Genomic DNA, 72089 nt, shown 5'->3' with positions numbered 1-72089 from the left:
TTATAATGTATACTAAAGTTATTTTAAAATTAACTTCCTCACTTTCATATATAATAGAACACAATGCTGAATGTGGAACTGACACATACGGGGGTCACACTTTGCAAGAGCAAGGTCCACTGACCAGGAAATTTAGTGCTAAGCCACTACCGTGCAGACATGATTTAACGAGGCTTGTTTAGATTTAAAATTTAACATGAGTACTTATTTTGACAAATTTATTCTAATCTGCGTTTTTTCTTACATGTGGACTTCATGTGGTATGTTTAACTTTTTATCCTTTTCAGTTGTTTCAAAGTTTTTACTTTTTCATTAAAAAGCGCTGACTTATTATTACTTGGAGTCTTTTTTCTAAGTTGAAATTGAAATTATTCAAAAAGATTGGATGTTTTTTTTTCAGAAACGCACAGATTTTGTGGCGACAGAAAGCCAGGTGAGCACTTAATTTGTTGACAAGATAATTAGAAAATAGTTGATACTAAGAACAATATATCCTATATTTCCTGTAACAGTTAAATATGTTTTAAAAGTTTTAAAAAGAAATTTACATCTTATTGGTGTGTGTTTTTTTCCGATATAAACAATAAACAAATATTGGTACAAATTAAAATTATTGAGGGATATAGTCTTTTAAACATTTAAAAAAAACATCGTGATAAAAATTTTGGCTCGGAGTGAAAAAAAAAAGATTTTTTTTTAATGACGAGTCACTGTAAGTTATGTACAATATGTATGCTCTTTCTTCACAGTTCTGCGTATTTGCAAGGACGGCAAGGTGCCCGACACGACAACCGTTTTTATCGATACCGCTCGTGATCAACCGTTAAATGAAAACCCGTGCCATTGCACGATTTCTTCAAATCACAAAGATATTCATGTAATCATTGAATACGTCGATAGTTCAAATGGTTCAAATGCAAAAAACTTTCAATTTGCTATCAACAATAAAACAACCCGTCTAACAACATTGAGGTATGAAACAAAACTGGTTTTTCCCACAAGGTTGAGCTTTGTCAAAGGAGGAGTATGCTTAAAGATAGCAAAAGGTTGGTTTGTTTGTTGTTTTGTTGTTATTTTTTCTTCTTCATTTATTTTCAGTATTTTACCAAAATTCCTTACATACAGTTTTCGTATGATTGAAAAACTGTTTCTATGATACCAAATATTCTTGTTTGTAATAATTTTAACTTAATCTTCCATAATGTTATTCCTTTTTATCTTTTATCTACATTCAGACTTAAAATAAGGTAAGCTTATGATCAAAAGACGGGCCCCTGGTTATTAAAGGGTGCTATATGTTGGTGTTTTTTCCCGGTACTGATTTCATGCTTAAATGCGATCTTTTAAAAAGATAGTAAATATAATGTTTGTGTACATGAAAATCTAAACTGAATTTGGTATTATAATAAATGTCTGACTAATGACGTGAAATGAGTCATGTTGACCACGTGGAATACTTGCAGATCCAAATTTATCCTCAAGTTCAGATGTCGGGAAATTTAAAGTAACATGTGCAATGTCATCAGTTTCTTCGACAGATTATGGTACCCGGAAATCTCATGCAGGTAACTTACTCATATAAAAGTAATTTCTGTAAAGGAACTTGCTATGGTGGCTGATTTGGTACCGTTTGCGCGTTGCCTTGCCGATAGCGACAACACAACCTATATCGTTATCGCCTTTTCGCCTTGACGCCAGCGAAACGCGAGTTGTCGGACTGTGGTCTTGTCGTCCTCTCGCTAGCGAAGCACGCCAAACGACGCGTTGCCGTGCGGTGCGTTGTCGCTATATCGCCCTGTCGCTTTGATTATATATATGCAAATAGCCAATCCTTTGATTTGAGCCAAACGACAATGTGACATCGCGGCAACATACCGCACGACAACGCGCCGTTCGTTTGGTGTGCATCGTAAGCGACAGGACGACAAGACGAAAGTCCGACAATGTGCCGTTTGGTGCTTTGTCGTTCTGGCGCTAGCGACAACACGACGCACAAAGGTGTTCGAAACCAGACACCATAACTAACAGATAAAGAAATAAAGATTTCAACACGAAAGAGAGGACGTAAAATCAAATGAAAATAACCTGACTCATTTACGTCATTAAGATCCATGAGCTCGTAAAATCGTCGTCACGAGACAGCAACGTCACCGCATGGTGTCGGAAGAAGAAAACATTGATGTCGCATTCATTTAAACTATTACAAATTCAAGTATCATGAAATAAAAGATAAATTTATATCATAATAACAAATCTTATATACCCCAAACGCTTTCAATTTCGAGTTTTTTTTAATCATTTGTATAAAAAAAATATTCATTGTCAATTCACTGATAATAAACGGGGGGAAATGCCACATGTAAGAATCTGACATTTCTTTTCCAGTTGCAATTGTTTTGTCCGTGACAGGAACTTTACTTCTCATTTCCGGAGCAGTTATTATGCTGGTTGCTTTTAAGAGGTATTTATCACATCTACATTTTATATATTAAGTTACAACAGTTAGTCAATGGCATATGTTTATCTCAGAATAAAAGTCATACGTTAGTACAAAGATTTGTGTCCATACGTCATACGTTTTTTTTAAGACAATACAACAAAGCATAAGAGATAACACATATAATACAAAATCTTATTTTCAATAAGGTCTTCAATAAACATAACAACAGACATATTACAAACAATTATAAAAATCACAACATTCAGTACATCTTAACTAACAAAGAAGACAGACATAACATTATATTTATAGTATAGATATATTGTCTATATATTCATCTTTTGATAATAATACATGTTTGAAATGCGATTTAAACAATTTAAAAGTTGAAGAAAGGAAAAGTGTTCCATAAATCCATTCAAGAATAATAAAAAATATGTTTCAAATAATTTGTTTTAGGTCGTTTATGCATGATATTTTTGTTTGACGTTAAAGACCTCTTTAAAAGTATCTGAATGTCTTAAGTACGATTGCAGAGGTCAATGGGGTCATGACTGGATGACCATTTTAACTGTAACAATTTTATCAATATCTCTTCTTAATTTGTATATTATCTCTTCTTGATTTGTCATTTTATCTCTTCTTTATTTGTCATTTCACTATTCCATTTTGATTTAGATATCGCCTGGCACAAAAAACTCAGCTTCAAAAAAATGACGACCATGCGCCATTGTCATCAGAGCATTCAACGACACAATGTCAAGGACGTCAGACGTACGCTTCCGGTGCGGAACATTACCTTAAAATGTCCGATAACCTTAGTAAAATAAACAAATCATCCTCCAAGCCACTTCGTGAAGAAGAAGAATCCTACGAGTTGGTTGTTGTAGGCAGGAATCCCTTGGTAAAAGATCTGGGCGAAGGTCAAGGTCAACAGAATACCAGGCCACATATATACGAAAACACGCTCGCTCAAGCCGAGTCCCGCACTAATAGCAAAGCCTTATATGTAAACACTCGATAGATATCTACACAATATAATATAAATATAAGAGCCGCGTCACACCAAAACCAACATAATGCGTTTTATTTTGTTAACGAAAGTAGCAAATTAAGACAATACAATAAAGCACAAGTAGAGATTTTGATGCTAAAGCATCAAGTCGCCGGATAGAAAATGACTGTATTATCATAAATATAAAAACAATCAGTTTAATTAATGGTTCAGGTATAAAGAAAAGAGGAACAATTTATGTTGAGTAACTGTTTATTCACAATAAAACATCATATATGAAGCAAACTTGCTTAGCAATATTGTTAAGGAACTGCTATGATTATTAAGCAAGTATTTCGTACGTTAGTTTACGTAATTTATTATGATTTATGCTAAAGATTTTATTGATAGTATAGATCTCGATATTAAATTAATTAATATGTGGTAAGTATAGGACGAAGTTGTGACCTAGTAGGCCAAATTCGAATCTTTGAAAATCCCTTTTGCAGTTTTCATAAAACTATTTTTTTGCGCTATCGAAAAAAATAAGCTATTTAGTTGAAATAAATATTCCTGTCGTTACATACGATATAGTTAACGTTTAATTGCCTTTCAGTTCGATAAAATATTAACAAAAAGATATTTTATTAGTTTTCATTATTATGTGTCGTACCGTTTTGGTAACCTGCGCGACGGAAATCGACGGAATATAACGAAGACGACGATTACCACTATTTATTTCAATAAATGTGCCTCTTTAGCATAAATCTATTTTGTGATGTTCAACCTAAACTAAACTATTGAACATTGACAGAAAGGGCAAAATTTAACCCTTTACCAAGATAAAATGAAAAGGTTTTGAAAATTTATTTAATTCTTTAATGTACTAATCCTTTCTAATGATATAAAATATGAAACTGATTAATGAAAGATAACTTTGTAATTATTTATACATTTGCATCTAATTAGCCCCCATACCGTTTTCCAACTAGTATGTCTTATCAGCAATCTGTTACTATTAATAGATTCTATAACACTAACATACAACGTGTAGTCACGTGATTCTTACAATAGAACAGGGAGAATCTGTTTATAATTAGATAAAATAATGAAATATAATAGGTGTCATAAGATATAAAACAACCAGATAATTTAAATGTGTCATTTTAAATATCATTCATGATTTATCAATCATAAAATAGCAACGCTTGACACTTAGAAAAAAGTAAAAGTATCCCTAAATTCAATGACTGGTCCATAGGGATACGTTATTAATTCATTTTATGAAAATTGTAATGTTGCTTTTTAAGATGTCAATATTTGTATATTTCATTTCATTTAGCAACGTTAATTTATTTTTGAATTTTTAAGATTCTGAAAAATAATTGTGGTCCTTAATTGTTCAGTAATTGATTTGCTTTTATTTTCAGATTTTAAGGCCTTCTCCTACCATAGATATAATATTAAACTGTTACAAATATAGTCGCCGGTTTCTACCGGCGACTAATCATAGATACACATAATTGAGCCGCGTCACGACAAAACCAACATAGTGCGTTTGCGACAAGCATGGATCCAGACCAGCCTGCGCATCCGCGCATTTTGATCAGGATCGATGCTGTTCGCTATCAGTTTCTCTACTTGTAGTAGGTTGGTAAGCAAACAGCATGGATCCTGATCAGACTGCGCGGATGCGCAGGCTGGCCTGGATCTATGCTGGTCGCAAACCCATTATGTTGATTTTGTCGTGACACGGCTCAATTATGTGTGTAAGAAGTGTATATCATATACATACAATTTGTGTTTTGTTTTGCGTAAATACGCTTAATGATAGAATGATATCTGTCTTAAGTATTTATTTACCACTAATATCATTAAAGTTCGAGACATGTTGTTTTCTTGTGTCAAAAAGTGATAGTATTTTTCGTTCACGTTTTCTTAATGCTAGAAATATTATGCAACTTAATGATACATGTTTATAAAGTTTTGGCATTGACCATTTGACAAAAATTTATGCTTTTTTGCTACCCGTACTGTGTACGCATGTGCTTAATGCCCGGATGTATTCAGAAATAAACTCTTGAAACTGTTGTAAACATACCGTACAGTAACAAAATAAATCAGATTTTTGAACAAGATAAATAATTTAATAGAAATGCCACGTGTCAGTTGTCCATAACACTTTTCTTGATCTAATGCATTGTATGTGCTACATCTTTATTTTCGAAATAAGCGAACAAAAATATCTAAGGTACATGAAAAGAAATCAATATTTGAGCCGCGTCACGACAAAACCAACGTAATGCGATTGCCACCACCATATGCTGTTCGCTTACAAACCATATTACAAGTAGAGAAACTGATAGCAAACAGCATGGATCCTGATCAGGATGCGCAGGCTGGTCTGGATCCATGCTGGCGGCAAACGCATTACGTTGGTTTTGTCGTGACGCGACTCCTTTAATTATTTATCCCTGTTATTTATTTAATCATTATTGAAACTAAGGAAATAAAATCTATAAGTAGAGATACAATGCAGTACAGAAAAAAATTACCAGAAACAAAATCACATATTTTTCCACGTGCGGATGTGACTCATTCATGATATTCTTTAATGACAATAAACATGCACATGTAAAATTGTTGTTTTAAAGTGATATTATGTTCATTGTTTTCGCTGTAAAGTTGATTTAAATTAGTAATATATTTGAGCCGTGTCACGAAAAAACCAACATAATGGATTTGCGACCAGCATGGATCCAGACCAGCCTGCGCATCCGCGCAGTCTGATCAGGATCCATGCTGTTCGCTTACACACCCTATAACAAGTAAAGAAACTGATAGCGAACAGCATGGATTTTGATTAGACTGCGCGGATGCGCAGGTTGGTCTGGACCCATGCTGGTCGCAAACCCATTATGTTGGTTTTGTCGTGACACGGCTCATTTCAAGAGGCAGATAATCATAATAGTGAAATGGCCAATAAATTAGAATAAAAAGTTTAGGATAAAAAACTACCAAAATTATAAAAAGACTTTCCAACTCTTTTTTAAAAATAGAACGTAATCGATAATTTCTGAACTACATGTACATGTATAATATTATTCATTAAAAATGATTTTAGATCACTCACATAATTGATTATTTTTTCTTAGTAAAATATAATAAAGTTATTTTGACTTTCACATATGCACACACCATTTAACTAATGGGCGCGCTTCATGTATTGGCTATTATATGTAATGCTGAATAACTCTGTAATGACTCATTGGTATTCTACTGGAGTTATCTTTCTTTAATTCAATCTTATTTTTCGTGCATATGGATAAGAAAATATAGTACTTTTGTGCAAAAAAAAAAACAGTCACCAAACAGACGATAAGAAAAATTTGTAATTTATAATTTATTTCTAGATCTTAGAATAAAAAAGTTTTCCGTTGTATTATTTTAGTATACATAATTCTTATCAAAAGAGTTCATTAGCTCTATATACTATATTATTTATGCATAAATTCTATTTTCCTCATTTTCTAATAAGAATAGATTTGTATAAAAATTTAACCAGTTGTACAGTTCTGAATAACATGGTAATTTAACCATTTTATTAATTTACACATCATTATAAATATAAATCTATTTTGTGGCATTGTTCATTTAATGTAAGAAATATAGGATTTTTAAGAAGATGAACATTGGTGTTGGCGGTACAGTTAAAGACCTGATGATATTATAGTAAATCGCGCCATTGAAATACATGTAACGTATTTACATCGAATCGAAATTTATGTTTTTTATGCATTATGCTTTCCAGAATGATTCATAGAATGCATGAAGATTTAATAGTTCTAAAGTCTACTAGTCTACGATCTATTTTCTATATTATACATTCAGGAAAGGATAACTACCGTACATTATAACGATGCATTGTTGTTTAGATATTATCAGTAAATATCATTACATTGTCCACAGTTGACAGATGGCATGCCCACAGTCCAGATTTAATCCGATATTCTGTGCATTATGCACATTCTTCCACTACGACGCTTCTTTTCGGCCATCTTGAAAAAATGTTACGTCATACGACAAACGTCACGGCACGCGACTCGGTAAGTGGTGTCCGGGCACTTTTCAAAATTGACCAAGTGTTGTCCAATCTATTGTCATCGGATTCACATCAAAGAATGATAAAGTTCCTTCGAGCATTAATAAAGAGTAACGACCACTGGTAATGAACAGTGAACAAGTTTTAATTAGATTGTAAAGAAGCTTTCTCCTCACGAGGCCAATATTTTGCTACAATTACGCCCACTGCACAATCGAAACAACTGACCCGTCCCTCAGGGTGACTGTCGTGGCGTATTTTAAACTCAAGAAGCCCTTTAAATTCAAATAAATGGGAGATTAAAGGGTCATTTCAGAGGTTGCCATTAGTGATTGAGTAAAATGGATCCTGCGTCGTTTAGAAAATATAAATTGGCTTGTTAGCTTAGAAAAATACAAATAATTTGGAATGCGACAGTGGTATTACCAACGGGACGCCATTCTGTTGCATACCGTCATACATGTCAAAGGTCAATGTCAATGACCAATATAGTCCTCACAAATATGTTGGTTGGTAGGTAGTTTTCAACCTGGATCACGGCAGTAAGCCACATTGAATTTACCAGAGGTCAGTTCAGCCACCGTATGGTTCCTGAGCAGGCTGTCAAGAAGTTTACCGGTACTAGTTGCCTTCACTTTCGCGAGGAACTGATTACTTGCCAGATCAGAGGTACAATACGAATGACCGTAGAAAGGATTTTATGATCAATCACAACGAAAGTGACCTGCACCGCCCGGGAATCAAACCCGGGTCGCCCGATTGACAATCCAACGCTCTACCTTTTGAGCTAACCGGACGGCATCATAAATGAACACCATCATAAATATGTATTTGCCGCAAAAGTCTTTGTATAATTAAGCATGACACAGGTCTATAAAAGTGTAATAAACAAAACGAATTTAAATACTAAAGTATCTTTATTGAAAATAAAAACATCATTCCAATGATTATTGCAAAAATATACAATATTAGGGGAACCCAGCTAAAATGGAACCCTTTTAACATTTTTTCTCTCGAAATTTAAACTTTCATGAAAAAGAGATAAGACCAATATAACGATATTTTAGAAATGTGGCGAGTGGCTCTCGTGCAATGTTTCGGGAACTATCATGTGATTGGTTAGAACCTTGGACTGTCAATGTGTTAACTGTCATGCACGAGGGACGAATAGTATATCTACAATATATTTCATGTATTACGAACGATAGGTCTACAAAGAAATAAGCCCATGAACTGCTCTGAAGAAATAAGCATTCACTTTCGTTCAATTTAATTATTTGTAATATAATTTAGATTCCATTAAAAGAATCGTTAAATTCATTTTGTCGTTAAATCTGTAATACAGCAATTGTACAGACATGTATATGCATTATTCTTGACTAGTTCTTATATGATATCAGTAAATCTACGAGATAACTAAACGAAAGTGTATTTTATTTTTTCCTGGTCATGCATTATTGGGTGATTAAATAGATTATTGGCTGACATCTTTTATATAAAAATTACCTCATTCATTTCTACCATATTTTATATACTTTCGAATTTTTTTTTTCATGTTGTAGTGGAACAAATTGAAAACTGGATTATCTTTATTATTATCGAACTAAGTTTCATCACGGACCTTAATTGTCAATTTCATAATAACGTTTGTCTCAAAGTTGGCCTTAATTTATATGTATAAAATCTAGAGCATTTGTTGGCTTTGAATGCATTCAATTTTGGAATGTATCTTACTAAGAAGTGAGAATTTATGTTTTCAAGAGAGCGAAGTTCTTACGTCAGATAAAGAAATAATTCCATATCATATTCACATTAAACAAACAAGTTTAATGGTAACGCGTACTGACAATATGGAAGCCTAAACACCTCACTTCACATGTGTTTTTCTGGTAGTTCTTTAAAATATCCCTATACTTACGTACGAGACCTGTTGCAGCCTATGTGGAATAAAGAATTGTTGTCGCCTATACCTTATTTTCTACCCATGTACTTACAGTTTTTACAGATACTCAAAAATTCAACCGGAATTTCAAATGGGACAATAATTTTGCGGGTAACATTCACACAAAATGTGTATGTTTGTATTTTTTAAAGAATTGATGAAACAATGTCGAAAAGTACAAAGAGAAATATTCTAATAGTTTTTGCACACACAGTACCAATTTCATTGCACCGAAATTAATGACGCTCAAGAAATTATGGAGATGTGACGTCATTGGAATATTCCTTGCGCGTTCTAGTTTGTTATACGATTTCATTGACCAAGAGGGAGTCAAAATTCTATATTTCACTCAATTTCATTCAGTGGGATATAAATGATATCTCGCTGATTCACTTCAACGCGTCATCGAAAAGAAGATAAACCTATAACGCGTCAAACGTCTTCATTTTCATTTCTTTTTGTTTAGAGAATATCGACAACAATCTGAAAAGTTCAATAGGAGATTTGGGCGAACACAATTCAACCGTTTCCTTTCATCATGGTATAGAAGTGTTGATGTTAGTACTCAATATTATGCACGATAATTTAAGTTTATAAAAATAAATAAATAAACGTCATTTTATTGCTGTTCTAACATATTGAAATATAATTAAAATATGGTCCATGTAGGGGCCTACGACCATGAAGATACATTAAAAATCTCTGTCAAAACCATCCATTAAAAGGCTTGATATCACGAGTTTGTGGAAAAAAGATTGAGAGTTAATTAACTAAAAGTGTCCACCTTGTTCATATACCAGATTTATTACCTCGACATGATTTAATAATATTCGTTTTTTATTGTACAGAAAAGTTTAACTCAACAGGCTAGAAGATCATAAAATATAACTGTTTGCAATGATAAAATTTGAAATAATAAATCGTATTTAAATAATTTCTACCTGTCTATTAATATACGAGGAATCTTTACTATCAATTAAATGTGAAGTTATTTAGCGGAATTTAAGGGTTGTTAATTTGCTATATAATGATATCGCAATTTTTATCGATAACATTAAAGATGTTCCGCCGACAGGTGAATCTTTAATTGTTCAAAACAGTTAACATTATCACAGACCGATATATTGCCTGTTAACAAATGGACAATAAAAATATTATACTATAAATTATCGCTCTTTTTGTGGGATAATTCACACCCAGCGTCTTATCTCCCGATCTACACAGTAGATAAAAGTCCGAAAAGTATCGAAATAAATTTTAAGTTGTTATCATATCGATGGGGGGGAATAACACCGCCCACAATTTGTTTAAAATTATTGATACATGTAAAACCTGAGAAATAACCTAGATCTATATCGATTATCGATCTTTGTATAAAATCACGTCAATCATTGTCTAATAAAATTGTTTGATTTTTATCAAAAATAATTTATGGAATGCGTAACTGTAAATACAGAATGAAAGGAATTTAAACATTATGTTATTCTTGTGCAATGTTTAAATAACAATTGAAATATATCATAACATTCTAATTTTATTGCATCTGGCTTAATTTGTGTCGAATTAAAGTAAATAAAAATAAAAAAATAAATTGTTTCTCCATGTTGTTGAGAAGTTGTTTCTTTTAACCACTTACTTTACAAATGGACAATTTGTTATTATATTATTTGTCTAATTTACTTGTATTTTTCTTCGTTTTGTTGTTTATGTAAAACGTTTTGTCTATGTGTTACCGTTATAAATATTTGAACTACTAAAGCTAACTTTATATATATCTTAGAATTTTTACTTCATTCTCTATACCTTCTTTTCTAATATGCACAACTGCAATCTATGCTTGATGTGGGTCGTGCAATCTATTCTTCATTTCTTTGGTTCTCACTCCGTGGAATTTGCACGGTGGTTAATTATCATCACTTTGTACTTCAAAATGGTAGGACTGGTGACATAGCGTACTCGATTGCGAAAGTTGCATTTTTGTGCCTTAACGGGCGGATGGACCCTCATTAAACATGAACTTTAACTAGTACCACCCCCGGCATTAAGTTAGGACATGGGTCGCTGGGTTCACCGACGTTCTGAGAAGCCGATAGATTGACGCTAGGATATACCCTACAAGGTCATAATCTTATTCTGTTGAGGTCGTCAAATCTTCTACAGGTCCTAGTCCCTGTCAATGACTTGCATAAGTTTGATACTGTGTACATATTTTGACACAATAAAGTATATCATGTTATGGATACAAGAAAATGCTCAACTGTAAAAATCTGTTCTATGTTCATGTTTTGTGTCTGTCTTTCATTACATTCTAAATTTCTATTTCTCCTAATAAATAATGGCACAATCATTTTAACTTTCACCCCGTTTATCGTTATTCAAATCATTTTGTTAAAACATATATTACTTCATGATATGAAACTGATTCAATTTCAAACTTAAGTTATACAGATATCTTTTTTTATGAATTACATGTTCTGTGTTTATGAATTGTAGAAAGGTTATATAACCATATCCACTAGACAATGGTTATGTCATCATACAGTTATTTAAACACATATAATCAGTAAAACATCTTAAGAGCTAATGATACCGTTACGGCACAATTCCGTCATTTGGAAAAAATATGAAAATTACTTCAACAATAAACGACAGCCAGGTGTAGAGATTATATTAATTTCACATTCTTTTTGTTTTAATTCTGTCTTATTTTCTGATGTAACAATTTTGCACCGATGTGTAGCTAGAAGTGGAGAGAATTACAAAAAGCTTTTAGCGTTCAGTTCAATCCACTTTATCATGATATTGTATAAATTTTCTGTAAATAAATATGTCTTAACCAAAGCGACGTTACAAAACTTGCAGTATTATAAATGTTTAAATATCTGTATCAGCTCAGATATGTGAAATTAATAAATAAAAATGTAAAAAAAGTAAAGTTTGATGTAAGGATTAAAATAAATCTGGGGCCAATTTTAATATTTTTGTCCCATAATAAATGTACTATCAAGTCTCGTTTAATGAATTGAAAGCGTTCGGAATATATATGTACTGACTTCTAATTTGTTATTGGGTTCGCGTTTTACACGTGCACAGCTAAGGTCATAATAATGTGGACGTCCCAGGTCTACTGATGTAGTCAAGAGGTGATATCTTCTTGAAAATGTGACTGATCATAGATTTTTAATAGATGGTAGTCTTTCCTTGTGATCAATTATATAAATTAGGGAGAAAAATTCTATATGACTAGTCCTTCGTTCTGATCCTTTCCCATTATGTAAAAATATTTTGCTTGTTATTTATTGGTATGTACATTTATATTATACTTTTGGGAATAAATATGTTAAAACCAATTATATAACTTAGGAAAGTTCATAAGTGGTCAAGGCATGGGTGGCTGTGGCTTATTCCGTTAAAAGATTGTAATAATAAATTTAAAGAAAGAATTTACATTATCATTTATAAACAAAAACTAAATATTATTTCGTTGATCAGTGTTCGGTGTAGTAATATCTTGATTATATTTTATAGATAAATATCTTTCTTTTTTTCTTGTGTTTCTGTTGATAACTTGTAAGCGATTTTTAATTTCATAATAAAACAATGGCTTAAATCATTGTCAAACGAAACCGAACTTAATTTGAATATTTCACGCGGTGTTAAACTTATTATATATGCCTTATCCACCTTTTTTGTCAAGAAATTGTACGAAACCTCAAACTTCGTTACAATAACATAAATAAACGCAAATAAATGAAACACTTAATAGTTAATTCTAACAATTAATGATATTTATTGAGAAAATAAACAGAAGTCAAAAGAAATTCATCAAAAGGCTAAAATTATTCCTGTTGGGATATCAAGCGATAAAAGATGCGCGCGATTACGTTCAATTGCATTGTAAATGACTGACCAATGAAAACCCAGTATTCCGGACATCGGTCAATCTTACATTACGTAACACATTATCCATAGGTGTCCGTGGGCGGAGCAACTGTCAATCACTTTCAACTTAGTGGGTTTGATGTAATCTTTGGGAAGCTGAAAAGTGGTGCTTCCAAAAAATCACAAATTAGTCTTGTCGTGATTTACCCACGTGCATGATGTCATAGCGTCACGAGAACATAGTGTTCTTTAAAAAATATATCTAATTTTGAAAGTTTTAAAATTCGCTCTTAGTTGTTACATTAATAACCAACAAAAGACTGATTTAGATATAACTAAGATAAAATAACTGCTTTAACTGAGAATGGATACGTGTGTTTTGATTCCGGAGGAGTTCAGCTTGGTTCTTACTCTACATCCGAACCCAAAGAACATTTTAGAAATGAATGTTGCTTTATGGAGCAACAAGACGTTGCCACAAGGGACTCGGTTCTACCCAGACCAGGGGACTGTCAGGCTTGATAAGCTGGAAGTCTACTCTAAACTGACAGAAGATGATGTAAGTTTATCTATCTATTTATATATTTCATTCATTCATTCATTCATTCATTCATTCATTCATTGATTCATTCATTCATTCATTCATTCATTGATTCATTCATTCATTCATTCATTCATTCATTCATTCATTCATTCATTCATTCATTCATTCATTCATTCATTCATTCATTCATTCATTCATTCATTCATTCATTCATTCATTCATTCATTTTTAAATGTTAAAGATCTAGATTTTAAAATTTTAGATACTTATATTATACAAATTTTCAAATTCTGATGACAATTTGTCTTTATCAAATATGATTTTTTTATGTCGTAGCATTAATTTAATAAAACAGTTATATGTTTGGTTAATTTATGACTTTAAAAGCGCTCCCACTCTCTGACTATATTACGCATAATTTTCAGGAACAAATTTCTTATTCAAGATTTTTCAAGATTGCTCAAGAATTTACATTTGCTATTGAAATATCTGATAAAGGAATAACTTAAAAGTTTTAAATTTTATATCTTCTAATAAGAACAACAATTGCTAAAACACACAAATTCTTGATTAGTCGTTAATTAATAAACAATAGAAATCTCGCCAATATGAAAGCTACTGTTTAACACCCTTAAATACATATCCGAGGGTAATAAACGTTTTTGAAGCATGCCGCATGTTTGTTTAAGACGCATCAGCGGCGAATTTGAAAGGGATGTCAAACAAGAATCTCGCGCGAGGCGCGTGCCGCTGATTGCTAAGTACACAACTACCGTTTCAGATTCTGAATATACAAGACGTAACTATGGTGACAAAATGATATTTGAAATATTTTAGATGCTTGTATTTTATTTCAATTCTTACAAAATATAAAAAATAATGCGAGATATATAAATGAAATATTATATTCAATTAAATTAGTTTTTTTTCAAAAAGAATTTTACGATTAAATTAATGGAGAAAATTTCTTTCTTAGCAATTATACAAAACGGAATAAAAAGATAAAAGACTAAATATTGATTATATGTTCTTAAATATAAAAAGTAAAGAAAAAAAACGCGCGAAATGCATAGATGCGCTATGAAAAAATCTGTCCATCATATGTAACGGAAAGTTGGATTATGGTCACGTAATAAGTGTTAAAGAATGACACTAGTAAGTGAGACCACCACTGGGCAAGCTATATACCCACGATATACCCACAAATCCTTACTAATCCCATATACCTTGCCTTTCCTTTCTGATCTAATTGGTTTATATAGTATAGCCCACAATCGGATCAACCTTTCAACACCTTTATGAAATCCATCCCATCGAAAAAAATGGCAGTTGCATTAAATTGTAATTTATGGATAAGAGTTATAAAAAGAACAGTTGCATTTCCTGGATCTAGTAAATGAAAAGTGTAAAAATCTGAAATGACTTAATTGTTCATGATTTTAATGAAATAAAAGAAACACTTTAGTAAAGTGGTCTTATCAATTTCTGATGATTTAACTCGTTCTTCCCTTACGCACTGTTATAATCCTTTCATAATTTCAATAACGGCAATTTAGTTTTTTTAGCTGTACAGTTATAGCTATGATATATATTATATATTTTTGTAACTGATGAAGTTAAGTTTAAACAGAGCATATCTCCTATAAATCATTAGGAACGGAAACGTTTTCAATATGGTCAGCAGGTGCGATGATTAAATCACCTCCCTTCAGAATTGTCTTCATATGACCGCAATTTACATGTAGTGTAATGACAGATTTGTTACTTTTTTAACAAAATGATGTATTTGGTAATAGGTACCTGACTTTATTTAAATAGATCACTTTTAATGATTGACCAGTAACGTTTAAAGAAGCGACCGCACTATCACTTTGATCAGCGACTCTTCACACCTTACAGAACGAGCGTATATTGTTGAAGATGCAACACTCTATGTGTAAGGTTTAACACCTTAAGTAAACATTTCTTCCCTCTTTTCAATTTAACAACAATACATAATTTGAAATCTTGATAATGAAAGATACCAGCAGAAAATCACATGTTAAAATCTATAATAAAGAATAAAGGAACAAGTGGTCATCCTTGCCGAAGGCATAAACTCCCGTCTAATGGAATGTTTTTTGATCTGATAAAAAGTGAATCCTTCTGTCGTATCGCTAAATTCAAGTCTTTGTTGATCTTACAATTCTCAGGTATCCCCCGTCAGACGTTTGCGTAATTCAATTTTTTAAAAAAGAAAATTAAACATCAATCGATCACTTAAGTTTCAGACTGGACACTTTTGAGTCAATTAAGCGGAAGAAAAACGTAATGAGAAAATACCGACAATTATTTCCGGTCAAATTTGATATTTCAGAAAGTAAAAAATTGAACAGTGGATTTATTTTTCGTTTACTGTCTTTTGTACATGAGCAAACTTTACATCAAATCTTTCCATTTACATGATATAAATTTTCCTTCATATTTTTAAACAGGATGTCATCATTTTATTCAAATTATATATTAATAGAGTAATGCGGGGAATAATAAACATTTTGGCAGAATTTCTTTGAACTTCTTGCCACAACGATTTTTTATTTCTTTTCAAAAACATAAAACTTAAAAGTAATGAGACGATAATGGCGTCAAATATGGCTATTTCTTAAAGAACAGTTGGTGTGGATCCGGCATTATTGTTGCATAATCAAAGGCATAAATACATTACAAAAACTGCCAAAATATCTTAACAAACAGTATTGATGGAATTATCAGTATACATGGCAAGGTTTTGATCCTCGCTGATTGGAATGTAACAAGATGTATTGTGGGTTATTCTGCAAATCACCGAGTTATTCAGGATTCACCGCGGGGCCACTTTGCGCCGACACGGGGTACCTGGCCCCTGCATTCAGATGTCAATTTCGAATAATACAAAGAAATATTGTTTTCATGTTTTACTTTATAATTTTCTATATAGATTTTCCATGAAATATCTAGGAAATATTTACGAAATAATTAATGCGGCTCATTAATAATCAGTTCACGAAACTCTTCACATTATTGTGTTTATACGATCATTAGTGTTGGTAAGACATTCTATCAACTGCAAATGAATGTATCTGAAATGGCTTCTAAAACTAACTTGTTAACTCAAAAAATATAATTGATACATGCTAAACAATAAATAAACAAAAAGGGTACATTGATAAAAATCTGACAACAAGAACACTATATCATACCTAAGTAATTTGCATAATTTGGATAGAAATACACGGAATAACCATCTTGTCAGCGGGAACAGATAGATACAAAGTGATATAACACTAGTATTACGTAATTGTGACACTAGGGAAAACTTATCTCTGCCGTATATATTAATAGTTGAAAGTTAGTATGTAAATTTGCGTGCTGAAATCGAAAAGTAATAGAGAAGATAGTAATCTAATCATATCATTTGTTACCTACCTGTTCCTTAATAGATTTTGCAGACTTTTCTTTGTTTCTAGCCAAACATAGATTACTGCTAGAATACTTGTACATTTATTGTTTCATACCGTTTAAAAGAAAATGATACATATCAAATCTGAACAATACATATCATATAAAGAATTCTGACTTCAAATCATATTATAAGTGGACAATTGCAAAAAAAAACCCGAGATTTAATACTTCTGTAAAATGAAAATTTTGTAAAGTGCAGAGCGCTTTTATTTTAAATTGCATAAACAATTCAAAGCAACGTAAGATGTTACATATGTGCAAAGTAAAAACCGGAAAAGACTCATCGAAAGAAAGAGTATTTTACCATAAGTTCACGAATGATATAAATCTTGCACCATATTTCGTATAAATAAATCAAGGGGAAAAATCTTTATGAGACTTCTAGATATCTTGTACCATATTTCTTACGCAGTAAATCGAAAGTAATATCTTTCAGAAGGTGGATTTTCTTTCGTTAAACCATCTGGATGCTCGCACTCGGAGTACGGTGCTGTTTCGGCATGGGGTGAGACTAATCCTAGGGAAATCTCGTGACAAGGCGTGAAACCGCGATAATGACCTACTTATTCAACAACCACATGCGAAGACATTGCCTATAATTTGACATGCATTGTTTTATATAATTACCTACGTGACTTACAACTGAGTCGGATGATTTCATATTAATTACTTATACATGATACCTACTTAGAATAATTGAAATAATTTACCTTGACCATTTGTGACATTAATTTTGGCGCTAAGTGGTGATACTAAATCCCAACAAAATGACCAAATAATGTTACGCTTACAATGTTCAAGCTATGTTTTTATTTCTGCAATATCAGAATTTTCTGGGATAAAAAAAAGAAAAAAGCAACAACTAAAAAAAAACACACCTGAAATTGTAAATAATTCAATTAATTTTTAGGAAGTTAATAATTTTACGTTAAAGCTTCAGCTTTATAAAACTTACATTAATACTATACTTAAAAATATCCCACTATTTTAATAGCATCTTAGTCGGTGGCTATTTTATTTTTGGAAACATTTATGAGCTAATGAAACCCAATTACGAACATTTTCATTGCTAATTAATCAGGAATTTTATTTTTCTTTTATTTCTAAGGTTACTTGGAATTAATCATTAACGCTATATCGTGCACCATTTACCTTCTTTATCTCAACTTTATCTCCACGTGCAATTTGTCAAGCTTGTAAATTAAGAGATCGTTAAACGTGACCACACTCTGATACTGCAGAATTTCAAAATTCAAATAAGATCTGCGAGTCTATTGGATGATCTTTCTGATATCGCTTGGCAACGCGTTCCTAAGAAATAAACAAATGTTTGCCAATGATTTGTTTTTTCTGTATGAACAAAATGACTGAAATGCCAAATTTTGTTATTTTTTTTAAACCAAAATTATTTCTTTACCCATTTAAAAACAGTTTAAGCTCATAAACCGAGAAATATTTAACAGGTATCTCTTGTAATGCCGCTGTAAACATGTATATTTACACGGACATATTTTAAAAAAAATATATTTTGTTCGTGTTTTAAATGATCTATTTTCGTTTACTTTTCTTGTAATTCAAGATTTCCTTTAAGAAATATTCATCATATATCTTTTTCAATGCGCACGCGCCTGAAGACATTTTTCAATATTCGGAATAGTTCTGTCAATGCCGGATTACGCACGTGCATCTGTTCTGTCTTAAAATTATTAACTAGGGACACGCGCCACTAATAAAATTCTAAATTGATACCACGGAGAAAATGAGTGGTCACTTTCGATGACCGATCAAAGGGGATATTTTAAGCTCATTTTGAAACTGACTAACGCCTGGTAATCGGGGCGTTAATTGAGAAACATCAGACGCGAGAGCAGTTGCCGATTTTTCGTTAAGATGATTCAATTCTTCTAATTTGATCATTACACATGGTCACTTCTTGAAACTCATTAAATGAAATATATCCTATTCTTATTTGTCTCAAATAATTGATAACCAAAAATGCAATATAATTAACCTTTAGTCATTTTAGGACAACATGAACATGTATACTCTTCTATTATCATATATTTGAAAGCATAACGAGTGCATTGATGATATCTATATTGTTATACATTACAACGATAATTTACACAGGCTTTTTCGAGGAAACAAAATCACGAAAAACAACAGCCTGTAAAAAGAATCCCAAAACAACATTGCCTTAACAAATGTTTATATAATTTTACCCTTTTCCTTACAGGTGCGAAACGAGTATGGCTGCGAAGACACGATTTCTGTTATTGAAGGCCGGGATGTACGTCACTGTAACTGGATACGTTTTCTGAAAACTTCTGACGTAATAGATGACGTCAACGTCGTCGGCGTCAAGATAAAGGGCGAAGTCGTATTTCAAACAGTCAAAACCATTTTACCAAATGAGGAAATCGTAGCGTTCCTACAGCGAGCAGACGATAATGTAGAGATAGAGGAAGTACTCAAAACAACTTCAGAGAATGTTACACCTGATTTAAGTAAAGGTAAACATAATTAAAAAATAAAAATAAATGATGAATTTAATACATATCAACATTAATATAATTTACACTTAAGATGTAGTCCAATAAATTCGTGAAAACATTTGGCACCTTCTGTGAAAAGCATGAAACCTTGCATGATGGCAGGAAAATGTTTTTCAGTTTATGACTTGTAAACTGATTTTAATAAATTTGAAAGGATTGATTAAAAATCTTTTGTAAACTGATTTTAATAGATTTTAAAGGATTGATTAATCCGAATATTCATTCCACTTGTATCAACATAGCGTATGTACTTACTTTGACTGATTAACTAAACAAATGAAATTATTTTTACAGTAAAAGTAGAGATGGACGTGACACCAGTTTCTCCGGTACCATTTCCAGGTGCACGAGACCTGATGACGTCACCACCTTCCCGAGAAGATGACTGCAAGTCCAGTGTGAGTGATGCTACACACAGTGGAGATGAAACGAGTCCAATGTCCAACTTGACCGGTACTCCCGAAACGGAAAGATACTCCGATCCTGACTTGTCACCCCACCACAGTACGTCGTACCCCCACCAGATGTCGCCTCTTAATCTGACGTCATACAGCACGCCGTCCAAATCAAGCTCTTCTGCTTTCACATCACCCCTAACATCAAGTTCCCGATCCCCACTGACGTCACCAAATAGCATGTCGTCACCAGTGTCATCCCATGCTGACCACACCACATCACCGTCCGATAACAGTTACCGTCCAAAACGTAACCGAGAGCGCACGTGGCTCCCGTGTGAAGTTTGTGGGAAGAAGTTTGATCGTCCATCATTGTTGAAACGTCACATGAGAACACACACAGGTATGCATCTTTTATTTTAGAAAAATAGGGTTCTTTCCTTATAAAATTAATTACTGATTTTGCTTAACATTTTCAATAAAATAAAAATTCAGTTAAGATAAAACATCCTAAATCTTTTATGGGACGATCAAATTGTATCAAGATTCGCTTGTAAATTGATGTTAAACAATTCACAGTATAGTATTAACTCTATCAACTAAAAAATATTTTAAGATAATTTAATATTCACTCATCATTACTTTCTCTACAACTTTCCTTGCTTACTTGACTATAATGATGGGTATAGGTTTATTCATACCGACATTATTCTTATTATTTTAGGAGAGAAGCCCCACGCCTGTGACGTCTGTGGTAAAGCGTTCTCTACGTCATCCTCCCTGAACACGCACCGACGTATTCATAGCGGAGAAAAACCACACCAGTGTGGGATATGTGGTAAACGATTCACAGCAAGTTCCAACTTATACTATCACAAGATGACCCACAACAAGGTAAATATCTTTTAAAATTATATATGTTTTTATATGTAATTCGCAAATTGTTTTCACATTTTCAAAGTTTCTCTAAAGGTTAGAAATAAAAGATAAAGATAAATTTTTAAACTGTTATTTCATTATTTATTCACTGTGAAGTGGTTGCTGTAGATCTACTATTGTTTTTAAAACAATCTTTAACATCTATAGTTTTGTGATCACGTGATAAAGTAGTTAATTTACATACATTAAATAGAAATAATTTGTTAAATAATTGTAAACAAAAATAGTTTCATTATATGTTTTTGTCACATGAATAATTTTGTTCAACCATCTTTGCAACAGAGATCAATATCTTTAGATACTGGTAGATTTGTTGTGAAAATGACGCTTTTTAATATTGTTTTTCTTCTTTTTTTACAGGACAAACCTCATAAGTGTCAAATGTGTTCTAAGTCATTCCCTACTCCCGGAGATCTAAGATCGCACATGTATGTACACAATGGTTCCTGGCCGTTCAGATGTGATGTATGTAACCGGGGATTCAGCAAACAAACCAATCTGAAGAACCATCTCCTCCTCCATACCGGTGAGTCTAACTAACTCAATGTTTGACAAGTAGCGCAAAGTTTCGAGTTAAACACAGAAACGTTCTTCTTAAGTAGTATTTTTGGGGGGTTTTGGTAAGCTTATAGCATAACTGTCATGAATTTTCTCAAAAGACATAGATTTAAACACAGAAATGTTCTTATTAAATATACAGTATTTTTGTTAAAAAAACATACTAAAGATTTTCAACTTGTTATGAATGAAATTGATATAAGTTTCTCAATATAATTATAAAATAAATCGATTATTTAATTTATTTCTATTTGACGATTAATTTATTAATACATTACATGTATTCATTTTGATTGTTGATCTTTTAGGTGATAAACCCCACGAATGTCCAACATGCGAGAAGAAGTTCGCCCTGTATTGCAACCTGAAGACGCATCTTAAGACACACGAAGGTAAATATTAACAAAATTACCCATTTAACTGAAAAAGAAAGCCGTATACATGTATTAAATGGAAAGCTTGTCTCAAAATACATTTTTAAGAACTTTTTCCTATATCGCTTGTTTATTCTATAAGCCAAGATTGAATATAGTTTTTAGTTTGTTTTTTTAAAACTAATTTGTCTGTTTTTTCTTCAGATGATAACCAAGGTAGTTGTATGGATTGTGGTAGAACATTCCTGAAGAAAGATGGCGTCACATCCGACAAGTGCTCCGATTGCAGACGATCTCCCTCCCCGAAAACATCACAGTCCAGTACGAAAAAGCTTAGTGACTTTAGCATATCAAAACTAACAAATGATGAAAACACTGTGTCCACAACCACCAAAAGTCCCCCCAAACCAACAGACATTTATGACCCTAGATTATTTCCCTTCTACAATCCTATGATGTTGATGACCCCGCCCTCTTCAAGGTATCTGGGCAGCGATCACATTCCAGTCGGTTACTTACCTGTTTTTGGAGGAATGAGTGTACCGGAAGCTCGATATGCGCAGTCATTAGGTGGTTTTGTTCCAAGATTTAGTCAGACTCTACCGTTACCGGAAGCAGCATACCAGTCGCACGCAGCAATGACGTCACTTAGACACCCAGACTACTCCGGACTCATCGCCAAATGAAACTAATTACATATTGAAAAAGACAATTGAGATGTGCTATTTGAATTATAATTATAACTGTGATTTAAACTACAGCAAATGAACTGATGATTATCTGTGTTAATGAAATATTCGACATGCCAACTGTGACATATGTATAGATGTACATATTTGTATATACATTGTAAGAACTGTTGTTAAAGTGTTTATCTTGTATTTGACTACATATACATATTATGAAACATTTTATTACATACAATGTAACATAGATTTTCTAACTTATAGACTGCATTATATGTAGCCATTTGGGAAAAACTAACACATTTCATGTAACATAGCTTTTCTAAGGAATGCATAACATGCAGTCATTTGGGACAAAACTTACACTTTTCTTGTAACATAGATTTTCTAAGGTCTGAATTACATGTAGCCATTTGGAACAAAACTTACACTTTTCTTGTAACATAGATTTCTAAGGCATACATTACATGTAGCCATTTGGGATGAAACTTACACTTTCCTTGCAACATAGATTTCTAAGGCATACATTACATGTAGCCATTTGGGATGAAACTTACACTTTTCTTGTAACATAGATTTCTAAGGCATACATTACATGTAGCCATTTGGGATGAAACTTACACTTTCCTTGTAACATAGATTTCTAAGGCATACATTACATGTAGCCATTTGGGACAAAACTTACACTTTTCTTGTAACATAGATTTTCTGAGGCATACATTACATGTAGCCATTCGGAACAAAACTTACACTTTTCTTGTAATATAAATTGTCAAAAGTCTACATTACATGTAGCCATTTGGGACAAAACTTACACTTTTCTTGAATCATAGATTTCTAAAGCATACATTACATGTAGCCATTTGGGACAAAACTTACACTTTTCTTGTAACATAGATTTTCTAAGGTCTGCATTACATGTAGCCATTTGGAACAAAACTTACACTTTTCTTGTAACAAAGATTTCTACGGCCTACATCACACATAGCCATTTGGGACAAAACTTACACTTTTCTTGTAACATAGATTTCTAAGGCATACATCACATGTAGCCATTTGGGACAAAACTTACATTTTTCTTATAACATAGATTTTCTAAGGTCTACATTACATGTAGCCATTTGGGACAAACTTACACCTTTCTTGTAATATAAATTGTCAAAAGTCTACATTACATGTAGCCATTTCGGACAAAACTTACACTTTTCTTGTAACATAGATTTACTAAAGCATACATTACATGTAGCCATTTGGGACAAAACTTACACTTTTCTTGTAATATAAATTGTCAAAAGTCTACATTACATGTAGCCATTTGGGACAAAACTTACACTTTTCTTGTAACATAGATTTTCTAAGGCCTACATTACATGTAGCCATTTGGGACAAAACTTACACTTTTCTTGTAACATAGATTTTCTAAGGCCTACATTACATGTAGCCATTTGGGACAAAACTTACACTTTTCTTGTAACATAGATTTTCTAAGGCCTACATTACATGTAGCCATTTGGGACAAAACTTACACTTTTCTTGTAATATAGATTTCTAAGGTATACATTACATGTAGCCATTTGGGACAAAACTTACACTTTTCTTGTAATATAGATTTCTGAGGTCTACATTACATGTTAAGCATTTGGGACAAAACTTACACTTTTCGTTGTTACATTTCGTATACAAATTAAATTTTATTGCATGTTTATAAACATTTACTATTGACAAAAAATCAAAGTGTTAGGAAAGGTTGTAACTATAGTTAGTAAGACAGAAAAAAATCTCATATGTTAGTGCTTTTATTGATCATGATTTTGGTCAATTTCATGAGATTTATGTATCATTATGTATATAGTATGTGTAATATATTAGATATATATGTTAATGGATATGTAAATATATGAACAGAAGAAAACTAGTCAAAGTTAAAAAGCTTTCAAATGCTGGTGCACGGACCAAATTAATCATGTTGGTATTTCTTGTTACTGTGTGTTTATTTTTGTGATGTTGTGTACGATTCTGTAAACTAGGAAAGTCAGGAACTGCCGATCTGCAGGCAGAAAAAATGATTACAGAAAAAATGTATATTCAGTCTATAGTGATCATGGTTAATGTCATGGTCGGTTACTCACGGTATCAATATATACCGTGGGTAACCGACGATGGACTAATGTAACATGTATATCAACATGTTGTCTCGCAATATGTTAACTTTCTTTATTTTCTCGCTGTCTTCACTTACTGTAAATGTTGTAAATATGTTGTTTAAGTTACAGTATTAAAGTTGATGAAACGTACATGTTTTTTCTTAGTTTTATTTTAGTGTAAATTTTCCGTTCTTCAGAATAAAGACAAAAAAGGTTGAATAAACCAATAAACCTTTAATGGACACCGGTCCGAAACAAAGAAAAATAACGATTTGACCACAATTGCTCGTTATTCACAAGGCACGGTCCGTGTTTTAAATTTTCGCTTTCCACCAGTAAAGCTCGATCTTATAGTGATAAAATAAAACAAAAAAGAATTGTAAGATAAATAAAATGTTTATACAAGTATCATTTAGCAATGAATAGCAAATACGTAAACATCGCAGTTTGCACCCACTCATAGTTTAGATTTCAAATGATCTTATACTTTGAACAATGTTTAAATTACGCTCGATGCTGATGAACAATGAAACTATTCAAGAAGCAGGAATCAGGGGAACTACTTTGCGCAGCAGCTCTGTGGGATATCCCTGATAGCTACATAATTACAATATCTTGTATTTCACAAACTGTTTATAAACCACGTGCATGGATAACAAAATTCACTTTTATCACTCAAAATTGATTGGAATCTCTTCATCCGAAACAAAGACATCTTGTGGCGTAGGAATACATTTTCTCGGTGTTGACGGAATATTTCGTTATTTACTGGTACCCGGTGTGCACGAGAGACCAATAAGATTCTGATCTGACCCAGGGGACCATTCAATGTGGCAAAGTGGCGCTTATCTTAAGGTTAGATCTCGGCTCCATGGTCATCTAGGTGTTGTTGCGCTTATTTTATTCTGGAGATTAACTGACATTTCATCTAAGCGGAACAAAATGATAGTGAAACAAATTACCAAGCAAAACAATTCTGATTTACACGTAAAGATAAACAAAACAACAACAACAACAAACTGTTGAATTGATGTTCAATTTGTAATGAAATATACTATTTCCATGTTAAAAATGTTTCATTTTTATAGGTATGCACACACATTTCATATATATTTATGGCAAAATACTTAAATAAAATGTACCATGCTGTGCACGTACCTAGTTCTGCTAATGTTACGATATTAAAAGCTGTTATTTTAAATAAAATAACTTCTGATTAAGTGCAATTTTTTTCCTAACGCTTAATTAAGCAGTCCTTGATTGTTTTTGTACAAAAAATGTATGAAACTTTGTATATGCTGACTTACTGAAATAAGTGCTGTTATATTCAAATCGGTCGATCAAATACGTTTTAGCCACGACCGACAGCTTTTAATGACCAAAGGTAAGTAGAAAAAACATTTATTCGATATTGTGCCCACTGATAATAAATGGTTCGGTTCAGATCCCTAGTCCTTTTAATGAGCAATTAGTCAACATCAGACACAGGTCAATAAAATCAATCCGCAGTTGTTTCAAGGAGCCTGATAACAACTTCCGTTCGTCTGCATCGTCGCATATAAATGAGGCATGAAGTTGATGGAATTTTCAAATCAAAATATAATTAGCGCCCGCCATATACGATAGTGACAACGTACTTGCATTGTATCAAAGTGCAGCAGGAAGTCTTGCCGTTGGCATGGTTACAAAAATTAAAGTTTTTTTCTACATGGACACTGCAATGTTTACGTATGGTATTGTCTTCTTTTTTTTTAATAAATATATAGAGGATATTTGTTTGTTTCAGTGTAAGATCGAAAAATATTTCACCGAGTGAACACCAGATGCAATATTTTCCACGAGTGGCGTAGCAACGAGTGAAAATATAATAGCTGGGGTTCACGAGTGAAATATTATTTGATCTTACATGTAAAACAAACAAATTTTCTGTTTATTTCATGATTTTTTAACGATTTTTACACCATTTTTTCAATTTTGCCGCGTAACGTCATGCTCTTATCTTCATGACGCCATCAAATAATGACGTCACAATGTTGAAGCAAAATATAATTCCATGATTATTTTTAGATTTTAGATGTTTTTCAGCACAACGTTCGTAAATATTTACGAACTACAGTTATCACGTACATTTTTTATTATGATTGACTACATTTCCGCTGAAAAAAACATTCATTAATGATAAATATTTTATTTTTACGCCAAATATAGTTCGGCTACTGTGAAATTATATTTGGTAATCATTACTGTGAAATTATCAGAATATAATTAACCGTTATAATTCAGTAATCTACTGCAAAACATGTAATAAATTATTTATAAAACCGCTTTATTTACGTATGCAATTAAAGCAGTGTTTATAACAATAGAGTATATGGAATTTAATCCTTTTGAAACTTTTTTTTAAAAACGTTTTTTTTTTTAATTTCATTTTAAAAGATGAACTATACACCCTAATTTGAAAAAAACAGCCAAGACCTACACGAAACATAGGATGGGAGACTGAAAACATATTTCTGTATTAAACAAACCGTCCCTCTATTCTTCAACCCTTCCATTAATCACGCCGGCGGCCAAAATCGATCAAGTTCAACGAAATATTACCAAAGAAGGACAATTGTTCCTCCTCTTCTATGTTCGATTTGGACATTATTGAAGTTTGATAGCTACTTCTTGATGTGATAATGATCACTTTAGCTCCTTCAGACGCTTTGATCTCGATTGCTGGACGATTGCAAGTAACATCATTAGGCAACAAATCAAAACATGGCGGAAGGCCCGCCGCCCACAGGCAATGCCCAGTTAAATATGTTGAAATCTGAGTCGCGGGGTAAACAAAATCTACAGCATTTGTTTATCCATAAATAAAATAAAATAAAATAAATTAACATCTCAATAGTATAACACTTTTTGAAAGAAGTGATGATAAAAGTTATTTCGAAAAATAATAAAATCGATTTATTCATTTTTTTATTTTTATATTATGCAAGTGATTTTTATGCACTTGTCGCACAGATATTTGCTGTGGGCAACACATTTTGTTTCTAAGCAGACATCTTATTTTGTTTTCTTGCTAAAAGATTTGAATTTTTTGTCACGTAATGATAAGGAACCGTGACTAAAGAGTGACGGCGGTTTGGCCTCCTGGGGATGTCCCGAGGGATATAATAAACTCGTACAAATTGAATAATAAACTTGTAAATTAAGAGTATCGAGAAGGGCAATAAATACAGATAAGAAATAGTTATGATAAGGCATTAACTATAATTTGTTAATGATAACAGATTATTTTTTCTCTCTCAACAACTCAGTTGTGTGAACCCAGTTGAAGGTATGTGGTATAATATACATAGAGCAATCTTATCACATATCATTTTGTAGTTTAGGGAAGCATTTTTATTTACCAAAACCTTCGAGGTTTAGCTACATTTGTACTTTGATATGCTTACCATTTATGATATATATCTTCTAAATCCTACATAAGAACTTAATCAATTATAGCTGTGACCATGTACATTTAAAGATTATTTCAAATGGTATCATTTTAGTTCAAAACTTCCTAAATGGTATTACCTGAAAAAAATGTTAGTAACTTAGTATGTGTTCGTTGAAGATAATGTGTAGCTAAAAGGACAGACAATTTCTGACTTTAGGGCTAATTGACTGGCGGTCAAGGGGTCGACCAGAGAGCGAGTTAAGTTATACAATACTGGCCCAGGGCTCATGGGGGCACAGATGTGACTTATTATTGACGCATTACCTGAAAAAAAAAACGGACTTCGGCAATACTAGGTTTTCGTTTAGAGTATAACAGGAAAGCGGAATTGATTTAAATTACATTGTATTTGAAAATTCCATGTGGTCTGATAATATTCAGAACATCGCTTAATGTTGTTGAACATCAGTACATTTACAAATAAGGTACATGTTCTTACAATGTAAGTCATACATCTTCGGTAACAGAGGCATTAATGTGTCCCGTGGACTCTGACAATGTCACGATTTACTTTAAATTTGTCACAAATGCACTAGCACTAAGAAGGCTGTAACACGTGCATTGTAGGCTGGTCAGTACGTCGCTGGTACTAGAATAAGTAGCCTATCGTCCCTGGTGTAATGTTGATGTTTTTCCCCCACTTTTATTGAAAGTCTGGGTATTTGAGACAAATTTGTAAATCAGCTGTCAATATAATCAAGTCTACATCACAATAAAAATGCTCATTAATCGAATTGATCTGTGTTTAAGTTTAAAAGCTACTTTATGTAACTTGGCAACTTGAATTGTCTATACTATACATTAATACCCTTACGGGCACTTGTTTATTGCCGATTTTGTAAAAAGGATGCAATTGTCACTAGTCTATAGAAGGTGATTACAGCGCCCCCTCTCCGTGTTACGGATATTTAAGTGATTTTAAATATCTTATCAGTCGATACAAATACAATAGCAATAGTTGCCCATTTCCGATCATTGTCGATGTCGGCTTAATGGGCAAATTACCTGCAAAATTGTGTAATTTTCCGCAACTCAATGGCGAATTTAACAGCAAGGAGCGAAATAGAGTAGGCGCGGAAACAGTTAGGGCTCCGAATGACACGTGCCCGTAGCTTACTGTAATGGCGGGCTGTGTTTAATGGTATATTATAAAACAGCGGGTATATTAAATGTGTACAAGTATAAACCACACACATACAACATACCAATGTCTAATAGTGACATCCACACTTTGTTTTCATTGGCTAAAGGAAATCTATCTTTTGTTTGAAATAACATAGCATTCTGGTGCATTCGTGTTGTCTTTGAGGTTTCATTTATTCTTATTTAACTTTTCGACAGATTTGGCTATGCACTAAGATATTTCTGTACAATTAGATTAAATTTTCGGGTTCACCATTGTTTAAATATGTGAGATGAGATTAGACAGGGGAAAGCTCATTTGTCTCATTTTAAATATCGGCTTTAATACAAGTATGGGATCATCAATTAAATATATAAAGAAGTCATTTTAACAATTCAACATCTTCTAAATTATGCGTAATTTCCAAACCATTTTCGGTATTTATATTATAACAGAGGGTTTCTAAAAGGTCCATTAAAGCTGGTGAATTACACGTAGTTGAATAGGATCGAATATTACACGTACGTGTATTCTCAGTTTTAGAAAACAAGTTCTTTTTTTGTTCGGTTACACAGTGTAGGTCATATGGCGACTTTTCAGTTTTACTGGTGGAGGAAGACCTCAGGTGCCCTTATGTACACAGACGGGCAAGTCACTGGCGTTCCGTAAGCTAGACAGCATTCTCATATGTAGAATCCGACGACACTTGCACGGCTTGGACCTACGGGCAACCTCAACCACCCGGCCACGGACGAACCCCTCCCCCACCCCGACACACACACACACGCACGCACGCACGCACGCACGCACACACACACACACACACACACACACACACATCAGAAGATAAATAATTAATGATAAACAAATATTTTAATATGTTTCTAAATTTTATCGCCTCTATTTCTACACTTTGAAATGGTTGGATTCTTGAAAGTTGTCGTTAAATCTGCACTGTAATATCGAAACCTTAAATAGATGCCGGCCAACCAGTATAAAGAACATGAAATGTTACATTTCAAAATAAGTATTTCAATAATGCATACGAGTACACAGACATTACTTAATCACTTATATTCTGTCATTTTTTCCACTGCAATATGTTTAAAGGGAGACAAATCTTACATAAATACTCAAGCGTATCATATGTAGAGTTAACTCCCTTATATTTCAAACAAAAAAATTGACCTTCAGGACACATTTTGTATTATTTTGGAGTTAAACATTGTCCATATTAAAGCTCTGTAAGCTATTGTTTATTCTTCACTAAAATCTACTTAAAATATCTAGGGGCAAGAGTTGATAAAACTATAACAAAGCATAGACTTATGGAAAAATAACCAATTTTTTTTTAAATATTGTTTTAATGAATAAAATAAATACTCTATCACGTGCATGTGTATCTGAAATACTAAAAATGTAAATCAATAAACAGTTTATAAATTCAATTATAAAGCATCTATTTTATATACAAAGAAAAATAGTAACAACTTTCTCAGTTTGTGAAAAAACAATACACTTACAGGCTGTCTGCAAAACAGCACCCTCGACTAGATAAGGGGCATAACTCTGTAAAAAATATCTTAGAGTAATGGGACCTATGCCCTACATGTTAGATAAACAAATGTGTGAAGTTTCAACCCATTTCTTTTCGTAGTTTTGGAGACACCAACTCGCATGCGAAAAATTAACAAGTGTGTGACACTGACACTGGGGTGTAGAGTACAACAGCTCTCCCTATTCTTCAATTAAACAAGCTATAAACGAACATCAAATATAATGCAATTTATCACTTTTTCTAGTATACATGAATACTGTAATTTTAAAGCTACAATATAACTTTTATATTTTTTCTTCCATTTTCTATACAACAAAGCCATATCATAAGTCTCTGCCTAAACATTTTACATGGTATCATATTCTATTCCCTGACTAGCTATAATTCTATTTATTTACAAGTTGGCTTTTTATCTGTCACATCATAAAGTGAAAATTTAAAAGTTGATTATTCACAAACACTTGAATTTACATAACATTTATGGTTTCCTGTATCTGAAAGCATTAAACAAAAATTCTATAGAATTTCATTTAAACAATGAAAATTCACATTTTTGAGCAAATTTATTTGTTAACAAACGTACATCTTTAGTAAGAACTATTGTATTTCTATTAAGGCATTAAGCAATTGTTACTTTGCTAATTACCAACAAATATTTCACATCTAACATATTCCACAAATTTTAATTCAATATTTAGATCACATAAACCAATTATGTGTATGAAATATAAAATGTTGCTCAGCCATCTAAAACAATGCCAGATAAACTGTCTCCATCCATAACTAGAACCTGTACATTATTTTTTCATTGTTTCAGTTTTTAAACAGAACTTACAAAACTATTCACTTCAAATAAGTTATGCATTCTGGATACAGTTTTTATTTAAATTTCTTGGATATACTTTCCATAAGCATTTCACACAATACCACACATAGTTACGCAGGTTATATTATTATCACCTAGCAATAGTCACATGATCACCAGCATCAGGTCAACTTCCTCTATATGTACTATATCCATATGGTGCTAGCAACAACGGAACATGGTAATGCTGATTTGGATCTACTATTCTAAAAACAACCTGAAATACATACATATTCATCATTATAATTACAGCATTCTGGAAAAGAAAGAAATAAATGACAAGAAGAGCCGCAAGGTGACAAAACCAGGATTTCAATGACCAAGTTTTGATGTGACAGCAATCAATAGGTCAAAGTGCTCTGAAGTTTTCGAGAGAAACTGAAAATTCTATTGTAAGCGAATGACCTTGACCTTGCTCTCAGATATATAGTTGGCAATCTCAAGCTGCCACAAAGCAAGTTTTGTGTCAAAATGTCAAAGCAAACTCAAGTTATTATGTGAAAACTGATTTTTTTTAAGCAACACTGAAACTGACCTTGTGCACAGACACCTTGGTAGCAATCCCAAGTTGCTTCACGATAAAAGTAAGCTACCCACATACTAAATTTAGGGTCAAAAGATCTAAGTACACTCAAATTATTATGCAGAGACTAAATTTATATTTTTCACCAACATTAACATTGACCTTGATCACAGACATCTGGGTAGCAATCCCAAGTTGCAACCTGATAAAAGCAACCCACATACCAAATTTGCTATCAATAGGTCACATCAAACTCTAGTTATTGAACAGAAACTGAATTTATATTTTTAGCAATTTTATATTTTTAGCAATTAAGTGACCTTGACCTTAATCATAGTCACCTGCGTAATTATCCCCAGTAGCGTCTTGATATAAGCTACCCATACACCAAGTTTGGTGTCAACAGACCGAAGCAAACTAAAGTTATTAAGCTAAAACTGAATTTCTATTATTAGTAACATTGACCTTGACCTGGACCACCCGCAATCCCAAGCTTGCTTAATATAATATACCCATACATGAAGTTTTGTGTCAATAGGCCAAAGCAAACAAGTTATTGAGCGGAAACTAAATTTCTTTTTTTAGTAACAGTGACCTTGACCTGGATCACAGACATCTGGGTAGCAATCCCAAGCTGCCTCTTGATATAAGCTACCATACACCAAGTTTGGTGTCAATAGGCCAAAGCAAACTAGAGTTATTGAGCAGAAACTTAAATTCTATTTTTAGTAACAGTAGCCTTAACCTTGATCAAAGACATCTGGGTAGCAATCCTAAGATGCCTCTTGATATAAGTTAGCTACACACTAAGTTTGGGTTCATTAGGTCAAAGCAAACTTAAGTCATTGAGTGGAAACCAAAAGTTGACGCCCACCCACTGACTTCAGCATAACAATAACCAGTTTTCGTTGAAAACCTGGTTAATAAATGAAAACTTGGTTAATAAATGCACATTTTTTTCAATGGAAGTATGATAATATAACAGAATTTCTGTGAATTTATTTTCTGTAAATATTTCCTCAAGCAAAATTTCCTTATCAAAATTCCTGAGATGTTAAAATATACATTTATACAAAACTTTCTTTTATTTAATACTATTAGGTTGTTATACCTTCTTGAAAAGTGAAGTTTATAATATGAGATAACAGCTGTATGTAAAACCTATGCATGATAAAATGTTTTTTTTTCAAATGTAACCATGATCAGGTACTGAGTTTTTCTAGACCGGATCACACTGGATGCTGCCATATATCTCATATGATCCTGACCATACAAAATCCAGAAAACAAGACCAAGATCACTTTATTTTTTACATTTTATCAATAACATTATTTAAAAGGCGACCAAAATGGCCGCCACTTTCAGCAATAATGGAGGTTACTTTTGTAAAAATAGGGAACTTTATACTTGACGAGGAAGAAGAAGATTAAATATACAAATGCATATTATCATAAAAGGTTTATTCAAATTTGGACAACTTTGTTAATATGAATTTTTCCAGATTTGTCTCTAAATATCATGTGATCCTGACTTTACCAGATAAAGTCAACCATTTCAAGAAATACTTCACAGTGACTATCTCTGCATGTAACAAGAAAACAAATATCCCATATTGAATATCATGTTACCTCAACATATGGGTAAAATCCTGTTGTATTCTGTTGTTTGAAATAAGCATCTGTGTTAAAATGAAGTTTATATACACCAGGCTGCCAGTTACCTCCCTTTAAAAATCCTCCTCTACCATCATTATTAGTGTTCCTGAAAAAAATCATGTAGCACTGTTTATCAGAGGTGTTCAATATAAAATATAAAATGTTATTTACTTACAATATTTGAGTACAAAATATGATTATCACATCAATATGTCATTAGACTAAGAGAAATTCAACAGAAATATCTTGTAAAGTTGGTCACCCATAAAGCTACTTGTGAAAAATATATGGACTTTTCCTATAAAATACAGCAATCAATTACAGAACTTACAAAACTAAAGTATTGCATTTTCAGTTTAACATATCTACTTCTGAACAATAAATTACACTTGTGGCTGCACGGCTGAGTGGTTATTGTATTAGACCAGTAGGATCGCTGTACTTGTGGGTTCAAATCCTATCAGGCAAGCTGTTGTTTCCTTGAGTAAGAAACTTTTCACTCATTGCTCAGAACTGGTTGGTTCCAGATACGGATTCAAGAGAGTGTCTTATATGCTTTAAGGCTCCTACAAAATCGAACTAAAATCAATTCTGTATAAACCGACACTTATTAATGCTTTCATGATACAATATCCTTACCCACGTTCTAATTCATCAAACCCTTCAGATGTATTTTGTCTGTATAACACCATTGGGACATTAGCTGCAGGTACACCTGTAGCTGTATCTAAGATATGGGTAGTTAGAGGCGGCACCGTACTTGCCATCGTCAACTGAAATTACAAATAAAAGACAATGTATTAGTATATTAGGAAATATTCCTGGGATTTGGATGCTTATCTACTTCTACTGCAGGTGTACCTAAAATAATGGTCAAACCAGTAAGGGTTGAAGGCTGTCACCTAAACTTAACAGTAATGATGTGAATTAAAACTCAATTGGCAAATAAATGAAAACAAAGTGCATGGATGCACCATCATTCCACAATTTTGTCAGTGCACTGACAATGATTATGAGACAGCAGCATGTTGGGACAGGGGAACTGATGGTTTAAGGCAAATCTATATGACACTCTTCATTTAGAAATGGGGGAAATAAAATAAACTTAATGCTTTGAAATCTACACCTAGATTTTTGCCCATTCACACCCTCTAACAAAACTTCTAATATGAAGAGCTGTAACTGTGACCTCTTAGTCCAAATATATGTTTTTTTCTGATTAAAACAGCAGTATTTCATTAAGGATAACTGGACCCACTTTCATTATTATGTTACTGTAATCATTTATGGCAAATCCTTGTTGTACACAAGAGTCCACTACAGTTTAATACAATTTAATATGCTTGATAGTAAAAAGAGCTATGCAGAAGTATTTATGTTTTTCTACGTTAACAATTCATTCACAACGTTAATGGATTTGATCAGTGACCTACAATTATGGCCCTTAAGCTATTTTTATGTATTTTAATTCCGCAGGCATTAAATCCCAAGGCAGGCATAGGATTTCCAAAACCCTGTATTAAGGCATATTGTAACACATGATTGTTTAAATTTTTTTGCCCATCAAATAGTTGAATTTAAACAGTGTAAAATAGGACTATATATCCACAAGAAATGACACAACAGGGATTATTTTAACAAGTTAAAGAGGCACAGAACAATTAACAACTGACCGAAAAAAAACACCAAATGAAAATAGGTCCTGGTATTCGTTCAAACCTTAAGAGTATATAATATTGAGCAGGTAATCTTATGGTATTATATAGCACTGCCACAAGTCCTAGCTTAGAAAACAAAACAGCACAAACATATAGCCAGTATCTTACGGTTATTTGATTGGTACATGTAGTTTATATTTTGGATTCTGCAATCTTTCATATTAAAGTAAGCAAAGCCTGTGAAAGGGGAAATTAGAAAAAAAATTAACTTGACAAGAGCGATCAGTGATCACATGTGTCGCCTCATGATGGCCAATTTCATGTTGGGACAAGTTTTGTGACAGACGGACAGTGCACAACTAGACTTGGTACTGATCATACCTGTAAAGTTTGGATAAAATTGCACCAGAAGTTTATGACGAGTAGTCCAGACAAGCTTTTGTGTATCTGGCAACACACAGAAAAAAACACTTTTTTATCAAAGGGCCATAACTCGGCCAAAAATCATTCAACCAGAAAATCCGTGCAATATGCGCAAGGACTTGAGCTACAGATCAATCCTGTAAAGTTTCATTGAAATTTCATTAGTGGTATAAGAGAAGTAGTCAGGAAAAACTTTAAAAATAAAAAATTATTAAAGGGCTATAACTCTGACAACAAGAGCTGTCCGTAAGACAGCGCGCTCGACTTTTTTATTGCTTGCCAATAAAAAAAGTTTTTGCAGTAAAAGGCAATACAAGAATCTCTGTATTTTTAAAGTGAACTAGTTGTTTGATACCCTTGAATATTACAGCAATGTTTATATGACATAATTTATGGTAAAGTGAACAAGTGGATAGGAATGAATTTTTTTAGATTTTTTAAGTTTTTTAGTGCTTGCCTATAATACAAAACATTGACAGTTAAGGGCCATAATTCAAATAAAATCTTTGACAGAATTACCTTCTCCTGGACATGTTTGGGAATCATGATTGTAAACAAGTATTCCAACTTTCAAATTAATATCTCAAACAGTTCAGTCAAAAAGTGGACTGGTACTAAAAACTTAACCAAGATTCTAAGTCGATAAAAGGCCTTAATTTTTAAAAACAAATCCTTGACAGAGTTACCTTCTCTTGCGTACAGATGGGGTAATGATGTGAAATAGCATTAAAAGTTTCAAAGCAATATCTCAAAGGGTTAAGGCAATAAGTGGATTTTACCCATATTCAATGTATTTTCTAAGTCAAAAAGGGCATAATTCTGTCAAAAACCTTGACAGAGTTATGTCCTCTTGTCTGTTGATGAAGGTCGTGATGGTAAACAAGTATGGTCAGTTTCAAAGCAATACCTCCAATGGTTTTGAAATAAAGTGAGGTGGTACAAAAAACTTAACCAAGCTCAATACACTTTCTAAGTCAAAAAAGGGCCATAATTCTGTCAAAAACCTTGACAGAGTTATGTACTCTTGTCTGTAGATGGAGGTTATGATGGTGAACAAGTATGGTAAGTTTCAAAGCCATACTTGTAATACTTCTGAAATAAAGTGGGGTGGTACGAAAATCTTAACCAAGGTGTGACGCCGACGCCGACGCCGGGGCGAGTAGGATAGCTCCCCTTTTCATAGAAAAGTCGAGCTAAAAATCATTGAACCGGAAAATGCTGACAATATGCACAACTAGACTTGGTACTAATCATTCCTGTAAAGTTTGGATGAAATTGCACCAGAAGTTTATGAGGAGTAGTCCGGACAAGCTTTTGTGTATCTGGCAACACACAGAAAAAAACACCTTTTAATCAAGGGCCATAACTCAGCCCGGAAAACCCATGCAATATGCGCAAGGACATGAGCTACAGATCATTCCTGTAAAGTTTCATTGAAATTGTGGTATAAGAGAAGTCAGGACAAACTTTAAAAATAAAAATTATTAAAGGGCCATAACTCTAACAACAAGAGGGCCATGATGGCCCTGAGGTCGCCCACCTGTATATAGGCCCCCCAACCCCCACCCCCCAACGTTGCAGGGCCAATTTAACCCAAGGGCTTTTATTTGCACAAACTCGGTAGACACCCATAAGAAGATGTTTCATGCTAAACATCTAAGCTCTAGCTCATTGGGCTTTTTGAAAGAAGATTTTTTTTAAGTTTTTACTATACACATATAGTTAAAAACAATGACACCCCTGGGGCCGGACCAGTTTTGACCCCAGGGCTTTTATTTGAACAAACTTTGTAGACACTTACTAGAAGATGTTTCATGCTTAACATCTAAACTCTAGCTATTTGGGTTTTTTCAAAGAAGATTTTAAAGTTTTTGCTATACACATTATAAAGAAAATCAATGACCCCCGGGGCGGGGCCAATTTTGACCCCAGGTCTTTTATTTGAACAAACTTTGTAGAAACTCACTAAAAGATGTTTCATGCTTAATATCTTAACTCTAGCTATTTGGGTTTTTTCAAAGAAGATTTTTTAAGTTTTTGCTATACACATATAAGGAAAATCAATGACCCCCGGGGCGGTGCCAATTTTGACCCCAGGGCTTTTATTTGAACAAACTTGGTAGACACCTATTAGAACATGTTTGATGCTAAATATCTTAGCCATAGCTCTTTGAGTTCTTTAAAAGAAGATTTTTTAAGTTTTTACTATATGCATATAGGGAAAATCAATGACACCCCCCCCCCAGGGCGGGGCCAATTTTGACCCCAGGGCTTTTATTTGAACAAACTTGGTAGACACTTATTAGAACATGTTTCATGCTAAATATCTTAGCTCTAACTCTTTTGGTTCTTTTTGGATCTTGAAAGAAGATTTTTTAAGTTTTTACTATATGCATATAGGGAAAATCAATGACCCCCTGGGGTGGGGCCAATTTTGACCCCAGGGCTTTTATTTGAACAAACTTGGTAGACACTTATTAGAACATGTTTGATGCTAAATATCTTAGCCATAGCTCTTTGAGTTCTTTAAAAGAAGATTTTTTAAGTTTTTACTATATGTATATAGGGAAAATCAATGACCCCCCGGGGCGGGGCCAATTTTGACCCCAGGGCTTTTATTTGAACAAACTTGGTAGACACTCACTAGAAGATGTTTCATGCCAAATATCTAAGCTCTAGCTCTTATGGTTTTTTAAAAGAAGATTTTTTAAGTTTTTACTATATGTATATAGGGAAAATCAATGACCCCCCGGGGCGGGGCCAATTTTGACCCAAGGGCTTTTATTTGAACAAACTTGGTAGACATTCATTAGAACATGTTTCATGCTAAATATCTTAGCTTTAACTCTTTTGGTTCTTTAAAAGAAGATTTTTTTAGTTTTTACTATATGCATATAGGGAAAATCAATGACCCCCCGGGGCGGGGCCAATTTTGACCCCAGGGCTTTTATTTGAACAAACTTGGTAGACACCTATTAGAACATGTTTGATGCTAAATATCTTAGCCATAGCTCTTTGAGTTCTTTAAAAGAGATTTTTTAAGTTTTTACTATATGCATATAGGGAAAATCAATGACCCCCCGGGGCGGGGCCAATTTTGACCCCAGGGCTTTTATTTGAACAAACTTGGTAGACACCCATTAGAACATGTTTCATGCTAAATATCTTAGCTGTAGCTCTTTTGGTTCTTTAAAAGAAGATTTTTTAAGTTTTTACTATATGTATATAGGGAAAATCAATGACCCCCTGGGGCGGGGCCAATTTTGACCCAAGGGCTTTTATTTGAACAAACTTGGTAGACACTCACTAGAAGATGTTTCATGCCAAATATCTAAGCTCTTATGGTTTTTTAAAAGAAGATTTTTTAAGTTTTTACTATATGTATATAGGGAAAATCAATGACCCCCTGGGGCGGGGCCAATTTTGACCCAAGGGTTTTTATTTGAACAAACTTGGTAGACATTCAATAGAACATGTTTCATGCTAAATATCTTAGCTTTAACTCTTTTGGTTCTTTAAAAGAAAATTTTTAAGTTTTTACTATATGCATATAGGGAAAATCAATGACCCCCCCGGGGCGGGCCAATTTTGACCCCAGGGCTTTTATTTGAACAAACTTGGTAGACACCTATTAGAACATGTTTGATGCTAAATATCTTAGCCATAGCTCTTTGAGTTCTTTAAAAGAGATTTTTTAAGTTTTTACTATATGCATATAGGGAAAATCAATGACCCCCCGGGGCGGGGCCAATTTTGACCCCAGGGCTTTTATTTGAACAAACTTGGTAGACACCCATTAGAACATGTTTCATGTTAAATATCTTAGCTGTAGCTCTTTTGGTTCTTTAAAAGAAGATTTTTTAAGTTTTTACTATATGTATATAGGGAAAATCAATGACCCCCCGGGGCGGGGCCAATTTTGACCCCAGGGCTTTTATTTGAACAAACTTGGTAGACACTCACTAGAAGATGTTTCATGCCAAATATCTAAGCTCTAGCTCTTACGGTTTTTTAAAAGAAGATATTTAAAGTTTTTTCTTTCGGTTGCCATGGCAACCAGAGTTCTGCATGAAATTAAATTCTTTGAACAATTTTAAAAGGTGACCACCAAAGGAACATTCCTGTGAAGTTTGGATGAAATTGGCTTAGTGGTTTATGAGGAGATGTCATTTAAAGTAAAAGTTTACGGACAGACGGACGGACGACGGACGGACGCCGGACGAACAGCGATCACAAAAGCTCACCCTGTCACTATGTGCAAAATGCTGGCAATATGCACAACTAGACTTGGTACTGATCATTCCTGTAAAGTTTGGATGAAATTGCACCAGTAGTTTATGAGGAGTAGTCCGGACAAGTTTTGTGAAGGACGGACAGATGGACAGACAGACAGATGACGGAGAAGTGATCCCTATATGTCGCCACTACTCCGTAGAGGCGACAAAAAAACCAAGGGCTGGGTAAACAGCATTATTCCTTTCATTTTTTTTCAAATTTTTCATTTTACAGCTGTCATTCAGTATTATCATGCAGGACCAAAACACCATTTTTGGGGAAGGGGCCTCAGCCTTTTTCATGGGGTAACTATGGGTGATTTTGGCATACTTTGGGAAAAGGAGTCTCAAATTTAACACAAACTTTTAACAAGTTCTTCAAAATAGAAAAGTAAAAAGCACTGGGAAATACTAATAAGGCAGTAAAAGACCTTAATTCAACACCATCATTTAATTTTGATCTAAATTCTATGGGGAATTTCAAAAGACTGGGGAACTTTGAGGACCAAACTGGGGAAAAAAAGAGGTTAGTTTGGTTGGGGAAGCAGCCTATATTCGGCCTCTACAAAGAAGGTTTTTTTTTTTGCCCTGTCATGCTCCATTACGGTTTTCAGTTGGAATACTTCGATGATTTTTTCTCAACTGTTTCGTAATCCGAATCCCTTGCCTTTTATCATTGAGTTTAATACAAAGTGGCCGTGCCCATGAATGAAAAATGACATTTGAAGCTGAAGGTAGTCCAATATATTAGACGTTACAGGCTTGTTATAGTTTATGTCGCTCAAGCCTGACATCTCATAGTTATTGCTCATAAATGCATAGCAACATAAAAAAATTCAAAAATGTCTATTGTCTTGCCTTTCAAGCTTTATTCAAAAGCTTATGTTCTTTTCTTTCAATTTCATGCTCAATCATAGCAAAAAATAGCATTTGTTGGCACTAAAATAGACTTTAAACTGGATTTTGTCATTCATGAAATAGACAGGACGGATTTTAAGAAAATATGAATGCTAAAGGCATTTTATAGTACAAGTAATATCTTGAGTGTTTTAACCTAATATGGGTATGCTGAAGATGATGAGGGTGGATACAAAGAAAATACAATTGACCTTGACCTTCAAAATGTCAATTCAATATGGCCGCTTAAAGATACTAAAATAAGTCATTAAAACTAAGATACAATATGATGCAATTAATTATTCTTGTCAAAATCAAATAATTATTCAATATGATCAGATTTTAATGAGATTGGCCACCAAATATAACGATTATAAGCCTAATGGCTCAATTAACAGTTATATACAGTACTGTTTTACTGGCGAGTTAAGGTATATGACTTAGATTGAAAAAAAATCACTTTTTATGTTTTGTTTACTTGACTTATTTTTAACAATAAACTTAGTTTTAAATCCGTCTTTATAAATATTATCAAATAATAAATATTTCGTAATAACAAATTAATATTTCGTAATTACGGAATAATATTTCGTAATAACAAATTAATATTTCTAATTGGGAATTATTATCTCGTAAAAACGAATTCAATTCCAGGAGAAAGTGTGGAAAATGTCACTTCAGATGTTCCGTAATTTTCAACATTATTTGTAGCTATGATTTTTTTAAGTTGTTCATTTTGTTTTCATATATTTTGCACTTATTATGGTATTTATGGTTTAAAATTAATATTAAAAAATTATTTTGAAATGTCAAAAAATGTGATTTCAATGCCATAAATACAACACAATCCGAGACAAAAATGTTTTAAAATATATACTGCAAAAACAAAAAAAACAAAAAAAAAAAAACAGTAGGTCTTAAAAAAAGGCAACAGTAGGAATCGAACCATAGACCTCTCACACATCAGTCAATCACTTAACCGGCTGTGCTACTGCCCAAGTAACGATAGCGTTTGCATTTTTAGCAGATATGACTTTCACTAACATTAGTTTTATAGTTTTTATTTTATGCATTTCAGTGGATTACTGATTTATCCGTGAAAATTATATTTGATACTTTTCAATGACGAAACTACTTTCTTATGATTTTCCCCATGTAGTACTTCAATTTTATTTTTGCTGACAATTCTGACAATGTGAGGCTGTTTAGAGAAAAGCACAAATTTACAAATCCTACTTTTTAAATGGTTACAACAACATTTCTGTCCCATTCTTTTATAAAAATGTGTCACTTGCTGAAATGTTGAAATTAATAAAGAGCCGTTTTTCAGCACATTGTGAACATTACACATGTATGCTGCATGTAAGTTTTTTGTGTGTTGTTGTGTTTGTATTTGCTGTTTTCTGCCGAAAATAATATCTGCATTATTCATTTTTTTATTCAATTATAACTGCATTAAGGTATACGATGGATAATCGATAATATTAAAAAGTCATCTTAAACTTAGAAGTGTATACTTGATCACATTCTTAACAAAAATACAGAAAACAACAGATGTTTACCATCTTGTTTAAAAATAAGTGGCGATTTAATTTGAAATTTAAAGTTAAAGTCAAAAACAACAACATCAACAACAACAATAACAACACCATATTTTCATCAAGTCATAAAATGTCTGAAACCGGGAGATTGCTACGTGTGCTTGCTTTAACGTGGCAGCTCTCGACAATTTTGGAATTCAGTCACGGTTTTGGGAAAATTCTACAAGAAGATTATCACACCATTTGATTAACATAAGAATTCCTGGTAACCTCCAATAAATTTCCAGGATATCTTAAAGTAACAGCAAAGTTATCTATAAAAATATTACTTGTAATAAATCGAGTAATATTTTCATTGACCATATATAAAAGTCACGTGGGTTGGCTACATAGTAGAGGTGTTAAAATATAATTGTAATACACCCTTTGTTAGCCATTGAAATAGTATTTAATGTATAAAGGGCTTTCAAAAATGGTTATTATTCAGAGCGGGCGCTATGGTGCAGTGGTAACACTGTCTGCCTTCAAATCAAGGGGTCGTGAGTTCGATCCCCCGCTACTCCACTGAACGAATAAATGACTACAAGACTGACAAAACCAAAACATCGACACAGAATGACGTGAACGATAGATACAAGAGAAGACCTTAACAGATCAGGAAACAAGTACCGAAAGTATAAGACCGAAGACGACGACCGATAATAGAAGGAAGAACTAGGGTTTCTTAATCGGACAAAAATCATAATCGATCATCGAAAATAATCGAACGACCCTTTTCGATCAATCATCGATTATATAATCGAAACATTTATGATAACAAAGTAAAAAGTATAATGTACATATCATGCTTTAATATTTATAAGAATTCCATTTCCATGTGACCACCACTTTATCAACTGAAATAAATTAGTTTTAAGATATACTATGCTCATCCTTGAGTAAAATATTTAAATCAAGTAAATTCATTAAAATCTATGAAATTTTTATGTCTCACTTTCTAAAACGGAATGAATAAACTATGTATGGGAACAAGTTAAGTTGGTCGATCTGTTCTTAACAAAACTGCCAGTTTTTACAGTGTCTATTCTAGGAATTGAAAAATAGGGGTGATTTTCCCCCCTCCATTTAAAAAAAGGGGGCGATTTTCAAAATCAAAGGGCGCCAATATAAACTGCCAAAGTTAAATCGTCTGCATTAAGTTTACACTGAGGCGTTCAACCGATGAAATAATTATTTAAAACGATAATATTAATTTAAGGCAGCAGAAGTTGTCCCCCCTGAATTTTTAAACGAAAACAAATTATTACAGAACTGCCGCGATTGATTATAAAGGGATTGGCAATACAAATAATCGAACTATCTTTCACGTCTAGATCGTAGCCAAGCTAGGAATTGCCTCCTTTTTCTTGATTATTTACTACACTAAAATGGCGCCCAACTGTCAGACCTAAGCACACTAGTTCCGGTCGATACGGAACATTCCGTTAATTTCCGTCAACTCACGTAACCAGTACCATACGGTACTAAATTATTATAATTAGCTTACAGTAACCTCCCTTCGGTTTTCGGTGTAAATGTAAACAAAACAACCAAATATAATGCGGGATGGAAGTTTTACGGTTTTATTAACTTTTTTTTATAGATGCGCGATTTTCACGCACATGATTTTGAATTGTGCGCGATCTGTTAAATACTAGCGTGAATCGCGCAATCGCGCGTCCTAGAATAGACACTGTTTTTATTCAATGACACTATATATTGATATTGCAACCACCTATAGTAAGTGTGAAGAATAATTTTATACATAACATATCTTTTTGTGTGAAGTCAAAACATGTTTATTTTATATTTACAAATAAAAGGTATGGCAATTTTAAATATTTTCCAATGTCAAATTTGAGCATAGTATACCTTTAAAATAGCATGCCTGATAATGTCAACTATTAACTACATGGTCACCAGTATGCTTTTGTATTCAATTGAATGAAAATTAATGTTTCAAACAAAACTGGCTTTAATTTAGAGTGTTGTTATAATACAGTTAGTCACTTAAGTAATAGCAAGAAAATAAATTACCGATGATCGATTATTAAACTTTGTAATCGATCATCGCCTATGGGTTCTATAACCGATCAATTTTCGATTATACTCGATCATCGTTTAAACCCTAGGAAGAACGGAGACAAAAACTGACAACTGTTACAAGCGAACAGAGACGAGGACCGAAAACAGAAGAACAGAAACAGGGACAGATAACAGTAGAACTGACAATAAACAAACAGAGACGTCGACCGAAAACAGAAGAACAGGACAGGGACCGATAACAGGAGAATTGACAACAGAAGAACAGGACAGGGCCTCTAACAGAAGAACAGGACAGGGACCGAAAACAGTACTGACAACAAGACAACGGAGCCGAGGATGGATAACAGAAAAATAGAAACAAGGACCAATAACAGAATAACAGAGACGGGAACAGATGACAGAAGAATTTACAACAAGAAAACGGAGACAATGACTGATTACAGAAGAAAAAAGACGAGAACCGATAACAGAACAAAACAGGGACCGATAACAGAAGAACTGACAACATGATAACAGAAGAACTGACAACAAGACAACAGAAACGAGGACCGATAACAGAACATCTGACAACAAAAGAACTTAGACCAGGACCGATTACAGAAGAACGAAGATCACGACCAATAACAGAAGAACTCACAACAAGAAAACTGCGACGAGGACCAATAACAGAAGAACTGACAACAAGAAAACTGCGACGAGAACCGATAACAGAAGAACGAAGACGACGACCGATAACAAGAAAACGAACATCAACACCCAACAGTAATCAGAGAAAGGTGCCTTTAATAGGAATCTGAGTAGCCAATCTATATGCTTGCATAGAGTGCCAGATAAAATACATGAAAGCAAATAGGGCAGAAAAGAGTGAAGTGTTCGCTTTAAAATTTTCAGTATCTATATTACTAATATATTGGCCTATAAAAATGTCTGCCATCTTGGATTTTTCGGCAGTATTGGATTGTTTTATTTTAATTCTGTTTTGGTGTCTAATTTGTTTTTACCTGAACATGCTTTGTGACAAATTTTAGGCTTTTCCATTCCTTAAAAGTTTTATTTGCTATATCATCCATTTATGATAAAGAAATTTGCGGCCATTTTAGTGGTCATTTTAAATGGCCATTTCAATGGCCAAGATAAAGTTTTTCAATTTGGTATCCACCTTTATCGGATTCAGCAAACCTTAATAGGTAAAATACACCAAGATACCACTTGTACTACAAAATGCCTCTAGCATCTTATAGGGAGCCAAATTCTCAAAATCAGTCCTGTCTAAAATGTGCATAAAACTTTGCAACAGAATGTTTTTGGTCTTCAGAAATTTAGCCCATTCAAGGTAAATTTTCTTATTGTTATCATTTTTATTTAAAATAATCTCAAAGCGACATTTATGGGACTAAGCTGAAGGTTAGACAGAAGTTTCACTATAAGGACGGTTCACAACAAGACATTTCTTGAGGACGTTTCACTCCCTTTTTATACCAAAATTATTCTGATTCTTTTAATATACTAAAATATACCTTAAATTTAATAAATGATATACCTTAAATTCAATAAAAATGAATTAAAAAAAAACTAAAGAGGATTTCACTTTATCTCAGTATTAAACAGTTAAATGAAAATGAATTTGTTAACTTTCCCTGTAAACATTAAAAAAATGGTAGTGAAACGTCCATACAATTACAAATTTGGAATGAAACGTCTAGGTGTGAACCGTCTTGGGAGTGAAACGTCTCAATGATAAAATGTCTTGGGATTGAAACGTCTGGCATTCAAGCTGAAGGGTGAAGTCTTGAGCTATATTCTCTAGCTTGTAAACAAGTAAAACTCACGAACCTGGTTTTTATTGTTGTACAGATGACCAACAGTTACTCTGAGTCTATTGTCACTTGATGACATTCAAATAAATATGATTGTAAAGCTTGCAATTTTCACAACTTTTTATTCAATCGCGAAAACAAATGTCGTTTGATTTCAGGAAGTAAAATTTGCGCATGCGCACAACAATATATTTGTAACATACGGCGAATCTGTGTTTATACGGTGCAAAAATAACAAAACTCGCACATAGCCTAGTTACACAATCAAATCACCATGCTCAAAGTGTCTGATATAATACTTTAAAACTAAATTCCGTTCGGACCTTTCTTATCACAGTTATTACGTGTAAACAGACCTAAAGATAAAAAGAAGTCAAATAAGATCAAATGCACCTCATGAATTTGAACAGCATGGAACTGCCAAAACAATATTGACTAGCTAGAAACAATACATATGTTTTTTTTGTTTTTTTTTTAAATGAATAGAATATTTTATATAAATTTGAAATAATGTTTTGCAAAGATCAACAATTCGTTGAAAACCTAAATATAGCCCTGTAAAAATTACATACGAAAAACATACATGTACATATGAAAAGTCAACAAGTTTCTGTAACAAATACATGTACTATGATATGACGTATTTATCATTAGAAAAGAAAAAGAAAAAGAGACAAGACCGTATGAATCGTTTCCTGCTTTTATGTCATTAAAATGAGATAAACGGCAATAGTAATATTCATTCAGTCTTCCACAAAACTATCTATATTTATTCGATATGCAACGCTGTAAAAACATTGTGCTGTAAGTTGTGTTCAAGCGCATTGTTCCAAGTATGAATCATCAGATCTTACCGGTATAAGAAATCTAAGATCCATGTTGGTTTTATCAGACGTAGATCTTATTTACTTATGGACAATATAGGAACTACGTCGTGTTTATGTGTGGTTTGGAAATGTCACTGGTCAACATTAATTATCATTATCAGAGTTGTTATATCACACTTGTATAGTAATAGCAATGAATAACGGGACGAAAGGCAAAGTTCACAGACCTTATAACAGTTATAATATGGTTATGTAAATAAACTGAACACTTAAATTTCATAAAATATAGATATGCATAAACATAAACATTCGTTCAGCAATTTTGAAAATAAGTGATCAGTAAGATCATTATTTATTCCTTTATTTTCCTGTCATCTTCACGAAGGTATGATGATTAGTATAATAAATTTTAACCACTTAATCATATGGTATTTTTTTCATTCATCATAAAACGTGTGAACGCTTGAAAAATTGATAGAACTTTATAACTATGACATATACTTTCAGACTAGCTATTGCCTAAGACAATTATGGACAAAATGAAATGGAAATACATCGTACATTTATGTTTAATATATCTGAAAGACCCTGATCTGGTATTCTGCAACCATTCGTTGTTTTTGCGTCATTGGTCTAATATTTATATTAGTTTTTTTGTAAACATATATTTAAAAGATAAAAAGAGATACACAGCAGATGTTTACGGAACTTCTGTAGGAGCAAACCCTAATTATAGAAACGCGTAAACACGATAGTACAAAGAAATGACAAAAAACACGATGGCGAAATGACGTAAACAAGATGACTAAATTTGAGAAAATACAATGACGAAAACATGACATTTTATTGCATTTTCATCAGCTCATCTTTTATCATTTTCATCATCGTACGTTCGCGCTTTCTAGTTTCATACGTTTTTATTGAAAGACAAAAGCGGTGGAATTTCGTTAAGGCCATCGCACTAAAGTTGCCAACTGTAAGTAACACATGTTACTTTCTAGTTGACAGTTCAGGAGATATATCATTAATTCCACTTTTGACATTTAATAGCCACATCTGTAAAACTAGTTCAGGTTGAAGGGATTTTTAATATTTTCTAAGTACATGTATTAAATTATAGCTGTATATAAAATCTGAAAAAGCGGAATCATTCTGGAGCAATGAAAACAAGTATGAAAGTAGAAATGTGTTTGAAAGAAACGGATACCCCTAATATGTATGTTAGTACACTTTATGACATGAATAAGATGACAGGACAGCATAGCTAGTATTTTATCAACCTTTTTTGCAATAAAACACCTTTGAAATTTTAGTGACAGATGGCTGTTTATAAAAAACTCCCCCCCCCCAATTTTACAAGGTCTCAGTTTCAGAGTGACGAAGCACAAAACACAAATTTCTCCGCTTCATCTGTACTGGAGCATAAAACTGGGCAAATGTTCAAATAGCTTATTTTACATAAGTACTTTTCAAATAATTTTTTACTGTCAAAATAAAAGCATTGCTTATCACAATTGGATAACAAGGACTAATTATGGTAAATCCCTTTGCCAAATGACTTAAAATGCCTTGATGCATGGCCGAGTTCTGAGTTGGACAAGATTTTAACTTCTAACTCATGACCTCTCATTGTGACCTTGACCCTTGAGCTGAGGGTCTTGGTCTTGCTTATGGCACACTATCTTATCATGCTACACATTAGTGCCAAGTAATTTTCAAAATCCCATGATGCATGACAGAGTTTTAGGCCGGACAAGATTTTCTAAATGCTGACATTTAATCTGTTAGTGTGATTTTTACCTTGGGTCAAGGGTATAGGTCTTGCGCATGACACGCCTTCTCATCATGCTTCACATATGTGCCAACTCATTTCAAAATCCCTTGAAGCATGGCATAGGTATGAGGAGGGCAATATATTCTAAATGCTGGCCTTAGACCTCGAAGTGCGACCTTGACTTTAGAGCTGAGGGTCTAGGTCATGCGCACGAGACTTCGTCTCATTATACTCCTTCACAGTTGTGTAAAAACTGTTTCAAAACCCCTTGATGCATGACAGATATTTGGCTCAGTCAATATTTTCAAACTGCTTAGACCTCATCTGTTTCATCATACTACATGTACACAGTTGTGCTAAAATGGTTTAAGATATCTTTTTGCCAGAGTTATGGGCCGGACAATATTTTCTAACTGCTGACCTCTGACATCTACGTGTGACCTTGACCTATGACTACTATAATTATAATAGTCTAACTACTAGTATACATTTTTGCCTAAATGGTTCGAAATCTCTTTATGCATGACAGAGTTATAGGTCAGACAAGATTTTCTTACTGCTGACATTTGATCTCTACGTGCGACCTTGACATTGGAGCTAGAGGTCATAGTCTTGCCCATGACACACCAGCTCATTATACTACACATGCATACAAAATGTTTCAAAATCCTTTGATTCATGACAGAGTTTGGCCCGGGCAATATATTCTAATTGCGGACCTTCGACCTATAATTGCGACCTTGACCTTGGAATTTGGGTTCTGGTTTTGTGCACGACATACTGTCTCAACATGCTTAAGATTTGTGTCAATTTTTTAAAAACCCTTTGTGCATGTAGTTATGGACCGACAAGATTTTCTAACCGCTGACCTTTGATCTCTAATTGTGACCTTGACCTTGGAACTAAGTGTCTAGGTCTTGAACATGACATACCGTTTCATCATTACATGTACATGTTTGGCTCAAATGGTTAAAAATTTCTTGATGCATGGCAGAGTTTTGGCCCGCGAGCAATATTGTGTAAATGTTGACCTGATAGTCTAGGATTTGTGCATGATACACTTTTGCAAACTCTGCTCATGATAGGGGATGAAAGTATGCCACCACATCCACTCCCCCGCCCCAAGCACCACTTCTCCAACCCACCTAACATCAGCACCATTTAAAATTGTATGCACTCTTCAACACTAGATTATTACAATCAATGATTCCAAAGGCTACATGTTACTATTTTGAGCAGACTGGTGAATGTTTCATGTGTACCACTGAGCTAAAATGTCGTTATAATATTTTTAAAAGATGCTGCTGTTCTAATTCGTTTATGAGTGACCTTAACCCAATCTATATGCTTTTTTAATTTGATTGAACAAATTACTTCCTTGTTTACTTTGAAAGAGGGGAAAATGAAGTCAAGGGACGTTTATAGTGTGATGCACGGGTTCCCGGTCGCTAGAGACTAGCTGACTGGGATCGCTCATGATCCAAACCGCAGATACTCTTATATCTTGCGGAACCGCTGCCGATCTCTGTCAGTGATCGGCCTACCTACATGAGCAACTCTATAAACTGCGGACTTCCGTACCTCGCATAAATCAAAGCACAGAAGGCGCTGAATTTGTTTGGGTCTCAGAATGTAAGAAAGGTGCAGGTTGTGAGATTATATGTTTAGTGCCACCAATGCTTTCCAGCGTTTTAATTGTAGTAAATTGGATATAAGACTAATTGCAACACTGATATTCAATCCAATGTTTATTTGACTTTAACAATTTAAAAAATTAGTTATCTTTACTGGGATTTGAACTCCAGACCTCTCGCTTCCTAAGCGGGCCCGAAAACCCTTCAGCCACGGTGAATTTATATGTGAACGGCCTGAAGAAAACCATATTATTCTAAATTAGGGCTTGTAACGACTTTAACTGTTGTTTAACACAGATGTAAATAATCCTGGAGCTTACTATAAGCATGTATATTTATAAAGAATCAAAGGGCTGCAAGTTCTGTGGTATTTTCTGATCTTTGCAATCTAAATCGTACTGTATATATGTATGCATTTTCCTGTATAAGTTTATTTTTATGTATTATAATTCCTCCTTTTGTAAGGCACCAGAGTTTGATACATACGGAATTCTGCATAACTAGAGTTGCATCAAAAAATCATTTATGTTTTTTTTTTTACGACAGCCACACTTTATCCTTGTATATCATGGCTACTTCCTTAACAAAAACACTTAAAAAAAAGAATTTAACAAAAAAAAAAAGTTTCCTCGACTGGGGTTCGAACTCGAAACCTCTCACTCACGAAGCGAGCGCGTTACCACTGTACCACGAAGAAGTTATACACAGATCGTCTGAATAATATCAAGTCATTCTAAATTTAGAACTAGCATTGCAGTTCGGGTTTGTAATCCTTATTAATTTCGAGGTATTTTGTTCAGGGTAAACCTGTTGTTTAAAATTGAAGTAAATATTTTAGCGAAAATCCTCTCGCCCAAACAGTCCGGCATGTAGAATCTATATATTCCACTACTCGGTTTGTGTAGTATTCAGTAATCGACATGGCTAAAAATAGTATTTTCATTGATAAAATCATATTCATCCGCGTAATTTGTGATTGTGCATTTATATATATTATTCTATAAGCCAACGCTATTGTTTAACTTTAAATGCGTTGTAATTTGTTGGATACTTGTAACAAAATAGAATATTTCTTTCTTTTAAATCGCTAGTTTTAAGCTGTTTTGAGAACTACTTGTTGTTAGGTTTGTCGTAAACTTCTGTGTCAGAGATTGAATGTCCGCTTTGTATTTAGTTATTTTCGATCAGAAAATACAATAAAACAATATTAGAAATCTTCGACCATTCGGGAATTACTTTGCTTGAAAATTGATGCGCCTGTCTTTGACCATCTTTACGCAGTGATCTCCCCTGAATTTTTCGGCTTTAGTGTACATACAAAAGGGAAGTAACCGCTTCAAAAAAGTGGACTACTTTCGGTATTTGCAATTAACAACATTAGACTCTGAAATTTCGCTACCATTATTTATTTGGTCTGACGACCCAAACAAATAAAAATCACAGTTTTATATACAGCATTATCTTTGCAACACACGTCACACTAAGAATAGAATTTTAATATGTTTATGACAAATAAATTTCAAAGAAATGTTTATAACAGTTGCAGACGAATACCACTAAATCGTGATGCTATTGCAAAAATGTGCGATTGTTTATTGTAAATCAATGCATAACGCGTCATGTTTCATAGTTAAAGGGAGATAATTAAACTGTTATGGCTGGCAGACACTTTCTCTTGTTTATTTGTTGTTTTTATGAATGTTGATGTAGCCTACGAATTCACTTTAACTTATTATCCGCTGCAATTCCGTCGCATCACACAAAAGCTACAAGGGGAGCGGTGGCCTAGTGGTTAAGGTGTCTGCCTCTGAAACCAGAGATCATGGGTTCGAGCCCTATACGGGTCACGACCATGTTTCTTCATATGACACCAGTACTGGTTGGTTCAAGGAAGCGGACTCGAAAGTGATTAATATAAGTTGCAAGAACTCGTTTCGCAATCGAGCTAAAATAAATACATGTATGTTTAAACCAAAGCTACACATTTGTGCAAAATATGTTTCAAATGACAGAATTTATGCCAGTCAACATTTTCTATCTGCTGACCTTAGACCTATCAATGCGAGCTAAGGTTGTAGATTTTTTCGCACGACACACTGTTTCGCCATTCTAAAGATGTGTGCCAATTTGTAGAACCCCATATGCATTGCAGAGTTATGAGCCGGACACGACTTTCTAACTATTAACCTTTGACCTTTAAGTGTGAACTTTGCCATGGTGCTAGGGGTCTAGGTCTTCCACATGAAATACCGTCTCATCATAGATCTACTACACATTTGTGCCAAATTGGTTCAAAATTCCTGGATGCATGACAGAGTTTTAGCCCGGAGAATATTTTCGAAAAGCCACTTTGACCTTGGGGCTAGGAGTCTAGGATTTGTGCATGACACACTGTCTCGCCATACTTAAGATTTGTGCAAATTTGTTTAACTTCCGGTTATGCAGACTACACCAGCCAAAATGGATCAAAATTCCTGTAAGCATGACAAAGTTATGGATCGGACAAGGTTTTCGAACATACGAACACACGCACCCACGGACAGGGTATTTAATACTACATGTTTATACCCCCTTGTCATTATCATAGCCAGGACATAAGATAAAATACAGATTTTAATTGATCAGAGTATTATTATACGTTCATAGTTTGTTGTAACATATTAAAGATGCAAGATTTCTCATGATTTAAAGCTGACAAATAAATATTATTACAACACTGAAATGAAGTACGGAGCTACCACGCAACATTTTTCACGTTTGTTTGTAAAAAGGGACAGCTCTCGCGTGAAATAAAACAATAGTGAAGATTGAGATCTCATGTTCATGATAGGTAATGACAGGTGTAACTTTTCTTACCATCCCTAAACGCGCCTTTACTCCCTTGCACCATTCCCTCACACCAACACCCACTTCTCCACACCCCACACTAACACCAATACCCGGTTAAGCTGTGTGCACTTTTCAACACTAGAGTATTACAATTAATGATTCCAAAGGTCCATTTTTCAGGATTTCTATAATTTGCTTTCGCCCAGGAATGACTAAATACAATGCGGTTGTATAGATGCAAATAACAATTTCAGGACTGGTCAATCTTTCACGTGTATCATTGCGTAATTATGCCGGTTTTTGAAAATGTCGTCATAATAATTTAAAAAGATGGTTGTTAATATCTTATATGCAATTTTGATTTTTTATTTGAAGAAAATATTACTGGCCTTGAAGAAAAGTTTGGTTTCTTATTTCATTATTGTATATGGTTCCTGTTTGCTTATAAAATCTGGGGTAAAAATGGAAGTCAAGGGATGTTTATAGTTGCTGCAGAGAGTCATAACCGTACGATGCAGTTGCTAAACAAGCAAATCCCCTGCACCCTGAATACATTTGCAAAGTGGGCAAGCTAACCTACCAGCACAGGCTTTGACCTTGTACTGTACCACTGGGATGGTGCCCTCATCCCAACCGCAGATACTCTTATATCTGGCGGATAACACCATAGATACAATCTATGAAACCGGCCTCCATGAGCAACTCTGTACGCAAATCTATAAACTGCGGACTCCCGTAACAAAACAAAATCACAGTTTTATACATAACATAAGTTGCAACATCTCTTATGCTGTGACCCCCACTCCCCGCCCCCACGCACCACTCCCCCATCAAACCCAACACCAATACCTGGTTAAGCTGTATGCACTTCTCAGCAATAAAGTATTACAATGATCTCAAATGTTACAGTTAGTTAAGAGGTTAACTAGTTAATTAACTACTTAACCTCTTAATATTAAGCTGGTAAAATAATAAAAGGATGACAGTTGTAGGCACTAACATGCATTTATTTCCCGTTATGATCTTTTTTTATTGAAAAAAATAACTAGTAACGTAACTAGTTTACCACATAACTATTTAGTTAATTAAGAGGTTAACTAGTTACGTTACTAGTTAACCTCTTAATTAACTAGTTAGTTATATGGTTATCTGGTGGCAGAAATATGCCACCATAGGTTTCCTATAAGCTTCCTTGTTAACCGAAAAAAATGAAGTCAAGTGACGTTTATAGTGTGATGCACAGGCTCCCGGTCCAGCTATATAATTAGCTGACTGTGATCACTCATGGTTCTCTTGCGGGTACCGCCGATACGCCGATATCATCTATAAACTGCGGACTTCCGTTTACGAGATAAAATCAAAGTTTTATATACAGCATTATCTTTGCAACATACGTTATCATAAGAATAGAATTTAAATATGTATAAGGCAAATTAATCTCAAAGAAATGATAATAATTATTGTTAACGAATAGCGGTAAATCGTAATGCGGTTGCAAAAAAATGTGCAATTTTTCATTGTAAATCAATGCATAATGCGTCATGTTTCATAGTTAAAGGGAGATAATTATACTGACGTTAAAAAGTCTACAGATCAGAAATGGCTAACACTTTCTAACACTACTGCGAATTCTTGTTCATTTGTTGTTTTTATGAATGTTGATGTACGTATTTACTTAAACTTATTATCCGCCACAATGCCGTCTCATCATACAAGAGCTCCACATTTGTGCAAAATATGTTTCAAAATCACTTGATACATGACAGGGTTTATGTTCAGTCAACATTTTCTTACTGCTGACCTTAGACCTATCAGTGCGACCTTGATCTTGAGCTAGAGTTACAGGTTTTGTTCATGACACACTGTTTCGCCATGCTTAATATTTGTGCCAATTTGTAGAACCCCCATATGCATTGCAGTGTTATGAGCCGGACACGGCTTTCTAACTATTACCCTATGACCTCTAAGTGTGACATTGGCCATGGAGCTAGGGGTGTAGGTCTTACAAATGAAATATCGTCTCATCATACTACATATTTGTGCCAAATTTGTTCAAAATTCCTGGATGCATGATAGTGTTTTAGCCCGGGGAATATTTTCGAAATGCTGACCGTAGACCTCTAAGTGCGACCTTGACCTTGAGGCTAGGGGTCTAGGATTTGTGCATGACACACTGTCTCACCATACTTAAGATTTGTGCAAATATGTTTAACATCCGTTTATGCAGACTACATCAGACTACACGTTTATTTCAAAATGGATCAAAATTCCTGTAAGCATGACAAAGTTATGGGCCTGACAAGGTTTTCGAACACAGTGACACGAACACACACACACACACATGGACAGGGTATGTAATATTACATGTATATACCCCCTTGTCATTATTATAGCCGGGACATAAGATAAAATATGCAGATTTTAATTGATTAGAGTATTATCATACGTTCATAGTTTGATGTTACCTATTAAAGATGCAAGATTTCTCATGAATAAAAATTACAACACTGAACTGAAGTACGGGCAACCTTTTACAGCTACAACGCAACAGTTAACACGTTTGTTTGTAAAAAGGGAGAGCTCTCGCGAGAAATAAAACAATAGTGAAGATTGGAAACTCATGTTCATGATAGGTAATGACAGGTGTAACTTTTCTTACCATCCCCGCTCACCCCCTTACTCCCTCGCACCACTCCCTCACACCACAACCCACTACTCCACACCCCATACTAACACCAACACCCGGTTAAGCTGTATGCACTTTTCAACACTAGAGTATTACAACCAATGATCCCAAAGGTCTATTATACAGGACTTCTATAATTATATAATTTGCTTTCGTCCAGGTATGACTAAATACAATGCTGTTGAATAGATGCAAATTACATGTTCAGGACTGGTCGATCTTTCACGTGTATCATTGCATAATAATGATGGTTTTTAATAATGTGGTCATAATATTTTCAAAAGCTTGCTGTTTTTATTCGTTTACGTACCACTTAACTGAATTCATATGCAATTTTGATTTTTTATTTGAAGAAAATGTCACTGGCCTGAAGAAAAGTTTAGTTTACTTACCATATGCTCATAAAATCGGGGGTAAAAATGGAAGTCAAGGGATGTTTATAGTTGCTGCAGAGAGTCATACCGGTTGATGCAGTTGCTTAACATGCAATTCCCCTGCACCCTGAATACACTTGCGAAGTACGCAAAGTATCCTGCCAGCACAGGCTTTAGCTCCGTACTGTACCACTGGGATGGCGCCCTCATCCCAACCGCAGATACTCTTATATCTTGCGGATACCACCATAGATAACATCTATGAAACCGGCTTCCTTGAGCAACTCTGTACGCAAATCTATAAACTGCGGACTCCCGTGATAAACATAAGAAAATCACAGTTTTATATACAGCATTATCTTTGCAACATACGTTATTATTATAATAGAATTTTAATATGTACATGTTAAATTAATTTCAAAGAAATCCCAATGTTGATTGTTAAGGAATAGCACTTAATCGTGATGCCATTGCAAAAATATGTACTTATTTATTGTAAATCAATGCATAATGCGTCTCGTCTTATAGTTAAAGGGAGATAATTATACTGGAATAACTGACGTTAAAAAAATCTGCAACATAAATGGCTATCTCTTTCTAACACCGCTGTGAATTCTTGTTTTTTTTCTATTTACTTTTCTGTGTACGAAGCAATACTAGATCACCAGCTTCTAAAATGCAATGTAATTTTGACTCCAACGTAAACATATTGCACCAAAATATGACTGGAAATATTAACAAAGATGCCTTATAAACTATTAATATTTAGCGCCCAGCTTTGGGTTGAGAAACAAATTCAACGTGCTTGATAGGCAGGGATATAGATCGAGCAGACGACCACCATTCCCCAGAATTGTCGCTCTTCCATCAAGTTTACACATTATACAATCTGCTACATAATAATGTTGTCCTTTTTACAATATATGTTCTTCATAATCGCGGACTACTTTAGCATTCATATGATTTCGATATATTTAAAAATTCAATGTAATAAAGAAAAAATAACCGACAATATAAGCTTAAGACAAAGAGGCACAGATAGAACTTAACGTTACTGTGTATAACAAGATATGTTTGTAAAACATGTATGCCCCCTATCGGCAGCCAATTAGTCATGTGATCAGGTTATTATGCATGACTTCTGACCCAGTGAAACAATTAATAAGGCTTATCTAGTATCTACTGGTCATGACTAGCGACAAGGTAATAATTATTGTGACCCCATAGGTTGTGTGCAGCAATTTAAGTTATTACAAATCTTACCAAATAATATATGCATAAATGTTATAAATCATGTAGGCCTCATTAATGACAGCCAAGTTGTTATATTACATAAGACCTTCAAATGTGTATACCAAAAGCATTTTTAGTTTATGAGTTATTGGTCAGAAACCGTCATTAAGTACAAGGTCAATATGACAGTGACCCCTTGACCCAAAAATCAATAAGGCTCATCTACTGGTCATGACCAATCATCATACCAAGTTTGAAGTTCCTAGGCCTAAGCGTTCTTTAGTTATTGATCGGAAACCGTTTTTACCTACAAGGTCAATGTGACCTTGACCTTTGACCCATTGACCCCAAAATCAATAGGGGTTATCTGCTGGTCATGACCAATCACCATAACAAGTTTGAAGTTCCTAGGCCTAAGCATCTTTAGTTATTGATCGGAAACCATTTTTACCTACAAGGTCAATGTGACCTTGATCTTTGACCCCTTGACCCCAAAATCAATAGGGGTCATCTGCTGGTCATGACTAATCATCATACCAAGTTTGCAGTTCCTAGGCCTAAGCGTTCTTTAGTTATTGATCGGAAACCGTTTTTACCTTCAAGGTCAATGTGACCTTGACCTTTGACCCCTTGACCAAAAATCAATAGTGGTCATCTGCTGGTCATGACCAATCACCATACCAAGTTTGAAGTTCCTAGGCCTAAGCGTTCTTTAGTTATTGATCGGAAACCGTTTTTACTTACAAGGTCAATGTGACCTTTGACCCCTTGACCCAAAAATCTATAGGGGTCATCTACTGGTCATGGCCAATCACCATACCAAGTTTGAAGTTCCTAGGCCTAAGGGTTCTTTAGTTATCACTCGGAAACCATTTGGTCTACGGACCGACGGACCGACAGACAGACAAATGATACCCCCTCGTCTTTGTAGTTGGGGCATAATAATCGATATGATCTGTTCAATAAAAAAATATGCAAAAATTATTGATTGAATTAAGAAAGGAATGATTCAAAAATAATTGTATAAGAGAATTATGGTAGTAAATTGCATTAAAGCAAACGGTGCATGTAAAAAATCATTGGGATAAGTCCCAACTTAAAATAGCAGAATGATGTTTTATTCCAGAACATTTATTTTTTTAATGTACAATATCTATGCGTGTTAAATATCTGAGACATATTATGTGCATCGATTATGGAGACAATATAATTTTATTGTTGATAAAATAAATAAAAATATCTCATAAGATATAACTTTATATACCATTTGATCTATAAAACGACCAATCTTGTTATTATTAAAGTGACTTATACCCATCCAAGAGAAGAAAATGAAGAAAAGAAGAAGTTTACATGTTGCCACAATTTCTTTTAATTTTGTAATTTACTGCTTTGCATGAACGATAAAAAATTCACATGGTCCACGGAAGATTCTGTAAAAATCTATTGAAATTCAATTTATGAAAGGAACAGGGCGATCTTTTTATAACTTAGACAGACTTATATTTTATTCTAAACATTTAGCCAATTACCATTTTAACAGTCAAGTTTTTGAAATACATGTACATAGTCAATTCAGCTCAACTTGAACATGGAAAAAATAGCATAATGTCACTTAAATTTCAAATATAGATACAAGAACTTACATGTTTGACAAATGTCTTCAGTTTGTCTTTACCGACACCAGCTTCGCCATTTCTGTTTTTATCCGTTGCTATATTATCAGTACCAGCATCTCTTAATCTAATTATAGTCTCCTTCTCGTTCGTCATGTCCATCTCGTACATGTTGTGGTCAGTTTTATTCTCTGATACACACACCCCGCCACAAACAGACATGTCGTCTGATCTATTCTAAACGAGTTGTTTTTTATCAGCATGTTATAATCTGTATATTTATACTGGCTTTTAAATGTTGGTAATTATTCAAGAAATTGAAAAGCGGACTATCAGCGTTATCATGGTTTGTCAACAAACGTTCATGCCATTTAATTCGAAACATGTTTGAATTATAAGGGTACATGTAAGTTTTTTAACGTACACTTGCGGTAAATAAAGATTAAAGATTTTAGATATTTTATCAATCAAGTTGAAACAAATTTTTTACTTCTTTCACATATATGTACATATATACCAACCTATTGTCATCACATCAGCGCACTGATCACAATCTTATATTTTATTTTTTTTTTTAGGGAATTGAATAAAATCTTCTTCTTTGTTTAGACAATATTAAGTTTATTTTTGTTCTTTATCAAGTATACATAAAGTTCTGTTTTGCCATTTAGATATTTGGAAATTCTTTCACGTTATCTCTGTTGTATTAAGGTTCTTTGTTTAGTGAACATGCTGTATAAGAGATATCGTACAAATTGATTAATCAATATCGATTTTCAATTTCATTGATCATTTTTTTATACAAAACAAAGAATGCAAAATATTTGAACTTTTATGCAACTTATAAGAAAACGTTTTTTTTTCTTTTACAAATTGAAGGATTCTCATTTTAAAACAAAAACGTTCCCTTTTTTTTATTACGAATTCATTTTTTTAAAGTTTTAAGTTAGATAAAGTTACAACAAAAGTTGACATTATGTTTTATTGAGAACTTTTTCAAGAGACCGTTTTGGGCAATAATACCCATCACCAAAGACATAAAAAATGGTTTCCATATACATGTAGTTCTTGCTAATAAATCTATCACATACTCATTTACTGCTGTCACAGATTTACTTATCTTGATTAACAATGAAAAGTAAATATGTACGAATGTTTTAATTGTGATTTTACCAACTTACAGGCTATTTTTTTGGCAGACTCGGAAGTATAAAAGGAAGATCAGCGTGTAGATTGCTGCAATATGACTTGTAGAGTGTCACCCCATTAATATATTACATGCACTTGAGTGTTACCAGTAAGTGGGGGTTTGGGGTGGACAGAGGGTTGGATCAAATGCATATACTCAAAATTTTAATCAATCAGATTTTAATAACATATTGATTGATATTAGGGATGTATTTCCTAGCGGACATCAGTAAATGTGTAGGTAAAAAATGACAACCACAACCTAATGTGAAATATTTTTCTGACTTTTGCATTGAAGAACTATATGATTGAGACCTTCTAGTAATGCTGTTAAATCTGTTAACCCTCTTGTTTGATTTGTTCTTAAACTTGACACAATTAATGTAAAAGTATAAATACCATTGGTAAATTTTTTAGTTCAATTTTGATTATACTAATCACCTATACGCTGTTTTTCAGCTGTTTCAGAACATCCACATTCACAGAACAACACTTATATTTTTTATATATTGTACATATTGTACGTACAAGGGATGACGGGGTCTTATTTTCAAAGCAAAATTGTTAACATGTGTTTCAAAAACTCAAAAGGAGTCTTAGAAGTTACACAATTAATAAAATAATAACAAATATCTTAAGCTTAAGAAAACTTAACATTTTATAAACAAAATATTTTCTAATACCCTTAAACTTGTGCATGCTTTAGCACGTTCGGTGTTAAGAAGTTGCAACGTTTCGTACCAGTTATATCGACGAGGAAACAAGACAATTCACCCCATACGCTTCATTCCTAAAATTTCTAAGACACTTCGCTCCACAAGACATTTTACCCCTCCGTCTGAAAAATAAGTGAGACACTTTACCCCTCATCACTTACGGGGATGTCCGGGGGTGATCTTTCTTTCTTTCTTTCTTTCTTTCTTTCTTTCTTTCTTTCCTTCCTTCCTTCCTTCCTTCCTTCCTTCCTTCCTTCCTTCCTTCCTTCCTTCTTTCTTTCTTTCCTTCCTTCCTTCCTTCCTTCCTTCTTTCTTTCTTTCCTTCTTTCCTTCCTTCCTTCCATCCTTCCTTCCTTCCTTTCCTTCATTCCTTCATTCCTTTCCTTCCTTCCTTCCTTCTTTTTCTTTTTTTCTTTCTTTCTTTCGTTCGTTCCTTCCTTCCTTCCTTCCTTCCTTCTTTCTTTTTATTTCTTTCTTTCTTTCCTTCCTTCTTGCTTGCTTTCTTTCTTTCCTTCCTTCCTTTCCTTCCTTCCTCCCTTCCTTCCCTTCCTTCCCTTCCTTCCTTCCTTCCTTCCTTCCTTCCTTCCTTCCTTCCTTCCTTCCTTCCTTCCTTCCTTCTTTCTTTCTTTCTTTCTTTCTTCCTTTCGTTCCTTCCTTCCTTCGTTCGTTCGTTCCTTCCTTCTTGCTTTCTTTCTTTCTTTCTTTCTTTTTTTCTTTCTTTCTTAAACGTGTGTTTTAATAAACGATACGACCGCATTACTTGTTTTATGTATATTGGGAAATAAAGGGACGCGTTTTTTCCTCCGATGAAAAAATTTTTTTGATACACATGTTAACATGATACAGCTAAAAACAACACTTGATATTGCTTAATGGGACATCATTTAAATAATTGCAACCTTTTTATTTCCCATCCCTAACATGTGTACAGTTTGCTATGGGACGCAACTCCTGTAGTCTTATACCATACACTCAAGAGTTATCTCCCACAGCGTTTGTTTGCTTAAGTAAGTACTAAGGAGTTCTTCAATTCATAAACGATTTTTTATTATGTAAACAAAAATAATAACAATATAATGAAAATATGAAAAAGTCAACCTTTCGGTAAATAATATGTCAGTACAATTCTGTTATTTTAATTCAATGGTTAGTTACTGATTATTTCATTAAAGTTAATGTGTAAACTTACGAAATTGATATAAATTTCAGGTGTATATCACAGAAATTTCCAATAAAACTATCTTTAGAATGATGGAAACAGCGACTTACCACCCCACCCCCACCCACATGCCTCTGTGATAAGTTACTTGTCATTTCCGAGGACTGCAGCAACTCTGTTTGATGGCCAAAAATTCACGACTGTCCCTGTATAGCACCGCTAGCTTTAGATGTCAACACAAGTTTTTATTTAAAGCAGCATGTCAATTAGAGGTAAAATATTCTGATGTGAACAAAGAAAATAATTTACACATTGCAAACAGCACTTACAATCCGCTGAAAGTACCAAAAAGAAGTCAAAAAATGCATAAATACCCTTACAGCGTGAGTAACGCAGTAGAAATGTGGTGAAAAAAATACTGCAAAATCAGTTATTAATCAGTTAATTACATGTAAAGATTTTACCATTATTTGTATACTCACAATTTAAAGCAACACGCCTCCAGATATGTCCTAATTTTCATGAAAATTTTTAAAATGTAATATAAAGTAAAATATTGTTAAGTGAACAAAAAATGTAATTGACACATTGCAATCGGCACTTATAATCCACGTAAATTACCAAAAAGAGGTCGAAATATGCAAAAATATCCCCTACTGCGTTACTAACGCAGTAGAGATATGGTGATAAATACTGCAAAAAATAGTCATTAATTGCACGCAAGATATAAATTATCACTTGAATCTTTAATATTTTTACTTTTCTTAAAATCTTAGTACATATTCCTAAAGTTTAATTTTCTTGAAATAATTTTGCTCGTCCGGAGGCATGCAGCTTTAAGCGTTTAGTACATATAAAATAATATTTTGAGAGCTTTTAGATCATGGTCACATTTAAAAAAAGTTAGATAACCACAATAAATAATATATAACAATCTCAGCACCATAATGTTTCAAATTTGCGCAAAGTCTGTATATACATTTGAGTTCTAAAGCAATTTCTTTTCTGTTGTATTCAAATTGGCCGACTCATTTCCTAGTCTAAAATAAGAAAATGAGAAATGAATGTTTCACTGAGCGAAAAGCAGGTGGGACAAAAATAAAATCGAAAAAAACTAAATCACATTAATCAAGGAAATGTCCTTTATTACATTTTCATTACCTGTTTATGACCATGATCACAAACCAAAAAGCTTTGGGTCACTCATTTTTAAAACTATAAAAATAAATCATTCTAAATAAAAAAAAAATGAAAATACATTCATTTATTTTTTTTATTTTTAAATTTCCCCAAACCAGGGCATGACGCATAGTATTAAAAAATTTACTTTTTTAATATTCCAATCAACAATTTTCGGCATATCTCTGCAGTTTGAGCTGATTTTTCTTATATGTTCACACGCATCTGTTGTTAATAAATGAGATTTTAATGTCACTTATTTGCAAAGTAAGCCCTCATGTTATTTCATTTATACATGAGAATTAACTGGATGGATTTTGAAATGAAGGATGTCTCATTTAGTTATCCCAATAGTCTCATCTCCACAATGGCCAATACTATACAGTTTGAATATTCTATAAGTCCATTTATTTTCTGATGTTACAGATCGGAGAAGGTAAAACTATGCAATTTTCAGTACAAAGGTACTTTCGTGTGAACTATATTATTTGAAAGGGGAATCCAAAGAATTTAGTAATTTATTTCATATTTCACAATAATTAACGTTCTTGTTAAAGAATAACGTTGGATTTGTTTCTCTGTCCTTGGTATCATATATATCAAACCTTAATACATTTGAACTGTATATTAAATAAAAGTTTCTTTATGTTGAACATAACAGTTTACAATTTGCATTGAAACTCATTTAATTATTTTTATTGCGTAAAATATTAAATGAAATAAAAAAAGATGTTTCATTTAAAACATATTAATAGTCAAGCGTCATTTCAAAGCCATTATTTAATTTGATTTGATATTGATAATACAAAATGATGATAGACAAACTAAAAGCTAAAACTAAACTCAACTCAACTAAAGTGTGAAAGGTATATTGAGCAATATAAAAAGGAAAAAGTGAAGCACAACCACGGTGACGTTTTTTTGCGAGATAAAATCATGTCGTCCATCACACCACTGTGTCGTCTGCTCAGGGAAATTCCTAAGAGCAGCAACGACATGTCACAACTGAACTGTCTCGTGAACAAAATCAATAATAGAATACAACAACATTCCATCAGATAAAAAGGAGATTGATGGCACTTAATATCTATTCAAATTATAGATTTTTAGCAGGAATCGTTTATTACTTTTTCAAAAGTTTATTGTTTAAGTTGATAAGTTAAGTTCCAATGACAATTTATGAAAATGTACCTTGTACTCGTATTATTATAGTTAATGTACTACTGGTGGTCGACAAGGATCTTATTTTCAGAAACTTATATCACAGATTTTGATTTATAAATTTTAAAGGGTTTCCTGAATATGCTGTATCATAAGGCCTTCTTATGATATAATAATTTAGACATGACAACAATTCTATTCTTTGGCGTTTTTTTCCAGTAGAATTCATTAATACCCAACAAGCCTACAGCAAACCACAAATCAGCTTATTTATAGAAAATATATGAATTAAAGATCCGACACATTAATATTTATGAAAAATATTGTTAAGCAATAAAAGTCTAAGTATTAAAATTATCCACTTGTAATGGAAGTGGTACTTTATACATATAAGCGAACACTGCAGTATAAATTATTAATTTACTTTCTGTTATACGATACATTGTACTAAAGTCTTTTTTTACATAAATTGGGAATTTCTGAGCGCTTCAATATTGAGTTAAAAATCAATAATCTAAATATTTTTTGTGATCTCAAGTTTTGTTATAATCTAGTTTTACAACTACCGTAGTTATGCTAACACCATTTACAGGTAGCTTAATAATGAATAAATGCCATTTATTCTATGTATACAATAAAACATACTAATAAAATTTTATTCAGAATGATATTGAAACATTCCAAATACAAAATTGAATTTAAAAACTTTCTTGATTAAAGACCCAGTTAAGAAAAAGTTATAAAAATCATAGCTTTTAAATTAACGGGCGTATGGGACCCAGTTGAGGTAGATTAAAATTTTCCCCGTAAAACCCCTTTATTGTTAATATTAAATGTATCAGTTTTTACAGTTAATATAAATATTTAAAAAACCTTCACTCAAGAAAAGCCCCTTAAATGTAAAGAAAAAACAATCAGTTACACATCTTAATGCTTTTAAATTGGAATCAGCGTGTGCACCCTAAAAATTTTGATGAAAGGGGAATTTTTAGCTGCTTTGCTCGATTTTACAAATTCTCATTTTAAAAACCTTATAACATAATAAATTCTTTAACTATAAACCAACGACAATTACTATATTATATAATTAAAGACTGTTTTCTAGTTTTACAACAAAAGTTATTTTTATAACTTTGCGCAATATCAATTCTGAAACAAGAAGATTATGTGTTTAGAGTTACATGTATTATAACAATACAATAGTTGGGTAGTTCAGGGCTCGTTTGTACTAATCAGTACAAAATATAACCAAAGAATTGCTTATTTGTCAATAATGACACTGAAATTGGGAAAGAAATGAAAGGTACACGTTTCTTACAAATTTAGGGTTTTTATATTGTTTTTGCTATATTTCAACGCCTAATTTTCCATATTTTACTCTATTAGAACGGATCTCTCCTCGGCTTTCAGTATTGAATTGCTCTATCTGCAGTTGTATGTCCATGCGTACTAGACCATGTTTATATTTTAACTCTTGCAAGCAGTCAATCCTGACCAGTTCCTCAATATCTCTTTGTCAATATGTCATTGTCAGTATCTCCTTGATAGCAGATGCAAACAGACCAACCTTTTTTTTTTTGGGGGGGGGGGGGAGTGATACCAAGAATGTGCCTCTGGCCTCTTTTAGATCAAAATTATGAGAACATGCTTCACCTTCAGGCTGTATATCTTCTACAGAACTCGGATAAGTTTGCCTAAAAACGACCTTACAGTATTCTCGAAATGTTAAATCTTTTCAGCTTTTTTTCCGGGGATAACATTTGATGCTCCTATCTAGACCAAAGCCACATTAAGATTGTCTGCATATATTATGATTGCATCATAAAAAACCCACACATTTAAAATGTGTTTACCATATCACAATGTTATCATGACCATTTTTTGCGCCTAAATATAAGCCGCAAATTAGTATGAGATCAGACAACACCTGTATTGCTTATTTAGATTCGTAATTTACCGGAATAAAGCAAAAAAGGAAAAAAGAAAAACAACACAGAAAAGTGAGAAAACCTTTGACACTTATTCGTGCTTACTTTTCATTCTAGGAGCTTAATGAGGATCAGATTCCATCTTAAAAATATGGACATGTACAATCTAGCAGAATCCTTAAGATCGTGATTGATGGGCATTTAGTGTCTATTTATCTTCCATGACTGCTTCAATGAAGAAAACAATATTCAATTTTAATTTCAATTCCTAATGGTTATTTATATTATTAAACTATTGCGAAGGTGAATGAATCATTACAAGTTTCAGACAGGCGCTGCATAGATGATCTTAATGAAATGCTTAGAGCATTTGTTTGCATACTGCAGGACAATGTGCCACCAATGGTTGTAGGGACCGTGGCATAAAACAGTGTTTTAGCGCATTATCTAATGAAAGTTATTCAATATGCAGACGTTGGTTATTTAGGCAGAAGTGTAAAAATTGAATTTGTACAAACAATCAGGCACTTTATTTGATGAAATACACATCATCCTAAGTAATTACGTTGTCGAAACAGGCGTTCAACAATACATTAAAAGAACAGACTGCAAATGTTATTTTGGGGACTTGTGAATAGCGTTACAAGAGCTTATTTCCCTGTAAATGTGTCATTTGTATATAAATTACATGGAATTTTGCATGTTATCTAATATTTGTCTCAACATTTAGTAAATGTATGCTGCTTTCTGAAATGTTTAACTTTTTGTTGTTTAATTTCAGGAAGTGTGTCTCTTTTTGTTGAATGTGTGAAACACTATTCGTGTTTTCAGGAGAGATAATTATAAGCTGCGTCTAAAATTTCGTCTTTGCTGTCGCAATTCAATTTTCAGAATAGTTTTGTTTATCCAATTTATCTATGGTATCATATGATAAAGCTTCCAATCTTTTCATTTTGTATGGAGGATGTCTTCAGGCAACATTCCTAACATTATTTTAAGCCAGCTGGATTAAGCATAGTGTTTTCTTTGATAACTGATTTAAATAATTTTTATCATATCGGTCATATGTTTGAACCATTTTTATTTGTTTGGGTCGTCAGAACAAACAAATAATGATAGCGAAATTTCAGACCCTGATGTGCTTATTTGCAAAAACCGAAAGTAGTCCAAACTCCTCAAAGCGGTTACTTCCCTTTATATGTACACTAACGTCGAAAAATTCAGGGGAGATCACTGCGTAAAGAGTGTCAAATGAAAGGCGCATTAATTTTCAAGCATTCTCGGGGAAGATAAAATAGTTCCCGATTGGTCGAAAATTAATAATATTGTGTTATTCTTTATAGATATACATGCTTATATTAAGCTCCATGATTATTTACATCAGTGTTAAACAACAGGTTTACCGTGAACAAAATATATCGGAATTAATAAGGGTTACAAACCATAATTTAGAATAATACGGTTTTCTTCAGGTCATTATCTTATAACTGCCCCCTGGTCGAGGGATTTACACGCTTGCTTAGGAAGCGAGAGGTCTGGAGTTCAAATCTCAGTTAATGCAATTCATGTTTTTTTTTTAATTGTTTAAGCCAAATAAACATTGAATTGAATATCACTGTTGTAATAAGTCTTATAGCCAATTTACTACAGTTATATAGTCTGATTTTATTGACCTGTCAATTATGAATACATTATAGGACTCATTTAAATATTCGATCCCACTTCGGTTTGGTCCGTGTAGTTTACGAGAATTAATGTGGAGTATATCAGTCATGGATTGAGAGTCACGCCAGCTTAATGTGAAGTTTTTCGTTAATTCACAATAGGACAGTCGGTAAAGAGAATGCCTGATAATTGAGAGGTCTGTGGTTCGATCCTTACTGTTGCCATTGTTTTAGTACCTTTTATTTATTTTTGCAGTATATTTTAATGGAACAGGTTTGTAGTGTGTTTTACGGCATTGAAAACACATTATTGATTTTAATCCGTTTTAATTTTAAACATGAATTCTTAAAAAATCATGTTATTTAGAAAGAGTATATACATATCAAAATTAAGTAAATTAAGTAAAACATAATTAAAAACGAACAACATAAAATAATCATATATAGATTAAATAATGTTGAAAGTATTAATAAGAAAAAAAACATGAACCAACGCGGCCTCGAACTTATAACACGTGTGGCACTTAGATTATAAACTCGTGATTTACCCTATTGCGCTATAACGCCGAGTACACTTTGTTTAGAGATACAAATTAAACAAGAAGAGATTTTGATGCTAAAGCATCAAGTCGCCGGATAGAAAAATCACTGTATTATCATAAATATAAGAAAAAATAAGTTTAATGGTTCAAGTATAAAAATAAGAGGAACAATGAGTTGAGTAATGTTTGCCACTGAGGCTTGTAAGGCAAATGCTATGCTGGTTATTCTTCTTGTAATTGTATTTTATAAATATACTGTTGTACCATACATTGAAATCCGTATAGATTACTAGTTCAGATTCAGATAATTACCGACAAACAATTACCGATCATCGAATATTTGCAAAGTGACTATGAAAATATATATGTTTAATTATTTCATGAAACAATGCATTTTTACTGTAAAAGTGTTGTACATCATTATTATGTGCTATCTAAAAATATATAATTTAGTTGAAATCAATACATGTATTCCCATTGCTACATACGTTATATAAAATTAACGTTTAATTGCCTTTCAGTGCGATAAACTATCAACACAAAGATAGTTTATTATTTTTTCTATGTATCTAATACGATTCCGGACGCCTAACGGAACCTGCATGACGGAAACCGACGGAATATACCGAAATCAACGATTACCATTATATATTTCAATAATATGCCTCTTAAACTTATTTTGGGATGTTCAACCTAAACTAAACTATTGAACTTTCTAGTCGAAAGTTTGACAGAAAGGGCCAAGTTTAACCCTTAATCAAGAAGAAAGGAAAAGGTTTTAATGTGTAAAATATGAGTAAACAGGTTTTTTGTATGAAACTGATTAATGAAAAATAACTTATGTAATTATCTGTACAAAATTACAATGATTTGCATCTTATCAGCTCCCATATCTTTTGCCAACCATTAACATGTTACCTGTATGTTTATCAGCAATCTGTTCCTATTAATAGATTGTATAACGATATACAACATATATAAACATGTATATAGTCACGTGATTCTTACGGAAGACCAGGGAGAATTTGTTTATAATTAGATAAAATAATGTAATATAATAGGTCTCATAAAATATATACAAACAAATAATTTTAAAGTGTCATTTCAAATATCATTCATGATTTATATATTATAAAATAGCAATGCTTGACACACCGAAAAAAGTAAAAGTAACCCTAATATTCAATGACTGATCCTTGGGGATACGTTTTTGATTAATTTTATGAAAATTGTAATGTTGCTTTTTAAGATGTCAATATGTGCATGTTTCATTTCACTGAGCAAAGTTATCATATGTTTGAATTTTTTAGATTACTAAAAAATAATTGTGGTCTTTAATTGTTCAATGATTGACATGTCTTTATTTTCAGATTTTAAGGGCTTCTCCTACCATAGGCATAATGTTAAACTGTTACAAATATAGTTAATTATAGACTAATTAAATTCCATCGTACAGCGTACATCTCACGGAACTTACCGACCATCTACCGAAGATTAATATACTGTGTGCATCGACCGTGTAATCAATATGTAATTGACAAGTTAATAAAACCAAACAATAACACTGGAAACAGATTGGTGGCACTGAACAAAAACAAATTGGTTTAAAATCTCACAACCTTCACCTTTCTGACATTCTGAGACCCAAACAAATTCAGCGCCCTCTGTGCTTTGATTGTGTAAAGAATCATGCTCAAAAAGTATTAAAACAATAAACGTATAGATACGATTAAGCACAATGCTGGTGTATAGACAATTTCACGATCCAGGAACAAGATTTGATAATTTTATAATGTAAGAATTCAAACGGAAAATACATTTGGATGTCTTAGGTTCCAAATTACCAGCATATATGAAAACACACTATATCCTCTACATTTACAGAATGACACTTGATGTGAATCCAATAATGTTGTATTTTCTCACAATAAATCGTTTCTTTGTGGTAACCCTCATATATAAATCATCTGTCCTGTCTGTAAAATTGGACCCGCTGTTTTATGTTGTGATTATTAAATTGTTACAAATCTGAATTTGTGTTGTAAGAAAGCTGCATTTTACCCTATATTTGTAATGCCTTATATAAAACACACACATATATTTGGATCAAATTGAAACATTTCTGAAAATAAGTTTTGCAAATTTTAGTCAATTTAGTCAGTTAAAATACATTAACATCAAAGTCGATCATTGAATATAGAATAAGACTATTTAGTCTGGAAATATGAACGGTTTAAGTTTTGATGAAAATTTGTATTTGTATTGACAGCGAAGAATACATAACACAAAAGAAATGCTATCAAATAAATTTGTAACAAATTGTAGCATTTCTGAATATAAGTTTTGCAAATTTTAGTCAATTAAAGGATTTTTACTCATTAATAAAAATACATTTGCATTAACGTCGATCATGGTATACAAAATAACACTAATATTTTTTTTATTTAGCCTGGAAAATATAAACACTTTAAGATTTGATGATAAGCATCCTAAAATGTATTTTTGCCATCTATGTATGTACAATATATTCATAATTGTACATACTGTGTAGGGTCAAGCAAATGAAATTATTTGCTATCGTCATGCACATTTAAATATGAGTATATATTATTATAAATCAGTTGTATTTGTT

General features: G+C 33.2%; 3 protein-coding genes across 4 annotated transcripts; 2 read left to right on the top strand and 1 right to left on the bottom strand.

Moving 5' to 3' along the window:
- Positions 1–73: 73 nt before the first annotated feature.
- Positions 74–4963, top strand: LOC132737255 (uncharacterized). Its single transcript, XM_060724512.1, has 6 exons — positions 74–260; positions 401–433; positions 750–1046; positions 1464–1565; positions 2386–2461; positions 3119–4963. Exons 1-6 carry the CDS (start codon positions 197–199, stop codon positions 3462–3464), a joined length of 918 nt encoding a protein of 305 aa, XP_060580495.1. The 5' UTR covers positions 74–196; the 3' UTR covers positions 3465–4963.
- Positions 4964–13558: 8595 nt separating this feature from the next.
- Positions 13559–23115, top strand: LOC132737253 (zinc finger protein GLI4-like). The gene is made up of 7 exons (XM_060724508.1): positions 13559–13919; positions 19621–19897; positions 20234–20737; positions 21059–21228; positions 21634–21799; positions 22140–22223; positions 22410–23115. Exons 1-7 carry the CDS (start codon positions 13725–13727, stop codon positions 22889–22891), a joined length of 1878 nt encoding a protein of 625 aa, XP_060580491.1. The 5' UTR covers positions 13559–13724; the 3' UTR covers positions 22892–23115.
- Positions 23116–31613: 8498 nt separating this feature from the next.
- LOC132737254 (5-hydroxyisourate hydrolase-like) lies at positions 31614–60161 on the bottom strand. 2 transcript variants are annotated; one of them, XM_060724510.1, is made up of 4 exons: positions 59951–60161; positions 34892–35025; positions 34226–34358; positions 31614–32291 (listed from the first exon to the last, which is right to left on the bottom strand). In XM_060724510.1, exons 1-4 carry the CDS (start codon positions 60140–60142, stop codon positions 32202–32204), a joined length of 549 nt encoding a protein of 182 aa, XP_060580493.1. In that variant the 5' UTR covers positions 60143–60161; the 3' UTR covers positions 31614–32201. The 2 variants fall into 2 exon arrangements, with proteins under 2 accessions (XP_060580493.1, XP_060580494.1); XM_060724511.1 differs by lacking the exon at positions 59951–60161 and adding an exon at positions 46964–47123 and having other exon boundaries at positions 31622–32291.
- Positions 60162–72089: the final 11928 nt, after the last annotated feature.

This window comes from Ruditapes philippinarum, unplaced genomic scaffold, assembly GCF_026571515.1.
Source record: "Ruditapes philippinarum isolate M1 unplaced genomic scaffold, ASM2657151v2 ctg484_1_1_1_1, whole genome shotgun sequence".
Lineage (NCBI taxonomy): Eukaryota > Metazoa > Mollusca > Bivalvia > Venerida > Veneridae > Ruditapes > Ruditapes philippinarum.
This window is presented reverse-complemented; position numbering and strand designations above follow the sequence as displayed.

Excerpts from the sequence above, each read along its gene's own strand:
- LOC132737255 (XM_060724512.1), top strand. The coding sequence starts at position 197 with ATGAGTACTTATTTTGACAAATTTATTCTAATCTGCGTTTTTTCTTAC. Across the intron at positions 261-400 it reads TTACATGTGGACTTCATGTG|AAACGCACAGATTTTGTGGC; the intron begins GTATGTTTAACT and ends TTTTTTTTTCAG. Across the intron at positions 434-749 it reads TTGTGGCGACAGAAAGCCAG|TTCTGCGTATTTGCAAGGAC; the intron begins GTGAGCACTTAA and ends CTTTCTTCACAG.
- LOC132737253 (XM_060724508.1), top strand. The coding sequence starts at position 13,725 with ATGGATACGTGTGTTTTGATTCCGGAGGAGTTCAGCTTGGTTCTTACT. Across the intron at positions 20,738-21,058 it reads TCACATGAGAACACACACAG|GAGAGAAGCCCCACGCCTGT; the intron begins GTATGCATCTTT and ends TTATTATTTTAG. Across the intron at positions 22,224-22,409 it reads GCATCTTAAGACACACGAAG|ATGATAACCAAGGTAGTTGT; the intron begins GTAAATATTAAC and ends TTTTTTCTTCAG.
- LOC132737254 (XM_060724510.1), bottom strand. The coding sequence starts at position 60,142 with ATGTCTGTTTGTGGCGGGGTGTGTGTATCAGAGAATAAAACTGACCAC. Across the intron at positions 35,026-59,950 it reads TGAAGACATTTGTCAAACAT|TTGACGATGGCAAGTACGGT; the intron begins GTAAGTTCTTGT and ends TTGTAATTTCAG. Across the intron at positions 34,359-34,891 it reads TTTGATGAATTAGAACGTGG|GAACACTAATAATGATGGTA; the intron begins GTAAGGATATTG and ends GATTTTTTTCAG.